Source organism: Panthera uncia, chromosome B4 (genome assembly GCF_023721935.1).
Source record: "Panthera uncia isolate 11264 chromosome B4, Puncia_PCG_1.0, whole genome shotgun sequence".
NCBI lineage: Eukaryota > Metazoa > Chordata > Mammalia > Carnivora > Felidae > Panthera > Panthera uncia.
The window spans coordinates 73,414,518-73,486,606 of NC_064809.1; the positions used below are offsets into that span (position 1 = coordinate 73,414,518).

Below are 72,089 nucleotides of genomic sequence, written 5' to 3' on the forward strand. Positions count from 1 at the left end.
GGAAATTTACCTCCTGACCATCATGGGGAACCTGATGATCATGATGGCGATTATGACTGATTCCCATCTCCACACCCCCATGTACTTCCTCTTGAGTCACCTCTCCTTCCTGGATCTTTGTTTAACTTGCTGGAGAATCTCCTGTCTCAGAAGAAATCAGTATCCATAGAAAGCTGCCTCGCTCAGGCATTTTTTGTGTTTTCCATCGCAGGGACTGAAGCTTTTGTGCTCTCTGCCATGGCCTATGACCGCTACACTGCCATCTGCTACCCCCTGCTCTATGACCAGGTGATGAGTAAACAGTTGTGTGGGGGTCTGGTATGGGTCTCATGGGGACTGGGCTTTCTGGATGCTCTCATTAACACCCTCATGGCTTGCGATTTGGACTTCTGTGAGGCTCATGTCATGCCTCACTTCAGCTGTGAACTGCCATCTCTATTCTCTCTGTCTTGCTCTGATATCTCCACCAACTTTGCAGTCCTGGTGTGCTCTGCCATCATTCATGCCTCTGGAACCTTACTCCTGGTCTTCTTCTCTTACACCCGTATTATCTCCACCATCCTGAGCATCACCTCCACCTCAGGCAGAAGCAAGGCCTTCTCCACCTGCTCCTCCCACCTCACTGCAGTGAGTTTCTTCTATGGATCTGCTTTTCTTCGCTATTTCATGCCAACCTTAAGTTCCCCACTGGAGTTAATTTTTTCCATACAGTACAGTGTGGTCACTCCTCTAGTGAATCCCCTTGTCTACAGCTTGAAGAACAAGGAAGTAAAGGCAGCTCTGAAAAGAATGTTGCAAAAAGGTTTACAACAGCTCAGAGAGCAGAGAACAGGTAGATTTGAAGGCTGAAACGGAAAAGGTACCAGATGAGCCTGAAGCATCTCGTAGCAACAGAAAGGAAGCACTCAACAACAACAACAACAACAACAACAAAACCCACAATGATAAGGGTATGTTGAAGGGACACAGGAACCAAATGAAAGAGACCCGGGTGACTAAGGATGGGACAATTTGAGCAACAAAAGAAACAACATAACATTAGATTATAACCAAAAGCATAAAATCAATACCTATTATACTAATATAAATAAATAATTGAATAATGAAATAAATGGAAGAGAACAGAAAATCTTCCTCTCAGAAGAATTCCAAATAACTTAGGTAGAAACTGCACTCTCAATGAAGTGTAGAGCGTACGTACTTCTTAAATGTGGGCTGAACATAGTGTAGTGGACCCCTTCTAAAGAATACAGTGTGACAAGGGGGAGAAAAGTGGAGAAACCTGACAAATGCTACCTAAGACAAATGACCAAGGTTAATATCAGCAATGGTTAAGTCATGTTGATAGTATGTACTTTTGATATGATGTGATGACTGACAATGGTACTTCACTTCTGTGGTCCTCATCTCCCAAACCCATAACACTAATATAACCATGAGCAAAACATCAAATAAAACCAAATTGATGGGGTCTGTACAAAATATCTGACTAGTACTCCTTAGGACTGGCAGTGTCATCAAAAACAAAGTCTGAGAACTATCACAATCAAGAGGTGCCTAAGGATACAAGAATTAAGTGTAATGTGCTCTCCTGGATAGAATCTTAGGATAGAAATTGGACTTTAGATAACAACTAGGGAAATATGAATACATTATGGACTTTAGTAATAATTTATCAATATGGTTCATTAATTATGATAAGTATACCATACTAATGTAAATAAAATGTTAATAATAATGAAGACTGGGTGGGGGTATATGGGAATGTTCTGTACTATCTTTGCAACTTTTATATAAATCTAAAACTATTCTAACATTAAAATTTTATTTAAAAAAAATTCTCCTTCTTGATCTTAGTTGGAAAGCTCTCAGGTTTTTCCCCATTGAGGATGGTATTAGCTGTGGGCCTTTCATATAGGGCTTTTATCATGTTTATGTTCCTTCTATCCCTGCTTTCTTGAGGGCTTTTATCAAGAAAGGATGCTGTATTTTGTCACATGCTTTTTCTGCTTCTATTGAAAAGATTATGTGGTTCTTATCCTTTCTTTTATTAATGTGATATATCACATTGATTGATTTATGAATATTGAACCAGACCTGCAGCCCAGGAATGAATTCCACTTGATCATGGTGAATAATTCTTTTCTTTTTTTAAGTGTATTTGTTTGTCTTGAGAGAGAGAGAGAGAACACAAATGGTGGAGAGGCAGAGAGAGGGAGATAGAGAGTCTCAAGCAGGCTCTGCACTGTCAGTGCAGAACCTGACTCCAGGCTCAAACTCATGAACTGTGAGATCAAGACCTGAGCCTAAACCAACAGCTGGACGCTTAACTGACTGAGCCACCCAGGCACCCTTGGTGAATAATTCTTTTAAAGTACCGTTGAACTTCCCATCTCCAATCTCATCATCCATGGTAATCAATGTTGTGACCAGCACGGATCAGTTAATTCATGACAAGTACCACATGGTCCAAGGCATTCTGAATATTTCTCCAGACTATTCTGGTGGATGGTGAGATATTCTTACGCTAAAGCTTGGGAGGATGTTTTAAATCTTCTAAAATACTTAAAGTATCTATTTAAAAAAATAATTCTTTTTTGAAATGGACTACCACCAAAAACATAAGTTTGATATGTCATTGTACTTGAAAGCATTTCTCACTTTTTACTCTCTCCCTTCTCTGTTGGCTAATTTTATGTCTCAATTTGGCTGGGCCATGATGCCAAGATAGTTGGTCAAACATTATTCTGGATGTTTCTGTGAGGATGTTTTTGGATGAAATTAACATTTAATTTTCACAGATTTAGAGTAAAGTAGATTTCCCTCCATAATATGGGTGGGCCTTGTCCAATCAGTTGCAGGATCAAATAGAACAAAAGGCTGCCCTCCCCTGAGCAGGAGGGAATTCTTCCAGCAGACTGCCTTTAAGCTTCATTTACAACATCAGTTCTACCTGGTTTACCAGCTGATTGTTTCTGGACTTGAGCTGCAGCTCTTTCCCAAGTCTCCAGTCTACCAACTTCCTCCATCAGATTTTGGAATCACCAAGCCTCCACAATCACATAGGCAAATTCCTTAAAATAAAACTTATTCTATACATGAATACAAAGCCTACTCTTTCTATTTCTCTGGAGAAGCATGACTAATACACCCTCCTAAACAGGTGCAAGAGGAAGAACTTCCAGTAAACTGTTAGAGGAAAAATTATCCATGATTAGATGCACTGGAGAGGGTACAATGAACAGTTATTCTGTACCCATGTCACCCCTCCCCAAAGGGCACAGCTCAGTGCCAAGAGAGACCTTCTCAGCCCATAATTTCTCCCATGGAGGAAAATGGGAGCATGTGAGTAAGCACCTGGCTTCCCCAGCTGTATGGGATAAGAAGGAGGCCAACTTCTTTCTTGCCTCCTCCAGAATACTAAGGTGTGCTACATGACTATGAATGAAGGGTCTTGGAGAACAGCAGCCAGTTGCTCTCAGAGGGCATCAAAGAGACATGGGTCCTACTAACCACTTCACAGATACCACCAAGAAGACAGCCTATGAGCTGCTGGTGATACCTCACCTGTGGATCCCCCCCCACCTGGCCCATGGGCACCCCCAACATTCCAGATGCCTAACACACATACCCTACCACCCTGTAGCTGTCAACCTGTGTGGTCCCCAATGGCAACAAATATAAGCCTTTGCAGACAGCTAGTGAGAAAATGTAGAAAAATGGCACAACTCTATAGGACTAAGAAAATGCATGGATACTGATGCATTCCACATTGATGCATTCAACACTGCCCTAGGGAAAGCAAACAGGAGGCTGTTGGTACCCGCCCTGGCTTTGCAGGATCAAAAAAAGGCAAACGATTTTAAGAATTCTGCCTAAGAGGAAGCAAGAAGCATAGAGTAGGTGTATCCATAGAAAAACTCAGAGAACGCCTCAAAATACCTAGAAGGCCAACACAAGGTATTTCTCTCCTGAAGGCAGGGCAGTAGAGACTGGAGGAGGTGACTGAGTCTTCAAATGCAAAGACAACACAAGACATCAAGGAATAAGAAAAATCAAGGAAACCTGATACCACCAAAGGAACAAAATAATTTTTCAGTAACCAACCCAAAGGACTGGAGATCTATGATTTGCCTTATAAAGAATTCAAAATAGATGTTTTAAGGAAGCTCAATAAGCTACAGGAAAACACAGAAAGACAATTCAACTAAATCAGGAAAATGATACATGAACACAGTAAGAGCTTTTGCAGAAAGATAGAAATTATTAAAAATAATTCAGCTTCTTCTGGAGCTGAAGAATACAATGAATGAAATGAAAAATGAAATAGAGACCATCAACAGCCAACTGTTTGTTATCAGTAAGGTCAACAGTAGACTGGTCAACAGTAGACTATTAGTAGTTAAGTTTAGGAGGAGTCAAAAGCTATATGCAGATTTTTGACTGACTCGGGTTGTTAAAGGGTCAACTATAAATAAAATCAGAAATGAAAGAGGAGATGTTACAATTGATACAACAGAAAAACAAAGATTAAAAAAGACTGCTATGAATAATTATATACCAACAAATTACATAGCCTAGAAGAAATGGAGAAATTGCTAGACATATATCACCTGCCAAGACTGAGTCATGAAGAAATATAAAATCTAAACAGACCAATAACAAGAGATTGAATCTGTAATCAAACCTCTCAACAAAGAAAAGCTTATGACCTGATGCTTTTATTGTTGAATCCTACCAAATATTAAAATAAGAGGTCATACCAATCCTTCTCAAACTCTTCCAAAAAACTGAAGAGGAGGGAACATTTTATAATAACAGCATTACCCTAATACCAAAGCCAGACGAGGATACTACAAGAAAATTGCAGGCCAATATCCCTCATTAAAATAGGTACAAAGACCCTCAATCAAACACTATCAAACTGAATTCAAGAACACATTAAATGGATCGTACATGGGGCACCAGGGTGGCTCAGTCAGTTAAGCATCCAACTTCAGCTCAGGTCACGATCTTATAGTCTGTGAGTTCAAGCCCTGCATCGGGCTCTGTGCTGACACCTCAGAGCCTGAGCCTGCTTCGGATTCTGTGTGTCTCTCTCTCTCTCTGCCCCTCTCCCACTCATGCTCTGTCTCTCTCTCCCTAAAACAAATAAATAAATAAACATTTTTTTTTATTTTTACTTTTTGTTAACGTTTATTTATTTTTGAGACAGAGAGAGACAGAGCATGAACGGGGGAGGGTCAGAGAAAGAGGGAGACACAGAATCTGAAACAGGCTCCAGGCTCTGAGCTGTCAGCACAGAGCCCGACGTGGGGCTTGAACTCACGAACTGCGAGATCATGACCTGAGCCGAAGTCGGACGCTTAACCGACTGAGCCACCCAGGCGCCCCAAATAAACATTTTTTTTAAAAGGATAATACACTACAATCAAGTAGGATTTATTCCAGAAATGCAAGAATGGTTCAATACTGAAGATCAAAAAACATGATATACACCACATTAACAAAAGACAGAAAACCTATGATCATCTTAATACATGCAGAAAAAGAATTTGACAGTATTGAACATTGTTTCATGAAAAAACTCTCAACCGATAAGGTACAGAAGGAATGTACCTCAACATAACAAAGACCATATATGGTAAGTCCATAGCTAATATCACACTTAATGTGAAAACAGAAAGTTTTTCCTCAAAGAATAAGATGAAGACAGGGTGCCTACTCTCACCATTACTATTCAACATAGTTCTGTAAGTCTTAGCCAGAAAAAAATGGTAAGAAAAAGAAACAAAAGGCATCCAAATTGGAAAGGAAGAAGAAAAATCGTTTCTGTCTGCAGATGAGGTGATCATACATATGAAAATACTAAAGACTCCACCAAAAAGCTATTAAACTAATCAATTAATTCAGTAAAGGTGGACACAAAATCAACATATAAAAGTTAGTTTATGGTCAACTAATCTTCAACAAAGCAGAAAAAAGAATATCTAATGGAAAAAAGATGGTCTCTTCAACAAACGGTGTTGGGAAAATTTGACAGCGACATGCAGAAGAATGAAACTAGACCTCTTTCTTATACCACATATAAAAATAAATTAAAAATGGATGAAAGAGCTAATGTAAGACAGGAAACCAGCAAAATCCTAAAGGAGAACACAGGTAGCAACCTCTTTGACCTTGGCCATAGCAACTTCTTACTAGACAGGTCACCAGAGGCAAGGGAAACAAAAGTAAAAATGGACTATTGGAACTTCATCAAAATAAAAAGCTTCTATACATTGACGGAAACAATCAATAAAACTAAAAGGCAACTAATGGAATGGGAAAAGATATTTGCAAATGACCTAATAAAGGCTTAGCATTTACAAATCTATAAAGAACTTAGCAAACTCAACACTAAAAAAACAAATAATCCTTTTAAGAAATAGACTGAAGGGGAACCTGGCTGGCTCAGTCAGTTAAGTATCCGACTTCGGCTCAGGTCATGATCTCACAGTTCGTGGGTTCGAGCCCTGTATCGGGCTCTGTGCTGACAGCTTAGAGCCTGGAGCCTGCTTCAGATTTTGTGTCTCCCTCTCTCTGCTTCTCCCTCACTCACACTCCCTCTCTCTCTCAAAAATAAATAAACATTAAAAAAAATTTTTTTAAAGAAATGGACAGAAGACATGAATAGACACTTTTCCAAAGAAGACATCCGGATGGCCAACAGACATGAAAAGATATGCAACTGATCATCAGGGAAATACAAATAAAAACCACTATGAGGGGCGCTTGGGTGGCTCAGTCAGTTAAACATCGGACTTCTGCTCAGGGCATGATCTCACGGTTTGTGGGTTCAAGCCCCATGTTGGGCTTTGTGCTGACAGTTCAAGGCCTGCAGTCTGCTTCAGATTCTGTCTCCCTCTCTCTTCACCCCTCTCCCACTGGCTCTTTGTCTGTTTCTCTCTCTCTCTCAAAAATAAATAAACATTAAAAAAAAAATTAGGGGCCTCTGGATGGCTCAGTCAGTTAAGCATGTCTTCAGCTAGGTCTTGATCTCACTGTTGCAGCCTGAGTTGCAGCCCTGCGACCAGCTCTGGAGCTTGTTTCAGATTCTCTCTCTCTCTCTCTCTCAAAAATATACATTAAAAAAAAAAAAAACATACATACATACATATATATATGTATACACACACACACACACACACACACACACACACATTAAAGGGGCGCCTGGGTGGCTCAGTTGATTGAGTATCTGAGTCTTGATTCCGGCTCAGTTATCATCCCAGGGTCGTGGGATGGAGCCCCGCATCTGACTCTGTGCTGACAGCACAGAACCAGCTTGAGATTCTCTCCATTCTTCACTCTCTGCCACTCACACTCTGTGTGTGTGTGTCTCTCTCTCTCAAAATAAATAAATAAAAATTAAAAATAAAAATAAAAAAATAAACATTAAAAACTTTTTTGTTTAAAAATTAAGAAAAAGGGGCGCCTGGGTGGCTTGGTCGGTTAAGCGTCCGACTTCGGCTCAGGTCATGATCTCACGGTCCGTGAGTTCGAGCCCCACGTCGGGCTCTGTGCTAACAGCTCAGAGCCTGGAGCCTGTTTCAGATTCTGTGCCTCCCTCTCTCTCTGCTCCTCACCTTTTCATGCTCTGTCTCTCTCTGTCTCAAAAATAAATAAACGTTGGGGCGCCTGGGTGGCGCAGTCGGTTAAGTGTCCGACTTCAGCCAGGTCACGATCTCGCAGTCCGTGAGTTCGAGCCCCGCGTCAGGCTCTGGGCTGATGGCTCGGAGCCTGGAGCCTGTTTCCGATTCTGTGTCTCCCTCTCTCTCTGCCCCTCCCCCGTTCATGCTCTGTCTCTCTCTGTCCCAAAAATAAATAAAAAACGTTGAAAAAAAAAATTTAAAAAAAAAAAACACAAAAAATAAATAAATAAATAAATAAACGTTAAAAAAAATTTTCTTTTAATAAAATAAATAAATAAATAATAAAAATTAAGAAAAAAACAAAACATGATGAGATACCACCTCACATCTGTCAGCATGCCTAAAATTAACAACAAAAGAACCAATAGGTGCTGGCAAGGATGCAAAGGGGAAACTTCTTGCACTGTTGGTGGGAATGCAAACTGGCACAGCCACTTTGGAGAACAGCATGGAGTTTCCTCAAAAAGGTAAAAATAGAACTACCCTACAATCCAGCAATTGCACTACTAGGCATTTACCCAAAGGATACAAAAAGTACAAATTTGAAGGGGTACATACACCCCAGTGTTTATAACACTATCCACAACAGCCAAGTTATGGAGAGAGCCCAAATGTCCATTGACATATACATATATATGTATATATATATACCACATCTTCTTCTTCTTTATATGTGTGTGTGTGTATATATATATACATATATATATATACGTATATATATATGTATATATATGTATATACCACATCTTCTGTATATATATATATATATATATATATACACAGAACAAAGGTATATTTTCACAGAAATAGATTTCTTAAATCCTATATACATACATATATACACATATATATAATACATAAAGAAGATGTGATGTATATATATATATATATATATATATATACATGCATATATACACATATATATACATATATACACACACAATGGAATATTCCTCAACCATCAAAATTAATGAAATCTTGCCATTTGCAACAATGTGGATGGAGCTAGACCGTATTATGCTAAGCGAAAGAAGTCAGTCAGAGAAAGACAAATACCACGTGCTTTCACTCATATGTGGAATTTAAGAAACAAAATAGATGAACAGATGGGGGAGGGGTGTGGAATAGAGAAAAACAGACCATGAGAGACTCTAAAAGATAGAGAACAAATTAAGGATTGACGGAGGGAGGTGAATGGGGGATGGGCTAGATGGGTGATGGGTACTAAAGTGGGTATTTGTTATGATGAGCACTGGGTGTTGTATGTAATTGATGAATCACTGAATTCTACTCCTGAAACCAATATTGCACTATGTGTTAACTAACTAGAATTTAACTAAGTAGAATTTAAATAAAAATTTTAAATTAAAAAGAATTAGTTACCTTTTTATACACTAAGATCAAGCTGTCTGAAAAGAAAAGAGAACAATCCCATTTATGATTGCATCCAAAACAATAAAAGACTTAGGAATAAATTTAACCAAGAAGGTGAAAGACTTGTGCACTGAAAACTATCAGACACTCCTGAAAGAAATTGAGGAAGACACAAATAAATGGTCAGATATCCATGTTCATGGATCAGAAAAATTAATATTGTTAAAATGCCCATACTATTCGAAGCCATCTACAAATTCAGTGCAATCCCTATCAAAATTCCAATGGCATTTTTCACAGAAATAGATTTCTTAAATCCTAAAATTTGTATGGAACCATAAAAGAGTCCACATAATCACAGCAATCTTGAGAAAGAAAAACAAAACCGGAGGCATTATATTTCCTAATTTCAAACTATGTAGCAAAGCTATAGTAATCAAAATAGTATGATATTGACATAAAAATAGACCATTGGAATAGAATCAAGAGTCCAGAAATAAACACATGTATATATAGTGAGCCAACCTTTGCAAGGGCACAAGATTACACAATATAGAAAGGATAGCTTCTGATAAATTGTGTTGGGAAAACTGGATATCCACATGCAAAAGAATGAAACTAAGCCCCTATCTTACACCACTTACAAAAACTACTTGAAATAGATTAAGTACTTAAACATAAGACCATACGACCTGTAACCATAAACCTCCTAGAAGAAAACATAGGGGTTGGGACTCCTGGGTGACTCAGTTGGTTAAGCGTCCCACTTCAGCTCAGGTCATGAGCTCGTAGTTCATGGGTTCCAGCTCCACACTGGGCTCTGTGCTGACAGCTCAGGGCCTGGAGCCTGCTTCAGTTTCTGTGTCTCCCTCTCTCTCTGCCCCTCCCATGCTTACGATCTGTCTCTCTCTCTCTCTCACTCTCATTCTCTCTCTAAATATAAATAAATGTTTTTAAAAATTAATTTAAAAAGGAAAACATAGGGATAAAGCCCTTTGATTTGCTCTTGGCAATTATTTTTTTGGATAGGACACCAAAAGTATAAACAATAAAAGCAAAAATAAACAAGTGGAACTCCTATACATCAAAGGAGACAACCAACAAAAAGAAAAGGCAACCTACAGAATTAGAGAAGTATTTGCAAACCATACAACTGTCATGGAGTTAATATCCCAAATACATAAGGAACTTATCCAACTCAACAACAACAAAAAATAATCCAATTTAAAAAAATGGGCAAATCACCTGAACAGACATTTTTCCAAAGACATTCAAATGGCAACAGGTACATGAAAAAATGTTCAACATCACTAATTATTAGGAAAATGCAAATCAAAACTACAAACCTGTTAGAATGGCAATTATCAAAAAGAAAATAGATATGTGTTGGCAAAGATGTGGAGAAAAGGGAACCCTTGGGACATTGTAATTGGTACCACAATTACAGGAAACAGTATGGAGATTCATCAAAAATTAAAAATAAAACTACCATATGATCCAGGAATTCTGCTTTGGGCATGTATCCAAAGGAAACAAGGTTAGTATCTCAAAGAGATATCTGTACTCCCGTGTTCATTACAGTGTTGTTCACAATAGCAAACATGGGAACAACTGAAGCGTCCATCAATGGATGAATGGATAAAGATGTGGTATATATATATGCAATTGAATATATACAATGAGAAAGGAGATCCTGCCATTTGCAACAACACAGATGAATCTAGAGGACATTATACTAAGCGAAACTAGCCAGAGATAAAGACAAATACTTTATGATCTCACTAATATGTGGAAACTTTAAAATAAATGAATTAATTAATTTTAAAAAATGAATGCATAGAAACGAAGAGTAGAATCGTAAATGGTGGTCACAAGGGGCTGGGGGTGGAGAAGATAAGAAGATGATGGTCAAAGGGTGCAAGCCTTCAGTTATAGGATGAATAAGCTCTGGGGATCTAATGTACATCATGATAACTATAATTAATAATATTCTGTCGTACTGTTAAAAACTGAGAACAAACTGAGGGTTGATGGGGGGTGGGAGGGAGGGGAGGGTGGGTGATGGGTAGTGAGGAGGGCACCTTTTGGGATGAGCACTGGGTGCTGTATGGAAACCAATTTGACAATAAACTTCATATATTAAAAAAAATAATAATAATATTCTGTTGTATACTTGAAATTTGCTGAGAATAGACCTTAAACATTTCACCACACACAGACACAAACATGTAACTATGTCAGGCAATGGATGGGCTAATTAATCTGATTGTGTTAATCATGTCACAAAGCAAAAATATGTAAATCATCACATTGCACATTTTAAATATATAAAATTTTTATTTTTCAAGTATAGCTCAACGAAGCTGAAAAAGCAAGAAGGAAGGAAGGGAGGGAGGAAAGTACAGAAAAAACACCAGACACCCAGAGTTCTCACTCAAGTTTCCAGTAAGATTTTGAAGTCAAGTTCTGAAGCCAATATCTGAGATAATCTGCAGAATTTGCAAAATGCAACTTCCCCAATTAACGCATGTAATCTTGGCTTCAGGCTCTAACTCCAGGGAATAAATGCTGTTGCTTCATCTTTCTCTTGAGCTCCCAAGCTCAGTCAGCCAATAAACTAACTGCATGACCTATAATTGCTTTTCTAGAAGTTAGAGCTAAGAACTACTCTCTTGAACACGGTATTTAGTCGCAGAGAAAACTAAATGAAAAGACACCAAGTAGCCGGGCCCGAGATCATCTGAGAGAAATCTCTTACCCAAATTGTACTTGTTGAGGATCTGAGAATCTTTTCACTGTGGCCAGTGGAGACATGGATGACCAAGACTTCAGGACAATCTAAATCTAGGACAGTCTGTCTTCCTGCCCTCACTGTGACTCCCAACTGGAAAAATAAAAATTGCTGTTTTCCCTGGAGTTATTTTATTGAAATATTAATTCTTAGAACCTCAGATAAGTTCTACGTAGAAAAAGAACTACAAAATGTCTTCAGGACCAGAAAAGACAGGAGCATGGTAATATTTTCTATAATTTTTCTGAAAGTTTTTCCCAAATCCTTTCTAGTCACTTTATACTTTTATTAATATCTCTCCTCAGGTCTTCTCTCCCTGCATCTCTGGGACACCTCTTTTCACTTTCTCACCTCACATTCCACTGACAGAGACACCATTATATAGCAATGCTCCCTAAAGCATGTCTATATTTCTTGTTATGTTCCAGTGGGCCTTTGTCCTCAAGTTCTCTTATTAGGTAATGAGGAGGTCAGTGTTTACTCAATGAAGAATGTTAATTATTGGGAAAGGGGATTCCATGAATTTTAGCAGAAAATATCAGAAAATATTGGTGCCCTAAGATATACTCTTTTTTCCTCAATCCTATTTGTGCAAAGAATTCATTTCTCTATTATTACCCATTCCCATTCTGATCTGTGCTAAAATAATTAATGCAAAAAAGTGGGATACATATTTATAACAATTTATTCCGATCATCAGGCCCCTTCTATAAGTACTGAAGCATTTCAGCTCTCTCCTCCTAACTTCACTTATCAATTAAGACTTCAACATTTTCTGAGTTGAACTATACCAGGCCAAGTATCAGGCACCTACCGAAGTAAGTCTCATATTTTGATTATTGGTCCTTAACTACTACTGCTCACCTTGTAAAACATTGGTGGCATCATTAGACCTAAAGACTTGATACTTCATAACTATCTCAATGTACAACCCTTACCCAAACTTATTTTACTTTAGACATAAACTCACTTGGGTAAAAGCAATCTCCAGTGTTGAAATTTCAGCAAAAAGGAAGATAGTGATTATTTATGATGCTATTTGATTTCAACTTTATATTCTACTTCTGTTAAGATGGTCTTTGAAAAAAAAACGTGGAATGCTAAATGAGTTTATTTTTGTTGTTGTTGTTCTGTGTGCAGTTCAAGGAAAATTGATAAACAGTCTCGGAAGAAACCCTTGGGTTGCTCTTCCCACCTCTACCTTTTCAGGAACTACCCCAAACCCCCTACATTCACAACCATTTTTAGATCTGGAACCATTCACTCCAACTTTGGACTGAACTGAATTCACTGTGTTTCTTCTGGGAGGTAAGTGAGAAGAGTTTGGTATTAGCATCTTATCATTTCCTTAAAGATTAACATAAAGACATTGTCCTTCTTTGAAAGAAGGTATCATTTGTCAGAAGGTCCATGCTTTGAGCCTAGAGTGAGATGGGTCATCAAGTCACATGATGTAGCTGTCTCACTGATAGACTGTGGTGCCCCCATTCCAGGAAAAATTTTCAGGTTTTGGATCCACAATGAACAGCTTCTCTAATATGCTCTGTAGATGCTAGAGTATTTTCATACTAAGAATTGGTCCTTATAGCCAGGTCTATATTAGAGAGTCACCATAAAAGAATTGAACCAATTTCTCTGATTTCAATACTAAATACCAAATTCTTAAAAATGTTCACAGTCTTGACTAGAATGGATTTTGTTCACAGTGTTATTTTGTTAATGTAAAATCCAGGGAAGTTGTTCACTTTCAAAAGAATGTTATGGACTTGCTAGGGGATAGTATATATCATCAGTCTTCCATCCAATAGGATTCCTGAAATGAGCAGGATAGGGCAGTTTAAAATGAGTACTTTGACACCTGATATGGCTGCATTCTATACCTTAGTGAAGAAACAGAAAAATACTGACACATAGTGAGGCAAAGGGCATTTCTGAGAACACTTTGTGACAATATATTAGCATGTGGTGGGTTTTAGTTTTATTTGAAGCTAAACATTCAAACAGATTATAAGTTAACAGCTCCTACAACTCAGATTTAGTATTGTTGTTTGGTCATCATAAAGCATATTATGTTGCTAGTTTTTAAAAGACCCAAACTATGATTTATAAAATTTATTGGCATTTTTGCTGGGTACGTTTAAATAAGATTTAAATAAAATAACAGATTTTTTAAAAGCAAGTAAAGTAATGTGTCAAAAAAAAATTAAGAGTTTTACGGACTCAAAGATAAAACTGACTTTTGCAGGTAGTGCTTCTTCATTACTGAATCTTCTTCATTGGTTTGGCACAACCCCCTGGGACTATAGGTTACCCACTGGACAGAATTCAGAGGTAATTCAGAAACACATTCTAAATAAGGGCACAAAGTTTGGGAGGTATATACTTGATAGATATAGTATCAGGGACGGGGAGGGTGGAGAGGAAGTTCAAGGCCTAGGAAATTTTACTTCTGAGCAAGATTATGCCTTTTATTGGAAGTCCTATGATTAGACTTGTGTGGTAGACACAAAAAGTAGAGGTCCCAAGAAAGATTTGGAGTTCAAAGGGCAGATCAGAATACTTTAATAGTAGCAAAGCACTCATGAAGATCCCAGGAAAGTCTGCGTATGAACGTCAACCATAGGTTGCATCTGATGAGGAGGACACAGGCTAGGGGGATTATCACACCTCAGTAATACTTGGGTAGGTACATTCACACAACAGTTAACAAAAGTACACTGGACAGTTGTCTTCAACTGCATGCACAGCACAGTGCCTTACAGTGAACAGAGATTCAAAAAACTTTTGTTCAATAACATTATGGATAGGTGGATAGATGGATGGATGGATGCTTAAATAAGCAAAGTGTGGGGTGATCACTATGAAGCAGATATCTGTAGGTATTAGCGATTTCAGAAGGAATCAGCCCTCTTTCAGTCTATTACAGCAAAAAGGAGAGAAATATTCCACCTCTTCTCTTTCTCTTCTAATTCCAGGCCCCCTTAATGCTTTGCCCTTGACCTGAAGTTGACCTTCTGGACCTAGAGATAATCACTAAGAGTTTTTACTACATAATCTGTTCAATTTTGTTTATTTTTGTATTTAATTAACAATGGTTCATTTAAGGTCCATTAAATATTGATGGGGAGGTGAGTTAGAAAATAATTCCTGCCCTCCTTTGAAACTGCACTCTCATTGTAGACATAGGAAACAATACACTCAAAACTAGGTGATAAAGCAAGCTAGTAATATAAATAATGGCAGAACTTACAATGTGTTGATGAATTGTTACCCAGAAAAGGGAAGCAGACAAGGTTTTACGATTCCTGACTAGAAAGAGATTAATTAGAATCTCACATTAGCTTATTTAGCTTTATTTTCATCACCTGAAAAATATGGTTCATGATGATTTTCCCAGAGATTTATGTGAGAACAAAGAAGGAAGTGGTCAAAGAAGAACTCATGGATCAGGTGGTAAATAAGGTGGGAATTTCAAGATAAATAAGATGTAAATCAATTAGTAGAAACACAAAATAGGTCAACCTAAATCAAATCAGAGAGAACAAGAGTGATGGGGAACAAGAAATGCCTACTGGCCTCAGCAGCAGGGCATCTAGAGAACCTTGGGTGATTAACACTTTGAAATCCAAACTAGGGAGTTTGGCTTTTTCTCTAAGCAGGTCATTTAGTAGATCAGCTCTATATCTGGAATAGATATTCCAGCTCAGAATCTGGAATATGTGGCAGATTCAATTCCTTGCTGTTCAAAGAACTGATCAGTGTGGGGATCTAGACAAGTTCTAGGATCACTGGGCTTAAATGTTCTCACCTGTGAAATGAGTTCAGTCTCTTCCCTCGCCATCTCCTGTACAAACACACACACAGTGGAAAACATGTGCGGAGGTCATTTGTACAAGATCAACAGCTACGCAAACACAACTTTGCTATCATTAATCAGTTAATGAACCGTCGGTGGGTTTTGAAGAAGGGAGTAAAAACCAGGTAATAGATGTGAGCAGAGATCTGCATCAGCCTCTCCAAGACATCTGCTGGAATTCACCTAGCTTCGGGATTGTGTAACTTAGTCATGGGACAGTTCTCTGGTAGGCCTACGTAGTCGACCATACCCCCACAAATTAGCCTTATTAGGAAAAAGTCCAGTGGGGCTGGTCCAGAGCTCAGAGACAGCACCGCAGAGAGCCGGGGAGGAGAAGGATTCCATGGAACCATCGAAGGCAGATATGAGGGCTATGAACATGAAGATCAGACCAGGCAGGAGGGATATATAGGGAAAGATACAGGGAATGAATAACAAAGAATAATACCTTCTGCAAACTGTTATGGAAAGAAGAAAATTTAATGGTCTTCCTAAATTTTCTCTAAAGAACAGTGACCATAAATGGCCTCAGGGAATCACAGCCGCATCACAGAGTTCATTCTCCTCGGGCTGTCTGCTGACCCCCATGTCCAGGCTCTGCTCTTTGTTCTGTTCCTGATGATTTACCTTCTGACTCTGCTGGGGAACCTGCTGATCATACTCGTGATCCATACAGACTCTAACCTCCATACACCCATGTACTTCTTCCTCAGCCACCTCTCCTTCCAAGACCTCTTCTATTCTTCCGTCACTGTGCCCAAGCTGCTGGAGAACCTCCTGTCTCAGAGAAAAGCCATCTCAGTAGAGGGCTGCCTGGCTCAGGTATTCTTTGTGTTTGCCACTACAGGGATTGAGGCTTGCCTGCTCTCAGTGATGGCCTATGACCGCTATGCCGCCATCTGCCACCCTCTGCTCTATGGCCAGATGATGAGTAAACAGCTATGTGAGAGGCTGGTGTGGGGTTCTTGGGTTGTGGCCTTTCTGGATGCACTCATGAACATCCTCCTAGCTTTGAATATGGACTTCTGTGATGTTCAAACCATCCACCACTACTCCTGTGAGCTGCCTTCCCTCTTCCCTCTCTCCTGCTCTGATGTCTCCACCAACTCTGCGATGCTACTCTGCTCTGCGCTCCTGCATGCCATTGGGACCTGCCTCCTGGTCTTTTTCTCTTACGTTCGCATCGTCTCCACCATCCTGAGCATCGGCTCCACCTCAGGCAGAAGCAAGGCCTTCTCCACCTGCTCCTCCCACCTCACTGCAGTGAGCCTGTTCTATGGCTCAGCCATTTTTCGCTATCTCATGCCAACCTCGGGTTCACCTCTGGAGCTGATCCTCTCCATACAGTACAGCGTAATCACGCCCCTGGTGAATCCGCTCATCTACACCTGGAAGAACAAGGAGGTGAAAGCAGCTCTGAGGAGAATGACGATAAAATATTTACAATGTCTCAGCACAGAAGAGATATAACATGAAGAAAACAGAACAGAACTGCAGCAAGAAATCTCATGACTGACATTAAGTTCCTGATTTCCTATTTTGTCACATGTTGCAATATGCATTGCTGATGCTCCCTTTTGAAAAATCACCAAGGAAAGTGCTGGAAGCTATTTTGCTTGCCATGGCTCAGAATCAATCCTATTCAGACACAGAGCACGTAAATCAGAAAACCTCAGCTTCACAGTTTTAGTTAATGACATGTCAAGTCATGATTCACATTTTTGAAAATCATTCAAATTGGGATGGACCCTGAAATATTTTGCATCCTGAATGTTTAATTTGAATTAATGTGCCTGGGGAAAGGTTTTATAGGCATAAAAGATCCTGGATCTCTGAGAAAGGGAAAACAAAGATTTGAGCTTTGGGGGGTGGAGGAAAGGATAATGAATGGGTGGTGGTAAAATGTCTCGAAATAGGCGGAAAGAAAAATGTAGCCAACAGAGGCAAGTCACAATTTACCAGGTATACTAGTTCTCTATTGCTTTCTATTATTGTCATAATAAATTAGCAAAACTTTAGCAAATTAAAATAACATCCGTTTATTACCTTCCGGTTCTCTAGGTCAGAAATTTGGGCAGACTCGACTGGGTTCTCTGTTTAGGGTCTCACAGGTCTCACAGAAATCAAGCTGCTGGCTGGGTTGGGCTCTTATCCTGGGTTGGGCTCTGGAGAAGAATCTGCTTCTAAGCTCATTCTGGTTGTTGGCAGAATTCAGCTCCTTGGAACTGTAGGTCTGAGGTCCCCATTTCCTTGCTGGCTGCTGACAGGGGGTCATTCCCTCCTTATCAAGGCCCCTTCACTTCTCACAGGGCCCTCTCCATTTTCAAAACAGTATATCGCCTACCTCTCACGCTCCAAATCTCTCATTTCCCCTCCCGCTTCCATCTGGAGAAAACTCTGCTTCTAAAAGGCTCCTGTGATTAGATTAGGCTCACCTGTATAATCTCGTATTTTAAGGTCAACTGATCTGGGACTTTAATTACATCTACAAAATCCCTTCACAGCAGTCTCTAGATCTGGGTTTGAATAACAAGAGACTGGGAATCTTGAAGGGCCATCTTTAGAATTCTGCCTTTCACACCAAGTAAACATATAAACATAACACTCCTACCACAAGAATAGCTCATAAAAGGGATCAAAGCTAGAATGAAGTGGACGGAGAGGGAGGGGTGAGAGAAGGGAGAGAAGTGGGCAGAGCAAATAGTGCTTCATAGAGATGGGGAAAGAGTCAGCCTGGAGAGGAGATCATTGAGAAGCTGTCAAATGTAGAACATCTCCTTGTCCCAGAATATGTATGGATATAGGGGATTCACTGCGCCGATGCCCGGGACTGATAATGAAGAAAGGCTTTGGCCCAGGACTTTAAAATGAAACTAGGGGCGCCTGGGTGGCTCTGTCGGTTAAGCATCCAATTCTTGGTTTCGGCTCAGGTCATGATCTCACAGTTCCTGGGATCAAGCCCCAGGTCAGGCTCCACATTGTCAGCCTGGGATTCTCTCTCTCTCTCTCTCTCTCTCTCTCTGCCACTACACCACTCGCTCATGCACTCTCTCTCTCTCTCTCTGAATGAATGAATGAATGAATGAATGAAACAAACTAAAATACAGACATATGTTCCTACCCAAGGCTTATGATGACTTCTTTCCATTTGGGAGGACCAAAAGCCCTGTCTGTGGTCCTTCTCTCTCTGCACATCTCCCACTTCTTTATGTCCCGGTGCCCTGAGACTGCCCTTGCAGAACTCCGCAGGCTTTCCACCTAAAGGATATTTGCCTAAGCCATTTTAGCCAATTATCAATTCTTCTTGTAAAACGTTTTATCCCAATCTATAATTATCAAACTTTAGGTTTTCATATAAGGCAAACATGTTTCAGCCCATTTCAAACATTTTGTTTCATTTTCAATCTGTTCTGTTTTGCTTCTTGCTTGAGTACTAGAAATAGTCTTAACTGCATTAGTGTCCAAAATAACAATATTTTATAACAACCTCGGCAGAGAGGTAACATAGAACCACTAAGGAACTGTAGGTATTCATGACTACCTCTTGGCTTGCAGTGCACAAAAGCATAGTAAGAGTTAATATGTTAACAAAATTTTGAAAAGAGTACACACTTGCATGGAAGAGCTCACTACCTCGTGCAAACAGTGCAAAGAAAATGGGTTTTATTTTAATGTTTATTTATTTTTGAGAGACAGAGCATGAGCAGCGGAGGGGCAGAGAGAGAGGAAGACACAGAATCCGAAGCAGGCTCCAGGCTCTAAGCTGTCAGCACAGAGCCCAAGGCAGGGCTCACCCACATACCGTGAGAACATGACCTGAGCCAAAGTCAGACGCTTAACCTAACGGACTGAGCCACCCAGGCACCCCATGAAAGCGTTTTATAACCTCCTTCTGAAAACAATCTGCACATGCAAAAGCATTTTTTCTAAGTTACCATGCCACACTCCCCAAGGACATCAGATTTGGTTTTATTCAGTACTTTAATGTGCTTTGATATGTATATGTGTAATGTATATTTGATGTCTGCAAAAACCAAGTAAATTTTAAAGATCTAATTGGCTTTTGGGGCACCTGGGTGGCTCAGTTGGTTAAGCGTCCGACTTCAGCTCAGGTCATAATCTCACCGTTTGTGAGTTCAAGCCCCACATCAGGCTCTGTGCTGACAGCTTGGAGCCTGGAGCCTGCTTCGGATTCCGTGTCTCCCTTTCTCTCTGCCCCTCCCCTGCTCATGCTCTGTCTCTATCTCTCAAAAATAAATAAATGTTTTTTTTTTTAAATTTTTTTAAAGATCTAATTGGCTTTATTAATTGATTTATGAATCAGGCAGCATCCCATCCGCCAAGGAGAGGGGAGCTCCAAAGGGAAGGTTTTTAAAGGTAGAGAGGGAGTGGAAAAAAGGAAATTATTAGCAAAGAATCCATTGTTTTAGGCAAGGTTGCCCTCCCAAGGGGAAACCTAGGATGTCTTTCAGTAAATTTCCTAGTGCTGACCAGGAAATTCCCACGTTGACTGGTTAAAGGTTATATTTCTGAGGGGTTGAAACTGCAGCAAGATTATTAAGTCTTGGTTTACTGACTTGGGGCCTTAAGCTAAGTGATGCCATTTGGGGCCTGTGATTTTCTTTGTAACACACACACACACACACACACACACATATTTAATGAGCACTAAATATACATTTAATATTATAACTGTACCAAATAGTAATTGTGTGACCAAAACCCATGTTTGGCTGCCCGTCCCTTGAAAGGCCAATTAATACTCAAGAGACAAGTTTTGACTGAAAGGGAATATGAGCTTTATTCAGAAGGCAGGCCACCTTTGGGGAAGGCAAACTCTTGTCCGAAGGCCAGGGTTTCTGCCTGGCCCAGAGATCTTTAAAGGAGTTTACTCAGTTCAGGGAGTGCTCTGGTCTGTGACATTTCTTTATTACCTGCAGACTGGATGATGCCAGCTACAGAGCTATCTCGGTGCTTGGAGGTTGTGCAAGAAGTTCTATCTAGTTCCTTGTGCCCGGGGGAGGATTGTGCAAAAAGGTCTGGTTCCTTGGTACCCAGGGGTGGTTGTGCAAAAGTACTGTGTTCTTTCTGCAAAGGAGGGCAAGGTCTACAGATGCGCAAAGGGAGGTTGGTAAAGTCATTTGTGTGACCTTAAAAAAAACATTTTGCTAAAAGATTGCTACTGGGCTAATCAGAAAGCCTGTGAGATTTCAAACAGACTTTCTGGCCTCTGTGACCTGGGAAAATTCTAGTCCTTCATTCCCCAAGGCCAGTGGTCTGCAAATCTCAAAGAAAGTAAATTAGTTTTGTCACTGATCAAGTGAGCAAGCGAGGGGTGTGTTAATTTGCTAACCCTTAAATTAACTCTTATTTTTTTTAGTTTATTTTTTTTTCTTGAGAGAGAGAGAGAGAGAGAGAGAGAGAGAGCAGGCTCCATGCTCCTCGCAGAACTCGACACAGGGCTCAATCCCACAACCCTGAGGTCATAACCTGAACTGAAGTTAACAGTCAGACGTTCAACCAATTGAGCCACCCCAGTGCCCTGACCCTTAAATTAACCCTTAACATTGGCTGGAGTGCTGTTACAATTGTAACGAATGATAGATTTAAATGACAACATTGTTCTAAAACGCTAGCCTTTTAAAAGAATCTTATCTAGCATGCTAAAAAAGCAAGACAATATTAATAATATACTGCTTCATTTTATATCTTAATTTGGGTGTTTGAAAATTTTTCTTAAAAGTAGGGGAGAATGTAGTGATTAAAACAAAGGGATTGTATCGTAACTGTGTTCATTATTTTCTGTTTCCCTCTTCCCGAATTCTCAAGATTAGCATTTCTTAAGATTAAAAGAAAAAAAGCTTATTAATTCCTTAAACACCGTATGAATCCAAGGTTTCTAAAGTCAGTTCAAATATTTATACCTGTAGGGAGGAAAAAAATCTTTTTCTTCTACCCTTTTAAGTTCATGACTGGGACTCCTGGAACAAAAGACAAATAAACAAAAGGGAAGCACACAAATTGTCTCTTCTTTTTCAAGTTTTTATTTAAACTCCAGTGAGTTAACATACAGTGCAATATTAGTTTCAGTGTAGAATTTAGTGATTCAGCACTTACAATGCCTGGTGCTCATCACAACCCATACAAATTTATTTAAGTTTTGCATGACATGGGAATCTTCATAAGAAAATGAAGGCCAGAAGAAACAGTTAAACTCAAGTGGGATATTTTCCCAGGTTTACTGAGATATAATTGAAATATAACATTGTATAAGTTTAAAGTATATAACATATTGATATAATAATGTACTTACATACTGCAATTTGTTTTTAAATGTCTCTTTATTTTGTTTAAAAAATTTTTTTAACGTTTTATTTATTTTTGAGACAGAGAGAGACAGAGCATGAACGGGGGAGGGGCAGAGAGAGAGGGAGACACAGAATCGGAAGCAGGCTCCAGGCTCTGAGCCATCAGCCCAGAGCCCGACGCGGGGCTCAAACTCACGGACCGCGAGATCGTGACCTGAGCTGAAGTCGGCCGCTTAACCGACTGAGCCACCCAGGCGCCCCTAAATGTCTCTTTATTTTGAGCGAGAGAGTGACCAGGGGAGGGGCAGAGAGAAGGAGAGAGAGAATCTTAAGCAGGCTCCACGCTCAGCGCTGAGCCCAACGCGGGGCTTGATCTCACAACCACAAGATCACAACCTAGTGAACTAATATCAAGAATCGGACACTCACTTAACCAACTGAGCCACCCAGACACCCCTGATATATACACACCAGATACATACTGCAATTTGATTACCCCCATAGATTAGCTAACACCTCACAATGGGAACATGTTGATCAAAACGTACAAACCTGGGGCGCCTGGGTGGCGCAGTCGGTTAAGCGTCCGACTTCAGCCAGGTCACGATCTCGCGGTCCGTGAGTTCGAGCCCCGCGTCAGGCTCTGGGCTGATGGCTCGGAGCCTGGAGCCTGTTTCCGATTCTGTGTCTCCCTCTCTCTCTGACCCTCCCCCGTTCATGCTCTGTCTCTCTCTGTCCCAAAAATTAAAAAAAAAAAAAAAAACAAAAAAAATGTACAAACCTGTTTTTATGAAAAAGACTGGAAAGTCATGGAAAGATGTGATAAGACAAAGGTGAGCTAAGTATGGTAAGTGCAAGTGAGGAGAATGGGGATGGGTAGTTAGCAAGGCCTGTTCAGATTCCTCTCTGTGTCCCTTCACTTTAGAAATAAGGACGCCCCTTTCTTCCAGGTATAGGGAGGGCACCTCTTATGTGAGGGTTTTATGATCTGTGTCAGGGGAAGATCAGAAAGTCCTTCCTGCACCTGCCATTTCTCAAATTCTTTCAGCATGAAATATTCAATAATCCAAGGTGCTACATTTGGGGAGAGTGATTTCATTCTAGACCATAACTTCAACACAGAAGTTCCAAAAGACCATACCAAATCGAATCATCTGACGTTTTTACAAATTTCAACTTGTCTAGTTAATGAGTTTCAAATTGGGCTTCAAGCTATGACTTCAGGGAATAAAGGACATTGGCTCCTTCATCTCCTAGGCTGCCAGGCCCAGTTCACCAATTACTGACTGCTTCATCTATATATACCCTTCTCAAGGGTTTTATGTGAGAATCACTCACTTCCCAGATTCTCCTATGACAGTATTTAAAATCAGAGAGGAAATTAAATAAAAAGATGCCCGTGTGGTGCGGCCTATGACCACTGGAGGGAAGCTCTTCAGTTTTTGTTGAGGATTTGATAGTCTTACCACCTATCGAGTAGGAGAGAAAAGCAGGAGCAAGACAGAACTCAGAAAATGCTTATCTTGAAGCTTCTACCTTTAAGAGTAGCTCTGGTATAATCAGTTTTCTGCTCTCACTGTGACTTCCAAACAGGAAAAAAAAAAAAAAAAAAAAAAAAAAAAAAAGGACTGATTGCCTTTCCTGTAACTAGGCTACAGAAACATTTGTTCCCATAGGCATAGAGATCATCCCAGTCCAGATGAGATCTCATCATGAAAAGACCAAAGCGACAGGAAGTCTGAATCACAAAAAGCCTGGAACTCGGTAATGTCCGTTCTGATTGCTCTTCTCTCCTTCCTGGTCCTTATCTTCCCTCTCCTAATCCAGCCTTCTTCTCTTCTCATTAGCTTTCTGTTTGCTGGAGACTGAGCTTCCTGACCCAGAAATCACTCTTTCCATCCACTGGGGCCTTTGTCCCATCCAGCTACATGAGAAGAACTCTCTACCCTCAGTGAGTTACGCTGAACATGGGGGTCTGGCATGTCTTGCAACCTGGCTTCAAAGTCTGCCCTGGCCTGGGCTCTAGCAGTTCAGTGAAACCTGGGACCAGCAGGTGGAAGCATCAAGGTCAAGGTGGATGGGGCTAGTAGCGAGTACACACCAGAGTAGATCAGAGTAGACAACAGATAATGGTCACCCTGAGAAAACCCTCTTCTTCTAGGATGCCAAACCACATCTACTATAAAAAGTTCATTTTTTTTTTCGTTTACTAACTCCCCTTGACCCCAGTAAATATTTATGATGTGAAGCACACAGAGAAAGGGTCAGGAGTCTGACCAGGTTTGAGGAAAAATATCTGGATTCAAAAAGTTCCTTTTCAGTTCTCTCCTACATTCATCCCTCCTCCGCAGCCCTGGTGTGAGTCTAGACATCCAAAGATCTTTATACCATTTGCCACTCAGTAACCAAATTCCTACCCCATCCCATCTGCATTTGGCCATGGAGAACATCCCCACATTCGGTGAATAAAAGAAACACTGGACCTCTCTCTCTTCTCATTCTCAATAATCCACCAATCCCAGCATTTGTTCAACTAACTAACATTTTAAAAATTAAATATATATGAGTCTAACAAGACTTTAGGTACTTTGTATTATGTTATATGGCTCCTTCGCCAAGGAGTGACCCAAGATACCCATCCCCTTAGACAGGATATGACAATGTCATATGCAAAGTTCCTGAGCCCAAATTCCAACTGACTCTTACTATCTCTATGATCTTGAGAAAGTTACTCAACTCTTCTGTGTCTTAGCTCCTCATCCATAAGAAAGGTATGTGTCAGGACTGTTTCATAAACAAATAGAATCACCATACACAGAGGTGCCTGGGTGGCTCAGTCAGTTAAGCATCTGACTCTTGGTTTCAGCTCAGGTCATGATCTCACAGTTCGAGAGTTGGAGCCCTGTGTCAGGCTCTGTGCTGACAGTGTGGAGCCTTCTTGGGATTCTCTCTCTCCCTCTCTCTCTCTCTGCCCTTCCCTGTTCATTCTCTCTCTCTCTCTTCTCTCTCCCTCTCTCAAAATAAATAAATAAATAACACTTAAAAAAATGAAGATAGAGAAAATATTCATTGGAAAGGACTTGACAAACTCAGAGATGAGAGAGGCTCTTTAAAATGGACTCTTTGTCCTGAAAGTTGCTCTCATTGTTTGCTGAATCAGAGTTAAATTGGGCCATCCTAAAACTACAGATCCACCTACAGGACAGACTGAGCTGTCATCTAGATCTAGCTTCTAAGTGAGACTCAGAGTCTTGGGATCTTTATGAATGTTTAATATTAATAGTGGAGAAAAGACATCTCTACTTTTTTGTCCAAGTAAAGAAAATGACAAAGACTGAAAACTCGGCTAGTTTTTCAGGATTTAACTTTTTGTTGTGAGTCCTCTGGGCAATACCGACATCAGACTCTGGTGTCAGAACAAAGCTAGAGAATAAAAGGCAGACTAAGAGGTCAAGGGACTGGTCAGAAGAACGTGTGAAGATACCAACCAAGGGGTGTTTAATAAAGAAGCAGGACTTGAATGTAGAGTGCTATATCAAGTTTCAAATGAAGCATAAGGAGCTAGTCTAGAAAGATAAGTCATCCCTGGATACTTGATAAGACTGACTTAAAATCTAGCAGAGAAATGTGCATGTATATAGCAGTTCAACATAAGTATCTGCAATGTGGCTTTCTCTAAGTCCAGCATAACCTGACATACAGCAGGAAATTCATGAGTGAATGAATGGAGCTTTGGATGGACAGATGGAAGAAAGATCAATGAATAAATGTATAGAACTTAGAAGGCTAAGTTAATGGAAAAGATGTATTAAAGAACGAATGGATAAACTAAATAAATTACTGCTCAGGAAAATGAATGAATGAACAGGTAATGTCACGTTAGCCTTTCTTATAGAGTCTGAAATGGGATAGCAGGCATGGAATATGTTAGGTACACCAACAGTTGCTCAAAACTGAGACAATCTATACACGCACTGCAAACACACATATACACATGTACCATTTCTTTGCTTCCCCCTCTGTTGTCTTCTTATTGCTGGATCCTCATCAAGCTTACGGGTCTGAAAATTTTTCTAAAGAAGATTAGCTAATGAGTCTGTCCAATTCACTTCATGGCTTTCTTTTTTCATCCAACAACTGCTAAAAGATCCACCGTATGTGCTTCTCATTGGGCCAAGTACTATGATATAGAGATACCAAGTAATTTAGAGCATAATTACCCTCATCAAAGAACTATATAGTGTCATTGTCTGGTGGGGGGAGGAGAAAAAGAAATAAAATTGCATAAATATTCGAACCACTAACTGCCAAAATAAGATGGTGATTCAGCAATGTCATAAAATGAATAGAGTTGTTTATGGTGAGTTAATGACTTAGCACAGAGTGGAAGCATATCAGGTGAGATCCTCCTCACCTGAAGCAGATGGTGAGGATTACATGAAGTTTTATGGGGCAGGGCCTGTGAAAGATAAAGAGGAGGAATCAGGATTGGGTCAGAAAAGCCTTCAGACTGTGATTCAGATGTGACACCGGCGATGGGAAAGAGGGAAGACCAACAGAATTGTCTAGGAGAGCTTCAGACTGCAGTACAGATCTGACAAATATTCATCCAAGCCAGTGGGAGATCAGAGCAACGACCTCCTCGACCTCCTCGTAGAGAAGGCATGTTCATTCACTGCCTCCCTGCAAACAGTTTGGCCTCTGCTAAAGCTGTGGTTAATCTCAAAGGTCCTGCAACTGGGTGCTGTCAGTTAACTGCATCCTTCACAGCTGAATGTTAGGTTCTTTCTTTAAGGTAGACCTTTCTTTAAGAAGTGCTTTAAGGAGCACTTCCAAGGCTGCCACCAGATGAGAGCTAGCGTCCTTAAGAAATTGGCAAGAAACAGGGAGGCAGAGGTGCCAGATGAGAATAATGAAGACCCGGGTGAAGTCCTGATGTAGACACTCATTCACTCGGGGAAGGCAAAACACTCACATACTCCTGATTCTAGATTTGAAAAATTAGTATAGAATGACCTATCCAGAATTGTGAAATGAATTCTCATTTAATTGTGAAATTAAATGAGAAAAATGTCACAATTTTAAGAGTGCCAAGGACATATTAGGCCCTCGATTAAAAAAAAATAATAATATATATATATATATATATATATATAGCTATTTTTTATTATCATTATGTACTGTGGGAGTTCAAAGAAGCAAATGATCACAAAGGATCTCAAGAACAGGTCAAAATTAAGATGGGAGTAAAACAATAAATAAGATTTTAATTAATTACCTAAAAGGCATTTCCAGTAGAGATGTTCGAGTAAAAGCTGAGAGAAAGTTATTCCTGTGGGTGCTCAGGAACAAGTACACCTGTCTGTCCACAGCATTGAGACCAAAACAGTTAAGACCAATTTTAATGTCTAAATGCCATGTATGATGGAGAATTTGAAGGCAGGCTTTAAAGGAAAGTCACTGTAGGAAAGAAAGGCTAGGTATACAAGTCATGGCCTTGGACAAGTTACATAATTTATGATACTCATTTTTCAGTTTGCAAAAAAGGAGTCAGCAATAATTTCCCTTATTCTTTTGTCCCACATCCAAAATTCACACACACACACAATCATTTTTTAATCTTGTTCCAGAGGGTCAAATTAACAATATATGTTAATGTGTATCATCAACAGTAAAAAGTTGAAGAAAAACAAAATGATGCTACTAAGCAATTATGAATCCTAGGAGGGTTTTGAAATGAGGCAAGAACAGATTGGAGAATAGAGGAGAGGAGGCAAATGTTGAAATATCCCCCTAGCAACTCTGCTACAATGCATAAAACACACACAGAATACTGCTGACAAAGCAGTGCTCAGTTGAAGGAGGCGGAATAAATTAGTCATCAACTAGGTCTGAACAAATTTGCAAATTCCCCCAGCCATCTTTTAAAATTTTTTTTAATGTTTATTTATTTTTGAGGGAGAGATAAACAAAGTGTGAGCAGGGGAGGGGCAGAAAGAGAGGAAGACACAGAATTTGAAACAGGCTCCAGGCTCTGAGCTGTCAGCACAGAGCCCTAGTCGGGGTTCAACTCAGGAACCGTGAGATCGTGACCTGAGCCGAAGTCGGACGCTCAACCCGCTGAGCCACCCAGGTGCCCTATCCTCAGCTGTCTTTAAAGTAGAATAACAGTGGGGGCGCTTGGACGCCTGGGTGGCTCAGTCGGTTGAGCGTCCGACTTCGGCTCAGGTCATGATCTCACGGTTCATGAGTTCGAACCTCGACTAGGTCTCTGTGCTGACAGCTCAGAGCCTGCTTCGAGCCTGCTTCGGATTCTGTGTCTCCCTCTCTCTCTGCCCCTCCCCCCACTCATTCTCTGTCTCTCAAAATAAATAAACATTAAGGAAACATTTAAATAAATAAATAAAGTAGAATAACAGCTATATGGAAATATCACAGTGAGTTTGAACCGAACCCTAGAAGGGAAAGGAGGGATTCCAGATCGTCAATAAGGGCATACGTGAAATCTAAATAATTAGGAAGTAGTATACACATAAAAGTGGGTCCCTACCTCTGTAATTGGGAAGTTTCAAGTCCATGCCTGTATTTACTTCTAGGAAACACGCTCTTTAGATGGCCTTGAGAAACCACAGCACCATCACTGAGTTCATCCTCCTTGGGCTGTCGGCTGACCCCGAAGTCCAGGTGCCGCTCTTTGTGCTCTTCCTGGGGATTTACCTCCTGACCGTGATGGGGAACCTGACGATGCTGCTGGTGATCAGAGCTGATTCCCAGCTCCACACACCCATGTATTATTTCCTGAGTCATCTCTCCTTCCTGGATCTTTGCTTTTCTTCAGTCACTGTGCCCAAGCTTCTGGAGAACCTCCTGCCTGAAAGGAAAATCATCTCAAAAGAGGGCTGCCTGATTCAAGCTTTCTTTGTGTTTGCCATTGGAGGAACAGAAATTTTCCTGCTGTCTGCCATGGCCTATGACCGCTATGCTGCCATCTGCCACCCTCTGCTCTATGGCCAGATGATGAGCAGCCAGCTGTGTGTAAGGTTGGTATGGGCTTCATGGAGCCTGGGTTTCCTGGATGCAGTTATCAACATCCCCATGGCTATGAACTTGAACTTCTGTGAAGCCCATACGATCTCCCACTACAGCTGTGAGCTACCCTCTCTCTTTCCTTTGTCCTGCTCGGATGTCTTCAGCAATGTCACTGTCCTGATTGCTTCCACACTCTTGCATGGCTTTGGTACATTCTTCCTGATCTTCTTCTCTTATGCCCGTGTTGCAACCACCATCCTGAGCATCAGCTCCCCCACAGGCAGAAGCAAGGCTTTCTCCACCTGCTCCTCCCACCTCACCACAGTGAGCTTCTTCTATGGATCAGCTTTCCTTCGTTATCTCATGCCAACTTCAGGCTCGCCGCTGGAGCTCATCTTCTCCATACAGTATGGCACAGTCACTCCCCTAGTGAATCCCCTCATCTATAGCCTGAAAAACAAAGAAGTAAAGGCGGCTCTGAGACGAATGTTGGAGAAATGTTTGCAATGGCATAAGTATCAGGCTACAAAGAGATGATGAATTAGGAAGGAACTACAGGCTTCAGGATATCTGGTGGGTTGACACTAAAACCTTCTGATGGCCCACTGTTTTAGATGCTAAAAGGTATCACATAAAAGCTTAAGAAAGAGACACAAAGATACCTTGAGGGTGAGGTCAGGGTGGGAGAAGGTGGTTCAGATTAAATCCGGCTCAAAGGCAGATCAATGGAATATATAGTCACCTTGATTAAAAGAGTTCTTTAATCATAATTTATTTCTCTATTGTTTCATTGACACTGAGTTTAAAAATGTGTGTGTATTGGGTTACTTTTTAGAATTAAATGTACAGAAAGTCACTGAAAACCATGAGATTTCACCAAAACATTGAACCGCGGGGAAAGAACAGTTACAGACTTGGGGTCTGTGGAGACATTTGGGCTTTGGTTGGCAAGCCCTTGCTAAAATTCTGGACAGCACAAGCGACAGGTCAGTGACTTGGGCGATACCAAGAACTCTATTGTTACTTCGGAGTTGAAACATGAGGGAAAATGTGGCTCATTCTAGGGTAAGTCAGGAAAATTTAGACCTCTGCTACGATTCACCTCCTTTAAGCTTTATTTTTTCCATCTAGCCTACTTGGGGAATGCAAGGGATTTTAGTCAATTGTTCTGGAATAATTTCCTTTTCATGTATTTTAGCATGGGTTTATGAAATACGCAGTGTGTGTTACATAATTCACCACATGTGTATCTTCTGAGAAATTTTTCCATGCTATTTATGATTTTTCTCAAAATAGATTAAACTGTAGTAACTTATACTCATTCAACGTTATTTTCTGTACAGCAATACTGAGACACCTAATAATGCATGTTATTGATGAGGGACAGAAGCAGGAAAATGTTTAGGCTTAGCCCAGATTTAGGCTGATTTATAGTCTGCGCAGTTCCAATAAGGATCAAATATGTGCTGATTGCTACATTCTTTAAGGGTCTCACAACTGCCTGTATATTACTGGTAGTTAATATTGAACTGAATGGTAAGCACCAGAGGAATCTTGCAAAAGTAGTTTTGTGAGTAGAAATTCGAAGAAATTTGTAATCTGATACTCCCTGCAAGCCCTCTACCCTTTGATTCTAAGCAGATAACCACCAGCCTCACACAGCAAAAGTGTAGCTTTTTCTGCCCATGGGTCCCGTCCCCATGCTGCCGAAATAAACTTACTAAGTTGCACCATACAATGTCTCAAGAATTCTTTCTTGACCTGTGCTCCACAACCCCGCATGATTTTGATAAATGGGTTAAAACACTTCAGTTCCATTTTACTTTGTTTTTTCATTAGCATGTTATCATAAAACATTATCAGGTACCGAATCATGCACTAATTAATAACACATCTGTATTTCCAATTTTTTAAGTTATAATAAGAAAGCAGATACATTAAAGAAAAGATGATGATTATCAAAAAATAATTCCATCACCCATATTTAGGTATATTTTCTTCTAATGTCTCTTATACATAAAAATTTTATTTTTTTAATGTTTATTTATTTATTTTGAGAGAGAGAGAGAGTGCAAGCAGGGGAGAGGAAGAGAGGGGGGTGGTGAGAGAGAATCCCAAGCAGGCTCCACACCATCAGCACAGAACCTGACACGGGGCTCCATCTCACGAAGCCATGAGATCATGACCTGAGACGAAATCATGAGTTGGATGCTTAACCGACTGAGCCACCCAGGCACCCCAAGATTTTAACATAATCCATTTATTGGGCAGGGCCAATTCCATGGCAAATATACATGAAACTTTTTTTTTCCATTTCTTTAGTTCAACTGTGCTGTACAATCTCCATTTCCTTCCCCACCCCATCTGTCAGCTTTTCCAATTCTTCTCTCTCTGGCTCAGACAGGCATAGAGGAAAGATCAGCAAGTCTACTGCTGAAGCAGATGTCTAACAGGAATGAGATCACAGTATATTCTGCTTGCAGGCATTCTCTGTTTTTGTGAGTTCTTCTCTTAAGAGCCCGTTCATTTGGATTCCACAAAAGAAAAGCAATCCTACTTGCCCCATGAGAAAGGAAAGAAACGACTTCTCACCACAAATACTAAATTCCCAATAAGGCCAATGAAATGACCACCCTCCCCAATTTGTTCCCAACCCAAACATTTTATTTAGCCAGGGAAGGAGGGGGTTGGGAATAGCTAGTGGTCGCATCATAGGTTCTGCTCTTACTAAGCCTTGAAAAGGGTCTGATGCCATTATTGGTAGATATTATGAAATGTGGGGTATTTATGTTGTGGGAATATAAACTGGTTCGGCCACTATGGAAAACTATATGAAGATTCCTCAAAAAAATTAAAAATAGTTCTACCATGGGGCACCCGGGTGGCTCGGTTGGTTAAGCGTCTGACTTCGGCTCAGGTCATGATCTCATGGTTCATTGGTTCAGGCCCCACATTGGGCTCTGTGCTAATAGCTTGGAGCCTGGAGCCTGCTTCAGATTCTGTGTCTCCCTCTCTCTCTGCCCCTCCCCCGCTCACGCTCTGTCTGTCTCTCTCTCTCTCCATCTCTCTCAAAAATTAAAATAAACATTAAGGGGCGCCTGGGTGGCTCAGTCGGTTAAGCGTCCGACTTCGGCTCAGGTCACGATCTCGCGGTCCGTGGGTTCGAGCCCCGCGTCGGGCTCTGGGCTGATGGCTCAGAGCCTGGAGCCTGCTTCCGATTCTGTGTCTCCCTCTCTCTCTGCCCCTCCCCCATTCGTGCTCTGTCTCTCTCTGTCTCAAAAAAAATAAATAAACGTTATAAAAAAAATAAATACATAAAAATAAAATAAAATAAACATTAAAAACTTTTTAAAAATAGGTATACCATATAATCCAGCCATTTCACTTCTGCATATACACCCAAAGGAAATTAAAATAAGATATCCAAGAGATATATGCAATCCTGTGTTTATTGCAGCATCATTCATAATAGCTAAGATATGGAAACAATCTAACAGCCCATCAAGAAATAAAGGGATAAGGAAGGTGTGGTGTAGGTATAGAATGGAATATTATTCAGCCATAAAAAAGAAGGACATCCTGCCATTTGTAACAACATAGATGAACCTTGAGCACTTAATGCTAAGTCAGACAGAAAAAGACAAGTACTACATGGTATCACTTATACATGGAATCTAAAAAAGCCAAACTCATAAAAACAGAATAAATGGTGGTTACCAGAAGATGGGAGGTGGGGAGATAGGAGAGATTTCATTTAAAGATACAACCTTGCAACAAGTAGTAAATAAATCCTAGAGGTCGAATGCACAGTACAGTAAATATAAGCAACAATATTGTATTATAATCATCAAACTTGCTTAGACACTAGAACCTGATTATTCCAACCACTAAAAACAAATTATAATTATATAACATGACAGAGGTGCTAATTATCACTACAATAGCAATCATATTATATAAATGTATCAAATTAACATGGGGGCGCCTGGGTGGCTCAGTCGGTTGAGCGTCCGACTTCAGCACAGGTCATAATCTCGCAGCTCCTGAGTTCGAGCCCCGCATCGGGCTCTGTGCTGACAGCTCAGAGCCTGGAGCCTGTTTCAGATTCTGTGTCTCCCTCTCTCTCTGTCCCAACCCACTCGCATTCTGTCTCTGTCTCTCTCAAAAATAAATAAACATTAAAAAAATTTAAAAAAAATTAACATGTTATTCATCTTAAATTTACATAATGTTATATGTCAAATATATTCCAATTAAAAAAAAAACTCACAGAGAGCAGATCTGTGGTTGCCAGAGGCCAGGGGGTGGAGGGTAGGCAAAAATGGGTGAAAGTGCTCGAAAGGTACAAACTTCCAGTTATAAAGTAAATAAGTCCTAGGGATGCAATGTACAGCCTGGTGACTATAATTAATAATACTGTATTGCATATTTGAAAATCACAGAGAGTAAATCTTTAAAGTTCTCAAGGAAAAATTTTCTTTCTTTCTCTCTTTCTTTCTTTCTTTTTTAGAGAGAGAAAAAGAAAGTGCCAGTTGGGGAGGGACAGAGGAAGAGAAAAAGAGAGAGACAGAGAGAGAGAGAGGATCCCAAGCAGGCTCCATGCCAAGCATTGAGCCCAACACAAGGCTCAATCATATATATATATATATATATATATATATATATATATGTGTGTGTGTGTGTGTATATATATATATATATTCCTTTTGGCTAACATTTGTTGAGGATATATATATATAGAGAGAGAGAGAGAGAGAGAGAGAGAGATTTAAAAATCCTTGTCCTATCCCTTCTCCAGTCCCTACCAGCTTAATAAAAGTTCTTTTAGGCTTTAAATAATTGCTTTAATTCAGAAATTTCAAATACTCCCCTGTGCCTCTTACTATTTACCTTCCTAGTCAACTGGAAAGTGTGTTAATTGGGAAGTCCAGAACTTGGTTTCAGACTAGACTTCAGAGAATACAAAGCATTGGCCCAGCTTCCCCTGGGTGCCAAACCCAGCCCATGGCTGCATAAGCATAGACAGCCTCTGATTGGTTTTATTAGATTGTTCTTTACTTAAGAAGTATTTTTAAGATAATATTCAGAATCACAGAGGAAGTAAACGAAGAGATGGCAGGTTACTAGATCTGAGATCATGTGAGGAAGTTTTAATGAAGTATATGCTGGTTGGAAACATGAGCTTCTTTATAGATATTGTTCTTGTCCTTCTACAGAGTGGCCTGCACTGTAGAATGACACCACTCTATGTTAAGGTATTCAGGAAATAATCTTGATATTCTGGCCTCCTCAGTGTTCCTAAAGTTTGAACCATTCAGATGCCTAATATCCACCGACAACAAGAAGAAAAAGCTATCTGTTCTGTCAATAGTCAGAGTCCGGTGACATAGGTTCTCTTATGGGGAGAATTTACCAATGATGTGTCTACCTGAACGGGAACGCCAGAACACACAGGAGCTGCCTCCTCCAGGAAAAGCCAGGAACGTGGTAATATCCTCCAACATATCTGATATCCCTCTACTTTTTCTTCCTAGAAAGTTCTATATGTGTTTTAATTTTGCTCACCATTCTCCACCTTGACCCCATCTCCCAGAACCTCCTGATACATCCCACTAGTGCTAGATCCTGAGACTCCTGTTCAACCCATTCCTCTTTCCTGAGCTTGTGGTGGAAACTTCCCACTCCTTGGTAGGCCACCTCCTTCTCAAGATTGGCCCCTGAGGTCTCTGTTACTGAAAATGTTGCATTTGTCCCAGCTGCCTTGGACACGACCTCAGAAAGATCTCTCTTCGCTCCCTCATGACACTGGTGACAGGGACATCTCACAGCCTAGACATAAATCCTTTTATGCATCAGGATCCCAAAAGATTGCAGAAAGCTGACACCTGAAATGAAATGAGGGTAACAGAAATAGATGCTGACTTGCTGAAGCTACTTATTCCCCTGCTTGCACAGAACTTCTCTATTCGTACTTTTTTCTATTATTAGAACAACCTTCAGATCTAGCCACCACTGTGACAACGTGAATAGTGTGACACAGTACTGGAGAGGACAGCTATGAGAACAGTCTCAAGTGGGTTACACTGACCTTTGGCTCCCTCCTGCTTCCGGCACTGATATCTTCCTCTCCTTTCAAATTACTTCTCATGCACAGAAGGTCAGAACATGGCACCCAGCCCCAGGAAGCCTCAAGCCACTTGGAAACTGACCTTCCAAACACATCCTTCATTCACTTATTCTTTCCAAATAAATCCAAAAACCAGTGTGGGCAAGGGTTGTCTAGAACACTTGTGAAATCCTCTTATTTACATATTTTACCCTTTCAGCCACCCCTTGTTTGATTTCAGTCCTTTGTTCTCACCCACGTGTAAATCTGACATGAGTCTCTCTTAGGTTAGTATGAAATAAAGCCAATGTCTTTCATTTTAAATAATGAATGAAATACTCATTTCCTGTTTAAAAATTGATTTATTGGGGCACCTGGGTAGCGCAGTCGGTTAAGCGTCCGACTTCAGCTCAGGTCACGATCTCGCGGTCCGTGAGTTCGAGCCCCGCGTCAGGCTCTGGTCTGATGGCTCAGAGCCTGGAGCCTGCTTCCAATTCTGTGTCTCCTTCTCTCTCTGCCCCTCCCCCCTTCATGCTCTGTCTCTCTCTGTCTCAAAAATAAATAAACGTCAAAAAAAATTTTTTTTTTAAATTGATTTATTTTCATGCCTGGAATGCAATCTAGAATTGAATAGAAGACTTTGTCCTTGGTCATTAAAGAAATCCCTGTAATCAGTTTGAGTTGCTGTTTAGGATGGTGAGGAAGGTGAGCTCCTTTTTTGTGATATCCCAAAATCATATGACACAAATAGCTGCTACCTTCATCCACACAAAACGTGGATGTTAGCACATTAATAAAAAATACTTTTTTCAAAAACGCTACAGTCTTCTTAGATGGGACCCTGAACTCCCCAAAGACACTGTGGTCAGGTACCCTCTTGTGAGTGAAAGCAGAAAAATGGAAACAGTTTTCAGGATAGCCTACCCACAAAAACTTGTTGCTCTCCAAATCTCTGATAAGCATAGAACACACTTATCATTCCACTTCACTTGAGAAGATTCCGAGTGAAATGTTTGCTTTCAACAGTGTTTACAATTTTATCCATGCAGGATCCTCAAAAGTAAATTCCCCAGCTGTTTATGCTTCACCACCACTGGATCTGGCTGAAGTCACACCAAGGTAAACACTGCACTGTTGGCCCAGGCACACAGGGAACCTAGACGTGGGTCTAAGATGAGCTTGAGCTTGGGAATAGTAGGATTTGAGGGGAGGCTGGAAGTCACATGAAAATTTGGGTCAGTGGAATAAAGGAGAACATGTGAAAGCAGAACAATGTAATCGAAGACACAAAAATAAATAGACCTTTCTAGTATCAAAAGGGGTGAAAAAGGCCAAAAGATAGATTCAGACAAATGAGGAAGAAGTCTGAATGTCAAGGCAGGAAAAGTGGTCTTTGTTTCTAGATGCTGGGATGAGAATTGGGAAAAAACTACAGAATCTATTTCCTGGCTCTCCTACTTGTTCTCAACAGGGCTCAATATCATATTCCTCAGGGGTAACATGGGATAAATTTCTATGCCTAAAATACCCCATAAAATGGCTGTGAGAACGAATAGGATTTTTTGTATATACTCTGTCTACAAAAAAAAAAAAAAATACTATTAAAGTTTATTGTGCTGTTTAGGAAGTAAGAAGTCTTGGATTATTTTGAACAAGAAGAATGAAGAAAGGAGAAAAGGCTTAAAGCATTCGCTGTAGATATGTCATATAATGGCTTTTGAAACAAGATGGTAAGGATTTCTGAACTTTGGAGCATGCAGTGAAAATTGAATAACAATTAATGTGTAAGCAAGGCAGCAATACTATTTATCCAGCAAATCCCTGTGAAACAAGAATGGAATTCTCTAAAGTACGTGAATACTAGACAAGAAAGGATAAAAACTCTTCCTGAGATACAATGAGGGCAGCCTTGAGATACTGAGCACAAGGTCAAGCAAAGCAGAGAGGGAGGGATGTATAAGAAGACATGATGATGCCCTAAAAAATGGGAACAATCATAGGTGATATCACCCCCTTTCTATTTTATTCCAGGGAAATCCCCTCCACAAATGGCCTGGAGGAACCACAGCATCATCACCGAGTTTATTCTCACGGGGCTGTCCGACGACCCCCACATCCAGGCTCTGCTCTTCGTGCTCTTCCTGGGGATTTACCTCCTGACCATGATGGGGAATCTGATGCTGCTGCTGGTGATCAGGACCGATTCCCGCCTCCACACGCCCATGTACTTCTTCCTGAGTAACCTGTCCTTCCTGGACCTCTGCTTCTCTTCTGTCACTGTGCCCAAGCTACTGAAGGACCTTCTGTCTGAGAAGAAAACCATCTCAGTAGAGGGCTGCCTGGCTCAGGTGTTCTTTGTGTTTATCACCGCAGGGACTGAAGCCTTTCTGCTCTCGGCGATGGCCTATGACCGCTATGCCGCCATCTGCCACCCTCTGCTCTACGGCCAAGTGATGAGCAACCAGCTCTGTATGGGGTTGGTGCTGGCCTCATGGGGCCTGGCCTCTCTCAATGCATTTGTCATTGTGCTTTTGGCTATTAACCTGGACTTCTGTGAGGCCCAAACCATCCACCACTACACCTGTGAGCTGCCCTCCCTCTTCCCTCTGTCTTGCTCTGATATTTCCATCAATATTGACATCTTGATCTGCTCCACCTTACTGCATGGGCTGGGAACCTTCCTCCCAATCTTCTTTTCCTACACCCGTATTGTCTCCACCATCCTGCGCATCACCTCCACCTCAGGCAGAAGCAAGGCCTTCTCCACCTGCTCCTCCCACCTCATCGCAGTGATCCTGTTCTTTGGCTCAGGTTTGATTCTCTATCTTATGCCCACCTCGGGTTCCTCCCTGGATTTGCTCTCCTCCTTGCAGTACAGTGCAGTCACGCCCTTGCTGAATCCCCTCATCTACAGCCTAAAGAACAAAGAGGTGAAGGCAGCTGTGAGAAGGACACTGGGGAAATATTTCTAATGTAGTGAACAAAGACACACTTACTAAGCAAAAATCACAAAGACCGTGTTCCGTTGCATTCTTCTTTTGATCCCACCTCTTCCCACACAGTGTCAGATAATTTGGAAGAAAGACTCTAGAGCTTGTCTGAACAGAGCTTGCCTGTTCTTCAAAGGCAGTAGTTCTTGATTTGGGCTCCTCATTTGGAAAGTCTGCTCTGTTGGTTGGAAGAGAACGCGAAGACAATTTTCCACAAAACAGATCAATAAGACAAAATAATTAGGTTGAAAAGATACGATGATCATTTCAGGAGATTCGGCATCTGACTGAGGAGTCGCAGAAAGAATTAAAAACAAGGGAGGAATGGGGCACCTGGGTGGCTCAATCAAATAAGCATCCGACTCTTGATTTAGGCTCATGTCATGATCTCAGGAGTTCGTGAATTTGAGCCCTGCGTCGGCCTCTACACTGACAGTACAGAGCCTGCTTGGGACTCTCTCTCTCCATCTCTCTCTCTGCTCCTCCCCCATTCATGCTCATTCTCTCTCTCTAAAAATGGGGGGGGGAGAAACTTATTACACAGAAGATAACTTTTGCAAATACCAACTATTTTTAAGTTTTTTTAAACAAAACTTGGGTAAAAAGAAAAAAACTCCTTTGTTAACACTGCGATCAAAACCCTATGTAGAATATTATGAACATGAGAACATTATATACTAAAGTTACAAAATATTGCCAGTGCAACCATTATCTTTATCTATCCTTATATTGATTCATTAGTAAACAAGAAAAAAAATTAAGTTTCTGAAAGCTCATATCCAAGCATTAGAAAATAAAAAAACCTAACATAAGCAAAGGAGGATAAAAGAACTGAGAACACAAATTAATAAGTCAAAAAACAGAAAAACAGAATTGAGAAATAAATCCAGGCTCTAGTCATTCAAAAAAGATCCATAAAATTTGGAGCACCTGGGTGGTTCAGTTGGTTAAGTGTCCAACTCTTGATTTCGGCCCAGGTCATAAACTCACAGTTGGTGAGTTCGAGCCCCACATCAGGCTCTGCACTAGCAGGACAGAGCCTGCTTGTGATTCTCTCTCTCTCTCTGCCCCTCCCTTGTTCTCTCTCTCTCTCCCTCTCTCTCTCTCTCTCTCTCAAAAATTAAACTAAAAAAATTTTTTAAATCTATAAAATTTGACATAACTCTGTAGAATATATTCAAGAAAAAAGAAAAAGAAATCAATAATACATTGACATAAAGAATAAAAATTTTAATGAAATACTAAGATTCATCCCAATAAATTTGAAAAGCAGGCTTTTGTCTAATTTTAAGGAATATGTAACTCAAGAAAAAGAAAATTGAGCCATTAGATGTATAAAAACAAAAAAAGTCAAAGGATTAGCTCGAATGGGCAACAAGCAGGGATAGTTTTTCAGGTGAGTCCAAACTTCAATGTTATATGCATTTTTTAGAGTACAGAATAATATGGAAAATTGTCAATGCATTTTCAGAGCTAAAGCAACTCTGATTCAAAACCTAAAAAAATCATCATCCTCTGGGGTGCCTGGGTGGCTCAGTCAGTTAAACACTCAACTCTTGATTTTAGCTCAGGTCATGTTCTCATGGTTCGTGAGATCAAGCCTGCATCTGACTCTTCTCGAACAGCATGGCATCTGCTTGGGATTCTCCCTCTCCCTCTCTCTCTGCCCCTCCCCTGCTTACTCTCTCTCTCTCGCTCTCTCTCTCTCTCAGAATAAATAAATAAAAACCTTTAAAAATTTTTAATTATCATCCCCTAATGAATACATAGACAAAAATTCTGAATGAAATATTAATCCATTGAATCCAAAAGTATACTGAAAGAATAGCAATCTAAATAATAATCATGACCAAATAAATTTTGCTATTGGTTTGACTTCTCAAATCAATAGGTTAGAATGAGAATAATCTTATTCCACCTGAATAGCTTCTTAACAGGTATAAAAATAAAATTCTACGATCATTGTGACCCCAAATATTTAATAATAAAAACTCTTATGATTCTCTCTTTCAATAAAACATATTTAAAATTAATCAGTATTGAACCACATGTTTCAAAATAATAACAGATAATATCAGATTGAAGAAATTACAGTTTAATAAAAGAAACAACATGGGGCACCTGAGTGACTCAGTCAGTGAAGCATTGGACTTTGGCTCAGGTCATGATCTCCTAGTGCATGAGTTTGAGCCCCGCATCAGGCTCTCTGCTGTCAGTGCAGAGCCCGCTTCAGATCCTCTGTCCCCCTCTCTCTCTGCCCCTCCCCCATTCTCTCTCTCTCTCTCTCAAAAATAAATAAACATTTAAAAAAATAAATAAATACAAAGAGAAGAAAAGAAACAATACTACCAGGGAGCCTGGTGGCTAAGTCGATTAAACACCTGACTCTTGATTTCAGCTCAGGTCATGATCAGTTCATGAGTTTGAGCCTCATGTCAGGCTCTGTGCTGACAACACAGAGCTTGCTTGGGATTCTCTCTCCCTCTTTCAAAATAAGTAAACATTTAAAAAATAAGAAGAAGAAGAAACACCACTCATATTACTTAAGAAGATTATGCAGTTTCCCTCCAATACAGTGAAACGAGATTAGAATATGACATTCAAATTTGGATGGGAGGGATCCACAAATATTCAGAGTTGCTAATGATTATCTACCTAGAAATCTAAGATATCTCATTAGAAATGAGAAATTACTGGGGCTCTTGGGTGGCTCAGTTTGTTGAGCTTCTGACTCTTGATTTTGGCTCAGGTCATGATCCAGAGTCATGGGATCAAGCCCTGAGTCCTTTTCCTCGCTGAGCATGGAACCTGCTTACAATTCTGTCTCCCTCTGCCCCTCTCCCTGCCTCACACTCTCTCTCTAAAAACAAAAGAAATGAAAAATTATTAGTATTCTAAGAGAGTTCAGAAAGGCAAACAACTTTGGAATATTCATGCAATCAGTAGTTTTTCTATACATCCACAACATTAGTTAAACAAAAAAAATGTATCTTCCAGAAAAATATCCATTCACTATGGCGAGAGAAATATAAAAACTTCAGGATTAAACTCAATAAGCATTCAGAACCCATATGAACGAAGCAACAAAACTGAACTAAATGTCATAAGAGGTGCTTAAATCAGCGGAGAAAGTATTCATCGGGCATGCTTTCATCTTCAAGTAACCAAAATGTGATTAACAATAACATAAACTGTAAAAAGATTTATCACTGAATTAGCAGTAGGTCTGGAGATGGATGGTTCCAGAGTTAGTTGAGTTGCTCAATAATCATCAATGACTTGGGTTCTTTCCATCCATCCACTGTTCCATCTTCATGCTTTGGATTTCATCCTCAGTCTTGTTATAGGGTAAGCCTTGAGAGCTGTTATTTTTTCTCTTTTGTAATGCAAGGGGCTGACTCAGGCTTTGGTTGCCCAGGCAACTTGAATAAACACGATTAAATAGAGAGATCTTGGTTCATGCCCATAACTGACCATTTCAGCCTCTTGTTTTTGTTTTTGTTTTTTCCTTCTTAATAAATCCTTATTTTTTCAAAGTTTCCTGATGGTTGTCTCCGAAGGGCGTCTCGCAATCATCACAAGAACCACAAGGGCTGCCCAGTCATAAAATTCATTTGGAAAAGGGGAATTGTAGGAAGCTCACCCAGACCCAGGCATTTTTAGCTGACAGTTTAACTATCCATAGGCTGAGGCTGGCCCTAAACACTTGCCCAGGCAGCTTCAGTTCTAGACATCATGGTCTTATAAAACACAGACCAAAGCTAAAAGAAGGAAAACTATTACTTTAGTCCGTCCTTGAACTTTACATAAATGAAACCATTCTAAATGCTGAAAACTTAAAATACTTAGTCTTCAGTCCTGGTGAGGAGGTGGTTAACTTCAATCTCCTTGCACTTCTGTTTTGCTTTCCTTATCAGGCAAAAGAACAAGAAGTGCTGTAATTTTTGTCTCTCAATTTACAAAGGAATGTTCTCTAGATGACGTCACCTTCAGCTTTGCTACTTACAATTATCTATTTGCATGACCTTGGGGAGCCTGTTTGCATGTAAATTGTCTGTTTGTATGTCCTTGCTGCTTACAAGTATCTACAGTATTTGCTTGTCTATTGCATTAAGAGGTGTTGGATTTTAAAATCCTGAATACACTAAAAGGCAAAAAAAATAGACAAACAGCAATAAGAATTGGTCAAGTCCCCAGAGCAATTGAGCTATCCCTCCTTTGTGAAATTTAATTTGCTAGTAGAGATTTTAGGCAAATGCACATTTATATAAATGGGCTTTTCAGTGATTAGTCTTAAGGAGAACTGGTTTGGACCAATTTAAACCTGGGCAGTCTACACATACTGACTGGTTTCTCATGCTCTGAAATATTCTCTTCCATAAATGTGTAAAATCAGTATCAGTGGCGGTGGTGGTGGGTAGAAGCCAGACTTCAGTGTGTTGAATAAAGAGAACATATTTAAACAAGTAATAAGTTCACACCACATTCTCAAGGTGTTTTAGAGAATGAAAGAGGAAAATAACAAGAAGGTGTGTCGAGGTTGAAGACATTTTTAACAATGAGGAAAAGACGTGGCTGCACTCACAGGTAGTGAGAGAAAAAAATGGAGAGAAAAACTGAATATAGAGATATGGGAGGTTCGAATAGAAAAACTTCATATTAGGCCAGTTAAGTCCAATCCCCCTTCCTACACTAATCACTAGGACCGAGGGACTTGTGCATTAAGACAGTCTACACCCAGGTAATGGGCCTATCAGAGAACAGAGCTTGGGCTACTACACTTCAGGTGCACTGAAGTCCACAGGTTGGGAGGTCATCCCTAAAACACACACTTTTTTTTTTGCCTCCACCGTTTTGATCTACCCACTGTCCTTTTCCTCCTCCCGTTGGTACTGCCCTCTAGTGTTAGGTTCCCGTTCACTCCCAATGTCATAATAGCCAACTTCAGCATTAATGTTGGTAACCTGATCTCAAATTCCCTATAATGTCTACCCTAAGTCACCATTGCTCAACTTGTACAAATAAAGTGACCCTCAAGATCCGACCATTCATCTTATCTGAATGGTTCCACCGCTGTTGTCTCTAACCTCTGATGGAAATCGTCTGTCCTCACAGCTCCCTCACTTTTTCACCTGCAGCACCGCTTTCTAAACACTCAAGTTCTTCAGTCCATCCCTTCTTTCTGTCCATGACGATCACCCCACAAAAGCTTCATTTTAGTTATTTCTGTACATCGATTTAGCAGCTCTTGCGTCTGTGCCTTCAATGTCTTGCCAGCTTGTTCTTTCATTGCATCTACAGGCCCCACTACTTTCTCCATTTCTGTATCCAGGACATTAACCTCCATGGAATTCTGCTTCTGCTTCAAACATAGTTTGACCTTCAGAATGAATAGTCTCCTTCCTCCTTAAATATAACAAGAAAATTGTAGTAGATGACCTTCCTTTACACTTGACAGAGAATCACTTAATCATTTCTTCCATACTCAAAATTCTTCCTATATCTTCACATGACTTTAACTCTTTCTTTTAGTGCCAGTGAAATAGTCTATAAGGACGCCTTCTATACCTGCAGTGGGTGTGTGTGTGTGTGTGTGTGTGTGTGTGTGTGTGTGTGTGTATTGGGTTCTGTGAATCTTTTGCCACCTTTCCCTGGACCTTGTTTCATCATTGTTTACCATTTTATTCTGCATTCTTAACTTCGTCTGCTCTATAGGCATAAACTATACCTATAGGTATAAACACTTTCCCATAGGTACAAATATTTTAACATGCTATTTCATCCCACCTTAAAAAAAATAGTTATTCTCCAACACTGTTGTCCTCGGCCTTATATCTTCTTATCTTTAAACTCGTGTGCATCTATTCACAAAATATAGTTTCACAGGAACACTGGGGTGGCTTAGTCGGTTGAGCATCCGACTCTTGATTTTGGCTCAGATCATGATCTCACGGTTTGTGGGATTGAGCCCTACATTGGGCTTTGCACTGACAGCACAGAAACTACTTGGGATTCTCTCTCTCCCTCTCTCTCTGCCCCCCTCTCAAAAAAGTGATACACATTAAAAAACATTTAAAATATATATATATGTATATATATATATATATATATATGTGTGTGTGTGTATATATATATATATATATATATATATATATATATAGTTCACCAACTAACACTGTCAAGGTACAAAGATGAATAAAGAAGAATAACAGATATATAAACAGGTAACTATATTTCAATGATGTAATTTTGATTGCAGACTGAGTAGAGGGTACTTCTAGAGCTGAGAGGATGGGTACTTACACAATCTTGATTGGGAACATCGGAAGAAATTCATGTAAATCAAAGGATTTATTCTTGAGGGATGATCCTTGGACTGGTGCTTTCAAGTCCTTCAGTCTCTCCCATCAGTAACCGATGAAGTTTGACAGTACTGATGAGCCTTTTCTTTCGCTGGTAATTTGATTTGGATCCTCTGGATGTCACTCCTGGATCTAAATAAAACTTCACCTCAGTCTATTTGTCGTGTCCACTTCCTGACTACTTCTATAAATGATGTTATTCCCACAATTCTGACCTTGGGAAACTTCTCTTTCTATATACATTCTTTCCTGGCATTATTTTATTCACCTCTATGGTGAATAAAACTCATATGGTTTTGACCCCCTAATCTGAAGTCCAAACTAATCTCCTGACCATTGAGCAACACATCCTACCACTATACACACATTTTAAATGCAACATATACAAAATAGAGTACATTTATTCATACTTTTGCATAATAAATGCTTATTAAAATACTTACTATGAACCAAGCACTCCATAAAATCTATCCTCCATTATGTCACCCCCATGCACTTTTTTCATTAATAAGTGTGAAACTCTCATAGTCCTTCTGTTTGTTGCATCTGACTGGTGGCGTAAATTAAATTGTAAGTATCACAAAAACTTATTACGTGAAACTCATGCTTTGCCACCAACTGTCTCATCTGATACAAGTCACTTTCATTTTCTCATTTAAAATGAAAGGCTACAAAGAATACAAAAATACTAATCCTAGGGGTGTGTGAGTGGCTCAGTCGGTTAAGCATCCAACTTCAGCTCAGGTCATGATCTCACAGGTTGTCAGTTTGAACCCCGTGTGGGGCTCTGTGCTGACACTCAGAGCCCAGAGCCTGCTTCAGATTCTGTGTCTCACTCTCTTTCAGCCTCTCTCTCTTTCTCCCTCTCAAAAATAAATAAACATTTGAAAAAACTTTAAATACTAACTCTAAGGAATACATGCGCCCTGATGTTTATAGCAGCATTATCTACAATAGCCAAATTATGGAAAGAGCCCAAGTGTCTATCGACTGATGAACAGATAAAGAAGAGGTTGGTGTATATTATCATGGAATATTACTCAGCCATAAAAAAGAATGAAAACTTGCCACTTGCAATGACATGGATGGAGCTAGAGAGTATTATGCTAGGTGAAATAAGTCAGACAGAGAAAGACAAATACCATATGCTTTCACTCATATGTGGAATTTAAGAAACAACCATTAAAAAAAAAACATAGGGTGGGGGAAGAGAGAGACAAAGCAAGAAACAGACTCTCAACTATAGAGAACAAACTGGTGGTTATCAGAGGGGTGGGGTGGGGGGATGGGTGAAATAGGTGATGGGGATTAAGGAGTGCACTTGTGATGAGCACCAGGTGTTGTACTGAAGTGCTGAATCACCGTATTAGACACCTGAAACTAATATTACACGATATGTTAACTGGAATTTAAATAAAAACTCAAAAGTAAAATAAAGGGCTAAACCAGATCGAATGTTTTCAAACCTCTTTTAGCCCTGACTATATTCTTTTTTAAATCCTACATAAAAACATAAACAAATAAAAGTGATCAAAGTAGAGCTTCTTTGGATTAATGGGGGGCTCAAGAAGATGCAATGCCACTCACTTACGCCCCCCTTTTCCTTGTCTCCCAACAGGGCTGAGCCAAACTGCTACCACTCCATCAGCTGGTCCACCTCTCACCCAATCACGTCAAGTCCTAAACTGCCTCTTACCTTATTTACCTTCATAGTTTACAGATGCCATGCCAGTCAAGGATCGACGCTTTCCAAACACCACAAAAATCATACTAAATTGGCCTTAATTACAAGGAGTACTATTTGCTTCCCAGAACTGAGTTTTTTTGTTTTGGTTTGGGTTTTTTGCTGACATGCTGTCACATATTAAGCATTCAGTGAAGTCCGGATTTAACCTTGCTCAGAGGATGACATTTACTGGGGCCCGAGAGAGACAAAGGGCTACAGGCAGACGGCTGCAGGTGTGCTGGTCTCTGGCTGTCCTCCTGGCCACCCAGGAACACCAACTGGAATAGTCATCCATACCTTGCCCCACTCCGGCCCTAGAGCATTCCACACTCCTGCAACATGACGGCCAAGGCACCCACTACTCAGAGGCCCTGGCACAGATGCCTCCTCCAGGAAGCCTGCCCTGCGTCCCTCCAAAGTTGACTATAGACAGGTACTGGAAGATGTGTTCCAGTACCTGGAACACAGGTACTAGACAGTTCTAGACAGGTTCTAGACAGTTAGAAAATCAATAAATAAAAATAAACACAGGGGTGCCTGGGTGGCTCAGTCAGTTGAGCACCTGACTTCAGCTCAGGTCATGATCTCACAGTTCGTGAATTCGAGCCCTGCGTCAGACGCTCTGCTGACAGCTCAGAGCCTGGAGCCTACTTGGGATTCTGTGTCTCCCTCTCTCTCTGCCCCTCCCCCTTTCATGCTTGCTCTCACTCTCTCTCTCTCTCAAAAATGAATAAACGTTAAAAAAAAAACAAACAAATAAAAACAAACCAGTAACCACAAAGATGGGGGCCCCAAAGGAGACCATTCCTGCCCACTCACCAGCCTGGGCCCATTTACCATGTCTGCAGAATGATGCCTATGTGCCCCACCACTTGTGAATCCAGCCCAGCCATGACTGCTTCACATGACCAGCCTGGAGATGGGAGCAGAGAACTCAGAGTGGGCCGTCCAGACCTCCCCATCCCCCAAACACCCAGCATAACCGCTCACACAGGGGCACACGCACCCAGTGGTCAGGGAGCCCTGCCCTTCCAGTTCCTGGCCCTCACGATGTGTTAGGGTGTTAGGGTTGCTGGGTCACAGGCACCAGTCTGGGCAGGACCGCGGCTGCCCGGAATCAGGGACATGCGTGTGTCCATCTGTTCTGTCCTGTCTAGTTGCCCCCACAGGGCCCGTCCTCCCTGTCCCTTGGGGAGCACCCTCCAGGAGCACTACCCACCCTGGAGAAGTGTTCGGAAGCCGCGTATGGGCATCTGGGAGCTGTACACATAACATGTCTCATGTTAGTGAAAACCGACCTCTGTGCTCTGGAGCAGAGATATGTAAGGCAAAGAGAGTTTGGGTGTGAAGAAGGAAGATAGGTATTACTTTGCCAGGCGAAGGAAGCTGCTGCAGGCTCGTGCCTCCAAGACTGCAAGCCCGCCCGGGGGTAAAGGGCTGAGGGATTTCTAGGAAAATACAGAATATGGCGGCTTCGATACAAATCTGGGACACGGAGCCAGCCACGTTCATCATGTCTTCTTCCAGCCATGGTCTCATGACTGGGGCTGGCACCAGCCGACCAGTCCCCTAAGTATACACTGAGGTCAGCGGGATGTCAACATCGATACTGAGGTCCTGGAACAAAGGATTCCACAGAAAAACAAGTGAAGGGGACGGGGAGGTTTCAAGAATGAGGAGGAGTTTAAAGTTTAAAGTCGAGCCTTGCTGAAACACTAGTGTGTCCATCTTAATTTCCACCCGTTGTTTCTGTGGCAATTTCAGTCATGCCACCCAGGAGCCAGGGGAGCCGTGTGGGCACAGAGCAAGTGGGGTGAGTAGGGCCCTCTCATCACCCATCTACCCCCTCCTGGCCCTGCCCGGGCCCATCTGTACACTGAGGCGAGCCAAGGGTCCACACGGATGGTCTGGCAGGAGGAGTACAGCTCCACAGGGACCACGGACTCCGTGGCATCCTCCACCAATGGTGAAGGGTAACGTGCCCTCCGTGTTTGTTACTTATATGTGAGCCCCAATAAATGCTGATGACGCTTCTCTGTCTTAAATCAGAAATACAAAATTTTGACTTCAGACATTTCAAAGACCCTCTGTAGGACTTACTAAAAACAATTCATTACATACTTCAATTACCATTCTTTAATAAACTCCTTTAAAAATTCAGTATGTGCTTAAAATAGAAACACTAGAAACTTAGGGCTGAATAATATTCCCAAGGTGGAGTTATAGCCTTTCGTTTAACTATTATAACGGACGATCCTGTCGGAGGAATGAGGAAAACTGCAATGTCCACTGGAAATGAGTTGCAGTTCAGGCGGTAATGTGTCACAGCTCACCTCCCTCAACACTTTCTACGGGCTTTCTCAGGCCAATGATGCCATGGGGGAAATGTCCATTTTCCAGCAGTTTTTCTTCAAATCTCTTTCTTAGTCTCTTGTTTTTCAACACCCCCACTCCCACCCCAAGCCTAATAATAGTCTTTTCTAGGCTTTCAATAATTCCCTCAGCTCAGAAACTTGAAATACTGCCCTGGAGAGAACCTCTGTGCCTCCTACTCAATTCACCTTTCTAGTTAAGTGCGAACTGCGATTAGGGAGGCCCGAGCTCGGCTTCAGACTGGGACTTCAGGGAATACAGGGCAGCGGCCCAGCTTCCTCTGGGGGCCCGACCCAGCCCCGCAGCTCCCTAAGTACAGATGGCCTTCCGACTGGTTCTATTAGATTGTTCTTTCTTTAGGTGATGCTCTCAGAGAGTATTCAGGAGCTCAGAGGAAATAAATGAACACCAGGCACGTTACTGCACCTGAGATCATGTGAGAAGGTATCCATGGAATGTGTGCCTGTTGTTCAGAACAGGAGCTTCTTTAAAAAGAACCGTCCCTGTCTTTCCATACAGCGGCCTGCGTTGAAGCATGACCCCGCTCTAGGTTAAGGTGTTCTGGAGAATAGTCCTGATTCTGTGATGTATCCAGTGCTTCCAGAGCTCGAGCCATTCTAATTTCCCTCACTCACTGACAGCAAAGAGAAAAGGCTCTATACTCTGCAAAGAGACGCTTGCGGCGGGGGTTCTGTTATCGGGACTTACCTACCAAGAGTCTGCTTGTGATCGGGAAGACAGAACGTGTGGAGTTGCCTCCTCCAAGAAAAGGCAGGGGAATGGTAATATCTCGTCTGGTTTTCTGGTGGCCCCCCTGTTTTTCTGCCTGTAAAGTGCTGTGTATGTTTCAATTCTGCTGCTTTTCCTCTCCCCCCTCTCCACCCCACGATCCCTTCCATCTGTCCTAAAGTCTGAGGTGTCTGCTCCACCCGTTCCTTGTCCCTAAGCTAGAGGGGGGAACATCTTACTCCTTGGCGGACCATCTCCCCAGATGGGACTCTGATATCTCTGCTTCTCTGAATGACGCATCTGTACCAGCTGCCCTAGACACCTTCCCTCCCTCCCTGCTTCACACTAAGGAAGTGACACTTTAAAGTCTGGGCATAGGGGTGCCTGGGTGGCTCAGTTGGTTAAGTGTCCAACTTCAGCTCAGGTCATGATATCACGGCTTGTGAGTTCGAGCCCCATGTTGGGCTCTGTGCTGACAGCTCAGAGCCTGGAGCCTGCTTCAGATTCGCCTCTCTCTCTCTCTCTTTTCTCTCGTCCTTTCCCTGCTTGTGCTCTCTCAAAAATAAATAAATAAACTCTTTTAAAAATGTTTAAAAAAAACAAAAAGTAAAGTCTAGGAATAAATCCCTCTCATTCTTCAGGACCCCAAAGGATTACAAAAAGCAAACACCTGGAATGAAATGAAGGTATCAGAGAGAAAGGTGGACTGTCAGAGGCACTTATTTTCCTGCTTGCTCAGCACAACAGTTAGAAGCACAGTAGGCTTTTTTCCTCGTTGTGGAAGTCCCCCTGCAACAGTTAACCTCCTGAGAGCCATAAACTCATAAACATACCCAATATCCTCTCTCATCTCTTTGTAAGAGAAATCGATCGAATGACCAGGTATCTGGTGGGTATGAGGCATCTGTGTTGGCAAAATGGCAACACAGGCGTTTATCCAAGACACTGCTGAAATCCTCCTTCTACATCTCCCATCCCTCCATGACCAGCCCCCCTGTCCACTCCTGCCCACAATCCATGTTCTAACTCTGGTGTCCGTCTGCCACATCTCAGGATGGAAGCTTCCCTTCCCAAGAGTAACTGCTGGTCTGCTTTACTTTTATGCTTCATTGATCTGGGATTAATTGTTCCTGGTCATTAAAGAAGTCTGAGGCATCAATCTGGGGTGCTGCTGAGGGATTGTGAAGGGGAGGGAGATGCCTTTGTGACAACTTGAAATCACACAAGAGAAGTTGCTGTTGCCTTCTTCCATAAAAAACGTGGGTGTCGGGCAGGACAGAAAAGGATTCTCCATAAATGCTACGCTTCTTCAGATGAGAGAGCTTGAAGCCCCAGCGGACACTGTAGCCAGGTCCCCCTTATGAGTGAAAGCGGAAGAAGGCAAGCGATTTCCAGGGTAGCCATATCCCTAAATATTTTGAAATACAGGAATCTTTGGGAAGATGGCTTCCACGTATCATTTTACTTTGCTTGTATGGATTCAAGATACAGTGTTCACTTACTGCAGTATCTACAATTTTATCCATGCAGGATCCTCAGAAGTAACTTCTCCAGTTATGCTTCACCACCCCTGGACCGAAGCTAGTGTCCTGCAGGCACACAGAGGTGAACATTGCCCTCTCTGTCCTGGCACACAGGTAACCCAGACTTGGGTCTAAGATGGACTCAAGTGGGGCTGATGGATTTGTTAATGGGATCAGAATTTAAGCTTTTCATGATGCGAGTTAGCACCTAGTCATAAGATGGCTGCAGAGCTGAAAGGGTCAGAAGCAGGGCTCTCTGAATCGGTAAGATTAAATATTTCTGTGAAGACAAAAGCCCACTATGGGATCGGACTGTGGACTGACAGACAAAAACAGAATACTGCTAAATTAGCCTCAGACGTCCAACTGAGGAAGGAATCTTCGCATAGGATGTAGTCTGAGAAGCTAGGGTTCAAAATGATTCTTAGTATCACGATTAACATAAATTGCTCACCATCTGGTCCTCTTGGTTACACAGCTGATCCCTAGAGCAAGCGGATGCAAGAAACACTTAAAAGAAAATCGGAAGACTCTTCACTCTGACCCGCAGGGGGCAATAAAAGAATGATACATCCACAATAAATTACAAGCAGCTTCTTGCAATGGTGGCAACAATGCTGTGGATTCTACAAAAATGAGACCGCAGGAGGGGCTGCGGCGTGAGGCGGTGTGCTCTGGGTAGATAACAGCATCCTGGAAATTCAGCCGCGGTGGCCTCCACGCAGCGTGAGTGGGCAGCCTGGCGACGCTGGGGGGCAGCAATGTCAGCAGGACTTCTGCCGGGCGCTAGCGCTGTGGGGGCCGCTGGAGTCCGGGAGGAGACTGTGCTGAGGATAGTCCAGAGGTTTTTTTCTAAGGCACGCGGGAGATGACGTGGAGAGGCTTCCAAAATAATCGGACAGAAATCTGAGAGGTAATCAGAAGCCAACGGGCAGGCAAGAGCCAGAGAAATGCTGATTTGTGATTGTTGTTGTCAAGTTGTGATCTATATTCTCAAGGAGCTCACAATCGGGAGGGGAAAACTGAGATCGCTGTCTAACATGAGACAAGACACACAGTTCAGACTATGCCATAAGGCACCTGAGAGCAAGTGTCCCAGTGATTTGAACAGAGAGCTGGGCAGTCAGGACAGGCTAGAAGCAAAAAGCAGGTTTACAGATGACACTGGAAGACCCAGGAGAGTCTGGGTCAGTGGGCTTAACAGGAGAACATACGAAAAAGAATGTGAGCAAAGACACAGAAACAAATAGACCTTTCTGGTGTCTAAAGCAGCCAAAATGACCACGAGTTTAAGGGCAGATGAAGAAGAATTTGAAGCATCTGAATAAGAAAAGTGTTCCTTATCACTGTGCACTAAGCCTAGACATTGGGCTGATAATTAGGAAAAAAAAATAATGTAATTTACTTCTACTTCTCCCATTTTTACTTCTATTTGTTGTCAACATGACATTACAAAATACCCCTTAATATCAGACTTCTCTCATGTAAAAATGGGGATAAAATTCCTTGCCCCATGGCTAATAATTCCTTATCAAATTTTACAGAATTGCCTTGAAACAATTGAGATAGTGATTTAAAAAATGCTCTGTATTTAATAAAGTCTTACTAAAGTTAAATGCTCTGTTCATAAGTAGAGAGCAAGGACACATTATGACTTTCATGGTTCCAGGCACTTTTGCCTCCCTAGGCTCCTTTTCTTTCCATACAAAGAGATATTGAAATGTTGCAGTTATAAAGATGAATAGAATGCAGATTCTTCTGATCTTAAAAGAAATTTAAAATGTTTTCATCAGCCATGTAACAACTGGGGCCCTAGGCACTGGACCTACTGTGCCTAATGGATATCAACTCTGGTAGGGAATCACTGGATGATTTTGAACCAAAAACTTGTGGTTGAGACATTGAAGAAAGAAGGTTTAGAAAACCACTCAGATATGTGCTAGATTTTTGACGATTTCTAAAGTCTAAGAAGAATTGGTAGAATCTAAATACTATGAATGTGTAGGTGAACCAAAGCTATTCATTGGTCCAGTGAAATCCCTAATGGAAGGGGCAGAAGATTCTCTGAAGCACGCAAAGACTGCGATGTAGGATCGCTGATAACAAAACAGGATAAAAACTTTTCCTGAGATGCAGTAAGGGCAGCTTCAAGGGATGTATGGTAAGAGGGGTGATGACCTGAAGGAGACAGATCTCATCGCTATTTCTATTCTATTCCAGGGAAATCCCCTCCACAAATGGCCTGGAGGAACCACAGCATCATCACCGAGTTTATTCTCACGGGGCTGTCCGACGACCCCCACATCCAGGCTCTGCTCTTCGTGCTCTTCCTGGGGATTTACCTCCTGACCATGATGGGGAATCTGATGCTGCTGCTGGTGATCAGGACCGATTCCCGCCTCCACACGCCCATGTACTTCTTCCTGAGTAACCTGTCCTTCCTGGACCTCTGCTTCTCTTCTGTCACTGTGCCCAAGCTACTGAAGGACCTTCTGTCTGAGAAGAAAACCATCTCAGTAGAGGGCTGCCTGGCTCAGGTGTTCTTCGTGTTTATCACCGCAGGGACTGAAGCTTTTCTGCTCTCGGTGATGGCCTATGACCGCTATGCCGCCATCTGCCACCCTCTGCTCTACGGCCAGGTGATGAGCAGCCAGCTCTGTGTGAGGCTGGTGCTGGCCTCATGGGGCCTGGCTTCCCTCAATTCAGTCATCATTGTGCTTTTGGCTATTAACCTGGACTTCTGTGAGGCCCAAACCATCCACCACTACACCTGTGAGCTGCCCTCCCTCTTCCCTCTGTCTTGCTCTGATATTTCCATCAATATTGACATCTTGATCTGCTCCACCTTACTGCATGGGCTGGGAACCTTCCTCCCAATCTTCTTTTCCTACACCCGTATTGTCTCCACCATCCTGCGCATCACCTCCACCTCAGGCAGAAGCAAGGCCTTCTCCACCTGCTCCTCCCACCTCATCGCAGTGATCCTGTTCTTTGGCTCAGGTTTGATTCGCTATCTTATGCCCACCTCGGGTTCCTCCCTGGATTTGCTCTCCTCCTTGCAGTACAGTGCAGTCACGCCCTTGCTGAATCCCCTCATCTACAGCCTAAAGAACGTAGAGGTGAAGGCGGCTGTGAGAAGGACAGTGGAGAAATACCTACACTATTTTAGGTAGTGAACAAGGACGCAGAGTGCAGGAGAGAAATTTGTTTTGCCGTCTGCTTGAACCTCAGGTAGAAGAACTCTGCGGTGCCTGGGTGGCTGGTTGGTTGGTTAAAGCCTCTGACTTTGGCTCAGGTCACAATCTCGCAGTTCACGAGTTCAAGACCCACGTCAGGCTCTGTGCTGTCGGCACAGAGCCTGGGGCTCACTTTGCATTCTGTGTGCCCCAGCCCTTCCCTGACGCACATTCTGTTTCTCTCAAAAATAAATAAACATTAAAAAAAAATTTTTTTTTTTGAAGGACAATTCTTGACCACTAACTTGAAGGGAGCCCTGTACCGTCCTCTCCCTGGCTCTCCCAACAACAAAAAGTAAAATACATGAAATTATATCTAGTTTATCTCTGTGGCTTATAAAGTTCTGTTTTTTCTTCTGCTCCTTTATACCATAGCACCACTTCCTTCGTAGAGCTCGTGATTCGATGTTGTGTCTCCTGAATTAATCCGTAACGTACTTTATCTTGTCACCCTTATTATTTTTTGTCCTACTGATCTACCTTGTTAAAGATTTATCCATTTTATTGCCCTCCATAACATTTAGACAATCTTTACTTCCACTTTATAATTTTTAAAAAAATTTTTTTTCAACGTTTTTTATTTATTTTTGGGACAGAGAGAGACAGAGCATGAACGGGGGAGGGGCAGAGAGAGAGGGAGACACAGAATCGGAAGCAGGCTCCAGGCTCGGAGCCATCAGCCCAGAGCCTGAGGCGGGGCTCGAACTCACAGACTGCGAGATCGTGACCTGGCTGAAGTCGGACGCTTAACCGACTGCGCCACCCAGGCGCCCCATCTGCTTTATAATTTTAAGCTCATCTTAAATCTGTGTTTATGAAGCTCAACTTTATTTTTTTAATACGAAATTTATTGTCAGATTGGTTTCCATACAACACCCAGTGCTCACCCCAAAAGGTGCCCTCCTCAATACCCATTGAAGTTCAACTTTAAAAAAAAAATGTCAGGGCGCCTGGGTGGCTCGGTGGGTTGAGTGTCTGACTTCGGCTCAGGTCATGATCTCACGGTCCGTGAGTTCGAGCTCCGCGTCGGGCTCTGTGCTGACAGCTCAGAGCCTGGAGCCTGTTTCAGATTCTGTGTCTCCCTCTCTCTGTGACCCTCCCCCGTTCATGCTCTGTCTCTCTCTGTCTCAAGAATAAATAAAAACGTTTAAAAAAAAAATTTAAAAAAAAATGTTGACACCTCCCACAAAAGATTACAAATTTATTTTACTTTAACAATCTTCTTCCTCCCTCGGCCCCTTCAATATCCTTCCCCAGTTTTTGTTTTTGTTTCGTTTTTGTTTTTGTTTTCACCCTTTGGGATTTTCTGTCCGTGGATATTATCAACAAGTTATTATCTTTATTGGGTGCTGTTGAAATCAATTAAATTCTGGATTTTAATCATAATCTATATTGAGGCTTCATTCTATGTTTAAATTTATTTAATATTCACTGGCATCCCTTTCACAGCACATTCCCCCATTTTACTTCCCCTTTGGCACGTCAGAGCATAATGGTTAGGGGCTTTGGGAACCTGACAAATTGCTTACCTATTCTGTGTCTTGGATTCCTAAATACAGAATTGGGATTATATCGTATAGTCATTTTGAGGATTAAAGGAAATGGCACGTAGAGCACCAGAACACTAACAGCCACCGTTTGAGTGTCACCAATCATTCTTCATGAGCTCTTTATTTCATTCCGTTTTTATTTTGTTGTCATATGTACTCCTCTAGATTTTTGGTAAGAAGTGGGGATTGTGAAATATTCCAAGACCTTGTGTATCTGAGAGTCTATTTTTACTCTACATATGAAAGAGAACTTACCTTGCTGCAGAATTTTGGGGTGTCCTCTTTCTTCTTCTGGACATATTATATACACTGTCATCTGGTATCTAATGGTCTTCAGAATTGTAAGACCAGCATAACATTCTTGCACAAACAATAGATAGAAAACAAAATAGCACTAAGAGAGAAAGAAAAAAAAAAAACAGTAAAAAAAAATTTTTTTTTTCAAGAACATGGCAGAAAATATCAGTGATGGGAATATACACTCATCGCTTACAGGGAAAAGACTTTAAGATTGGGTTATAAAAGCTGCATGTTATATACAAAATAAAGACTTCCAAATAAAGACTTCATAATGGATAAACTTGTAGAATCACTATGCTGTTCACCTGAAACTAATGTAACATGGTATGTCAGCTACACTAAAAAAATCCAATTATTTTAAACAATAAAAAATCATAATCTCAAAAAAAAAGACTTCAAAGTGACTCATGAAGTTTGAAAGTTTTAAAAAATCGTTCAAAGATCTAGAGGCGCCTGGGTGGCTCAGTTGGTTGAGCACAGGACTCTTGATTTTGGCTCCGGTGAGGATCTCAAGGTTTGTAGGATCAAGCCTTGCATGGGGCTCCATGTGGATACCACAGAGCCTGCTTAGGATTCTCTCTCTCCTTCTGTCTCTACCCCTCCTCTGCTCTCTCTCTCTCTCTCTCTCTCTCTCAAAATAAATAAATAAACAATTTAAAAATAAATAAAATAGGGGTGCCTGGGTGGCTCAGTGCATTAAGCATCTGACTCTTGGTTTCTGCTCAGGTCATAATCTCACACTTCATGAGTTCCAGCCCCGCATCAGGCTCTCTGCTGCCATGGCAGAGCCTGCTCAGGATCCTTTGTCTCCCTCTCTCTTCCCCTCCCCACTTATGCTTTCTCTCTCTCTCTCAGAAATAAATTTAAATGAATGAATGAATAAGTAAATACATAGTTGTTCAAAGATCTAAACTAGAAAATGCATACAAGGAGAAAGCAGTCGTCAAGGTCTCATTGTCAGTCAAAACTGAATTTGAAGAAAAAAAATTAGGGGTGCCTGGTGACTCATTCAGCTGAGTATCCAACTCTTAATTTTGGCTCAGGTCCTGATCACAGGGTCATGGGATGGAATCCCACACGGGCTCTCACTGAGTGTGGATCCTACTTAAGATTCTCTCTCTCTCTCTCTCTCTCTCTCTCTCTCTCTCAAGTCACATAGCATAAAATACTGTAGAAAAGAACAAGGGAAATTAACAAAAATATAATAATTGTGGAAGATTTTATACAGATTTTTAGAGTTCTTAACAAATTAAATGGTCAAAACAAAAGTAATGACAAGGGAAAAAAGGATAATATAATTAAAATTAATCTTCTAATAAGAATATATCTAAATATATATATACACACACACCCTGCATTATAAAATTTCAGAAAGTCAAGGTTGAATAAAATAAGGAATGGATTGACCAGGGAGCAACATGAGGGAACTTTCTAAGCTAGCTACAAGAAAATTAAAGAAAAGAAGAACCCGCCCCTCTTTCAGGGCTGGAGCATGCGACCCACCTTGCTTTCTGAAATATCTTGGGAGACTTATGGTAGCAATGTGAATGAGCCAAAATTTTATCTCAAACAGACCCTATTTCAAATCCTTGCCCAAACAGGTAGTACCTGTGTGACCTCAAATAAGTTATTTAAGGGGCATTGGCTGACTCAACTGGTGCAACATGCTTGATCTCTAACTATCTCGGCGTTGTGAGGTCAAGCCCCATGTTGGGTGTAGAGATTGCTTAAAAACATTTTAATAATACATAGGTTATTTAATTTCTGTGAGTTTCTCTCTAAAATGAATGTAATCAGGGGCACCAGGGTGGCTCAGTAGGTTAAATGTCAGACTTTGGCTCAGGTCATGACCTTGCATTTCATGAGTTGCCCCTCATCGGACTGACAGTTCAGAGCCTGGAGCCTGCTTCGGATTCTGTGTCTCCCTCTCTCTCTGCCCCTCCCCCACTTGTGCTCTGTCTGTCTCTCTCTCTCAAAAATAAACATTAAAAAATTTTAAATGAGTGTAATCATATACTTCTCCTGTGAATTTTTAATTTTTTTTTCGATGTTCATTTATTTTTGAGAGAGAGACAGAGCATGAGCCAGGGAGGGGCAGAGAGAGAGGGAGACACGGAATCCGAAGCAGGCTCCAGGTTCTGAGCTATCAGCACAGAGCCTGACACGGGGCTCAAACTCACAGACAGCGAGATCATGACCTGACCTGAAGTCGGAGGCTTAACCAACTGAGGCCACCCAGGTGCCCCATCTCCTGTGAATTTTATAAGGACTCAGTGATATTATGTAGAGACCTAGGCACATACCTATTATTCTCAGAACTATATATAATCCAAGCATACAGGTACACTGAAATTATTTCACTTTTTTTTAAGTTTTTAAATTTATTTTTGAGAAAGAGAGCTGGGGAGGGGCAGAGAGAAGAGAGAGGGAGACTCCCAAGCAGCTCGCACATTGTCAACGCAGAGCCTGACATGGGTCTCAAACCCATGAACCATGAAATCATGACCTGAGCCAAAGTCAGATGCTTAACTGACTGAGCCACCCAGGCGCGCTGAGATTAATTCATTTCTAGTAAATATTCACCAAGAATATATTAAGCACATGTCACCCTGATGACCATACTTTAGTATGACCATACTTTAGTATCAGTGCTTTGCTGATATCTACTATGTAGCATGGGTAAGAGACAGACATCATAGCAGAGAACCCAGCTGGAAGACTGGGAACATGAGAAAGCAGAGGTAGGGATGAAAAATTAAAAATATCTCAGCTTTCCAGAGTTTATGATCTAACTATGTTAGAAGAACTGAAACAGTGAACTCAGCAACAGTGAATGATTAATTGTCCAAATGCCTTTAATATGAAAAACACACATGCTAAAGGAAAAGAAAAGAAAGGGAAAGGAAATCAGTCAGCCAAAGCCTGGGATTGCAAATTCTGCTTATTCATTCACTGATTCACCCATCGAGCTTCCTGTGAGCATCTAGAATGTGTGGAGCTTTCTACATTGACAGGGATTTAATACTAAAGAAGGAGAGTGTGCTGTGCTATAAGGGTTAATTCCAGCAGATGCCAAATTGGCCTGAAGTTTTTTACTGAAATAAGAGACACATCTGCATGGCACTGATCAAGGTATGCCATGAAATGGTCAAGGTATGAAATGCACTGATAAATGGTTTGCTTTGTATCCATGGGTCCACGGTGACTTTTGAAGTGGCTTATCCCAGTGTGTCAGCCTTGTTTATTGATAACAATGAGACTGACTGTATCTGGTCTCAGTGAGACCTCATAGAGACCTCTGCTATTGAGGCTGGTTACATAGCAAGATCTATATGATTAACAAGGTACAAGGTAGTCCTAGAATCCTTTTGTACTTCCTGGTTCCAAAATGTTCCATGCACACATGAGTGATTTCTGATCTAAGAAATATGTCCTGCCATGGCACTGTGGAAAGAGGACAATTGGAGCCAATGCCAGGTGTCTCTGGATAACTTGCTGTGGGGTCGCTTTTGGCTACGAGGTTATCCTTACTTGATGCTTTTGCTATGCTGTGTCCCTTTAGGCAACAACCATAGATTTGTAAGCATTGTTATTTGGGGTCCTGTGAGTGCCCTTTATCAAGCACTAACTGCTGCCATTAGTTCGGTTGGTATCAGAAGGGGGATTATAAGTCCAGTCCCTGATTCATTTTTAACTAAAAATATGGCTAAGGCATTACTGAGATAGAAAAACTCTGGTTCTGCTAAAGGGGGTGGAGATGAATCATTGATGCCAGATGGTTGCCAAGTCACCCTTGATTTGAATCAGCACGTTTTCAAAGCAGTTATTGGTAATAAACCTTCCAGTGGAATCTGAAAATGATAAAACCTAAGCCTCAGATCTAGCAAAGTGGATTAGCAGGAAACTTCAGGCAGGTCCTCAAAAAATCAGTTCCATGGTGGCTGCATTCAATGTTAGCAAAAATAAAAGCTCAGAATCTCCTTTCGTTGGGCTTAACCCTCTCTGGCCAGGAGATGGCGCTTCAACCAAAGGAACCTGGGGCAGATATACCTGCTAAATAAACTATATCTGTGAGACCAATTAACTAAAAAGGTGATTCAGGTGGGACAAATTGACCATGGAGGACAAGAAAACACAAAAATAAGGGATTCTTGAGTGAAAGGAATTGTGACTGCAGCGTACTAAAAGAAAGTTCCCTGATGAGACCTTGTGGAAACGGCTACTGAGAATTTTAGACCCAGGGGCAAAGCCCCCCTCCTAGAACACAGCTAAGTGGAGGAGAATGTTTGCTAGCCCCTGAGCAAACGTTTGGGCTTACCTTGGATCTTTGAATCGCTGCTACCTTTGCGGAGATGGTTTGTGCAGCAGCCACTTCTTGACCAGGCTGGATGGAGGAAGCGATGTGTCACGCATATCCCGATAGGTGGGAGCTCCTGGTTGTGGTGTGTGCCATACACGTTGATGGTTTCTTTCTTTCTTTTTTTTTAATGTTTATTTTTGAGAGAGAGAGACAGGAGAGGGAGAGAGCAGGGGAAGGGCAGAGAGAGAGGGAGACACAGAATCCAAAGCAGGCTCCAGGCTCTGAGCTGTCAGCCCAGAGCCAGACATTGGCTGCAACTCACAAACCGTGAGGTCATGACCTGAGTCGAAGTCAGAGGTTTAACCAATGAGCCACCCAAACGCCCCCATGTTGGTAATTTCTAATCAAGAGAGAAAGCATGTGCTGTATGGCCCTGTGGAAGGAAGATAACTGAGCTCCACCCAGTCCTCTCTCCTTGTTATGAGGCAGCCTTTGGCTGTGATGCATATCCATATTTTAATGCCGCTGTCATATTGTATCCTTTTCCTATAAATCTTAGGTTTGTAATATTTGTCATTTTGGATCCTTGGAGTTTTCTTTATCGATGGAAACATGTCTAACTCTTGCCATTAATAAAAAATATATATATCCTCTTGCCCTCAGGGAGTTCACAGTTTAGTGGGAGCTGAATATCAATTATGGGGTCAAGAGGCAGGTTGCATGGCTGGCAGGGAAGATTTCGCATGAGCCATAAGTAGAAATGACTGGTTGGTCATATAGGCCTCTGTAATGAAGTCTGAATGAGCTAGGATTATTTTACCCTAAACCCATAACCAAAGAGACCACACTGGAGACCTTGAGAAGGGTAAATCAAGATATTTGGGTTTGGGGAAATTTCATCTTCAGGAAGAATGCATTATAAGGACTCAAGAACTTGAATGAAGTTCCCATAGAAACTTGGAAGCAAAAACAATAGATGCCTCTCTCTGAGCATTTAGCAGCAATTTGCAATTGATTAGGCCAATGAAATGCAAAATGAAGATATGGCAGAGTTGGCCATTAATATACTCAATGTGTTATTGTATCCAAAAATGTACAAAGGGTTGGCAGCTTGAATATGTCCCACCAAACTCTAATCCCAAGTTCAAATTTCGTGGTTCTCCTTGGCTGAGCTGTGGCTGCTACCATCAGGAAGCTGGGTCGGTGAGGCTCAGGTTCCCTGAGAGTGCTGTTAGGAGCAGTGTGTGCAGGCCTTTCTCTCCAGGAGCTGAACATGGATGTTCCTGGGAAGACTAGCGCTCCAGTAATGAGTCTATAGGTCACGGGTTGGCATTACCTCATGCAAAGGGATTTCTGTCCAACTACCAAACATCTAAGGAAGAACTCAAACGGAGATAAGTCTTCCTTTTGTGAGGATGGGAAGTCACACTCTGCCTGGAGTACAGAAGTATGTGTCTGGGGATGGGATGGCAACTTGCAGGCTGCTATAGGCACACAGGTGTGGACTCTCCTCTGCCAGGAGAATGTCGCCACTTACTGAACTCAAACAGCCAGACTTTGGCCACAGGGAGCAAACAAAACAGTATAGAGAGACACAGAGATAAACGTCAAGCAGAAAATAATCAGAACAACCCACAAAAAATGTGGAAGGAGATAGAAATAGATGGACCTAAATAAACAACCAACACAGAAAAAAGACAAACAGTGAAGGCATTAAAGAGATTCAAGTACAGTAAAATAAGAGACATTCTGGAAACAAGAATTATAATTTTCCTATTTAAAAACTCAGACTTCTGGTTTTGGCTCAGAGTTGCAGAGGGCTGGCAAGCTATCACTCCTGCTCTTACAATAAGAAAAAAGCTGGGCCATTCTTTACAGGGCTAGAACAAACAATCTTAAGTATGGAACCAAAAAAAGACCCCCAATAACCAAAGTAATGGTGAAAAAGAAACCAAAGCTGGAGGCATCACAATTCCAGACTTCAAGCTGTATTACAAAGCTGTAATCATCAAGACAGTGTGGTACTGGCAGAAAAACACACATAGATCAATGGAACACAATAGAGAACCCAGAAATGGGCCCACAAATATATGGCCAACTAATCTTTGACAAAGCAGGACAGAGTATCCAATGGAGAAATAGTCTCTCCAGCAAATGGTGTTGGGAAAACTGGACAGCAACATGCAGAAGAATAAAATTGGACCACTTTCTTACACCATACACAAAAATAAATTCAAAATGGATGAAAGACATTTAAGTCTCACTTAAGTGAGACAGGAAACCACCGAAATCCTAGAAGAACACAGGCAGCAACCTCTTTGATCTCAGCCGCAGCAACCTCTTTGATCTCAGCCACAGCAACTTCTTAATAGACATGTCTCCAGAGGCAAGGGAAATAAAAGCAAAAATGAACTATTGGGACCTCATCAAGATATAAACTTCTGCACAATGAAGAAAACAATCAGCAAAACTAAAAGGCAACTAATGGAATGAGAGAAGATATTTGCAAATGACATATCTGATAAAGGATTAGTATCCAAAATCTATAAAGAACTTACCAAGCTCAGAACCCAGGAAACAATCCAGTGAAGAAATAGATGTTTTCCAAAGAAATAGATGTTTTCCAAAGAAAACATTCAGATGGTTAACAGACACATGAAAAAATGCTCAACATCACTCATCATCAGGGGAATATGAATCAAAACCTCAATGAGATACCACCTCACACCTGTCAGAATGGCTAAAATTAACAACTCAGGCAACAGATATTGGCGAGGATGTGGAAAAAGCGGAACACTTTTGCGCTGTTAATGGGAATGCAAACTGGTGCAGCCACTTTGGCAAACAGTATGGAGTTTCCTCAAAAAAATTAAAAATAGAGCTATCCTATGATCCACCAATTGCACTAACTAGGTATTTACCCAAAGAATAAAAAAAACGCTGATTCGAAGGATCACATGTACCCCAATGTTTACAGCAACACTATGAACAATAGCCAAATTATGGAAAGAGCCCAAATGTCCAACTGATGAATGGTTTAAGAAGATGTAGTATATATATATGCAATGGAATACTACTCAGCAATGAAAAAGAATGAAATCTAGCCATTTGCAGCAACGAGGATGGAACTGGAGGGTATTATGCTAAGTGGAATAAGTCAGTCAGAGAAAGACGGATATCATATGACTTCACTCGTATGTGGAATTTGAGAAGCATGGCAGATGAACATAGGAGAAGGGAAGGAAAAATAATATAAAAACAGAAGGGAGGCAAGCCATAAGAGACTCCTAAATACAGAGAACAAACTGAGGGTTGCTGGAGGGGAGGTGGGTGGGGGGATGGGTTAAATGGGTGATGGGAATTAAGGAGGGCACTTTTTAGGATGAGCACTTGGTGTCATATGTAAGGGATGAATCACTGGGTCCTACTCCTGAAGCCAAGACTATACTGTATGTTAACTAACTTGAATTTAAATTTAAAAAAGAAAAAACCTGCTCAGGGGCACCTGGGTGGCTCAGTGGGTTAAGCGTCCCACTTTGGCTCGGGTCATGATCTCTCAGTTCATGTGTTTGAGTCCCATGTCAGGCTTTGTACTGACAGCTGAGAACCTGGAGACTGCTTCAGATTCTGTCTCCCTCTCTCTCTGCCCCTCCCCCACTTGCTCTCTCTCTCTCTCTCTCTCTCTCTCTCAAAAATAAATAAATAAACATTTAATAAAAGAAAAAGAAAAAAGCTAGGGAAATTTAAAAATCAACAACTTATCTTAACCATCAGAGAACTGTCTTGGGCAGATGCCCTATGGAAATCTGGAAAGGAGCAGGTACCTGTAGGGAGACACAAGACCTGAGCATTTGCTTACTCAGGACAGAAGCTGCTGGTGCCATATAAACTAGGAGGAAAATTAAACTAGAAATGTTGATGGATTACTGGAGGCTGACAGTGTGCCAGTGTGAGGCTCCCCAAGGGTTGCAGTCATAGGGAAGCTCCCACCTTCTTGCAGTTTGCTCCTCCAGGAACCCCACCTGGCTCTCACGGGGAGGATGTGGGGGCACGCCAAAGGAAGCTCTCCCCGTGGGCTGGCTGGGGTCGGGGAACAGCAGCCACAATCAAATCTTCCAGGCCCAGCTCCCCTACCTATCTCTCTTGTGGAACAAAAGGCTCAGGCTGAAGCAGGAAATGCATCAAAGCCCACCGGGTGCTGTTGTGGTCCCCTTGCAGCCAGGGAAGGGATTCAATACCTTAGCCTGCAGAAACTCGTGAAAATGGAAAGGCAAAGGTACAAAAATAGCCAAAACAATTCTGAGAAAGAACAGAGCTGGACGACTTACATTATCTGATTTCAGGACTTATTATAAAGTTACAGTATTCAACACAGTGCTGTATCTGCAAAAGGATAGCAAAGGAATAGACATGTTGATCAATGAACCCAAATAAATCCATGCAAATATAATGAACTGATTTTTGAAAGGTGGAAAGGAAACTCGGTAGAGAAACAATGGTCTTTTCAACAAGAGGTGGCAGAGCAATTGGATGACAGAAGGGCAATTGCAAATTAAAAATAAAAGGCTAATTCTCCTGTCGAGAAGAAAGGAAGTAACTTCTCTCCCTCATCGCTTTTCTTAGAGCATTTACTTTAAAAAAAACTTGTAAGTTCTTCCTCTGTCTCCTGGAAATGTATGTAAATCTTCTTGAACGTTAAAAAGCCCCTTGCTGGCTTTACTGCCTGGTAATGTCTTTCTCAAGAACCTAAAAACCAACTCTTCAAAATGTAATTACAAGAGAAGACAGTTCCCCTGTCTCCTGCTTTCTGGGGAATGGTAGGAGCCTAACCTCAGAGGGTCCTCACTCCAAGTTGCAAAACCACCTCATGTCATAATGGTGTGAGAAGTTTGTTTTCCTTTGGATAAAGCCCATTAGCAAACCCACACAGCCACCTCAACTACCAAGTAAGTCTAGAATGAGCACATGTGTGACAAATGGTGCTGTGAAGTTCTCTTACTTAAGGACTAGTTATTGTTTATCATGTGACTATGTATGTAATGAGTTGTGTTTGCTTGACTATTGCTGACATAGTAATAGGCAACCCTTCATCTGCCTCCTAACTGCAGTGCTGGGCCCAAAGGAGACATTTATGAATGGTCCACCAGGTTCTGTATATGATGGTGGTCTATTCTTTCTGGATATCACATTTTCATCTGATTATCTATTTAAGGCTTCAAAGGTTAACTTCCAACCAGAATCTATCTCTGTGACATCAACAGTCAGGGAGCCATCTAATTAAAGACAACTGGAATACTGCTTTTCTGTGTTGAAAGTTTTGCTGTCAATTTGTTCTTTTTCCTCAGACTAAAACCCTGCAGGTTCATTCAGTACTTGAACAACAGGGCAGACAGAACACTACAGGATACTCAGATGATGGGCCAAGTGCAATGTGACATAATTCACACAATGTGTATGTGGTATAAAGGAATAGAGGGCATCTTCTCACTGGACCACACATCTCTATACACAGTACAGAGTTCTGTGTGCATGCAACACTGACCCTACTCCCTGAGTTTACCCTTTAGAGACTGGTAGACTCCCCAAAGAAGTAAATGCTATCAAGAATAGAACTTTATAGCTGTAGGTTAGTTATGTCTAAGACACCTGCTTGCAAGTCTTGCTTCTTTGGTGTATCAAAATATATTTTGTGATGTACTAAAGTTCCTGATGTCTACCAAATATTAAGGTGCATTTTAGCCTAATTTATTATCTGTATTTTTTTTAATGTTTATCTATTCTTGAGAGAGAGAGAGAGAGAGAGAGCACAAGCAGGGGAGGGGCAGAGCAAGAGAGGGACGCAGAATCCAAAGCAGACTCCAGGCTCTGTCAGCACAGAGCCTGATGCAGGACCCGAACCCACAAGCCGCGAGATCATGACCTGAACCAAAGTTGGACGCCCAACTGACTGCGCCACCCAGGCTCCCCTATCTGTATTAAGTTATAAAAGTAGCCTTAGATGACTAGATATTCTGTTATTTGTATTAACAGAGATCTTTTTCTGAGTATGTGGCTCATGCTGTTGTGAAAAATGTTTTACCTCCTACCTTTGTCAGTTTATAATGAGAAAACTTCCTTTTACCCTATGCAGCTCAGAGAGCAACTTGATGTATTATCTCAAACACAATAAATATGCTCCTGAAGGCAAAAAAAGAAAAGGGGGTTATTGCAGCTTTATTTTTGATAGTGGGACATTGGAGACAATTGTAAGTTCTTTCTCTGTTTCCTTGAAATGTATGTGCTGGTGGTGGGACATTGGAGACAATTTGGGTTAGTTATGAAATCTATTTTAGGAAGATAAAGGCTAAGCTGTTATAGAAGAGATCTTCAAATGCAGTGCCTCAGACAAAATAAAAGATTATTTTTCTCTTAAGTCCAGAGACGTATGGGTGGTCCCAAATGAAAGGCACCAGTTCCTTATATGTTGTTGCTTTGTTATTTCCTGGGAACTTGGTCAATCACCATTCAATCCTCATCCATGGCAAAGACTGACCATCCGTCCTCAGTACTGCCCTTTTCTTCTACCTTTCAGTAATAGAACTTTCCCATGTTTTAGACACATGACTGTTCATATAATGCAGAGACCACATTTTCCAGCTCAATGTGATCAAAGCTGGAGAGCAGTCAAGGAGCTGATAATTATTGAAACTGGATGATGGATACAGAAAGGTCAATAAACTGTTCTTTCTACTTCTCTATATGTTTAAACTTGTTTACAATAAAAAGGTTTTGCCACAATTAAAATTTGTCTTAAAGTTTTTAATCTATTTGGATTTTATTTGAATTACAGTAAATAAAATAATTTTGGATGACATGATGAATCCTTATTTTCTTCTTTTATCATTAAAATATCTTTAATATCTTTCATTTTCAATATATCTTCAGTATCTTTTTCATTTTCTATCTTTTATCATAATCTTATTTGTATAATCATAAATATGATTTAAAACATAATGAAATGAGAAGGAAGGAAAGACAAAGGGAGGGAGACATGAAATTCCAAGTTTTTGCACTAGGAATCCTTAGAATTCCTTATTTTTATCTGTAGACATTATTGGCCACCCTAGGTCCCATCGTTTATGATGCAACCCACTGAAACAAGAGTAATTCAGAGGAGGAATAGTTGGCCCAGGAGAACTCATTCACATTCAGAGCAGGCCTCCTACTTAAGGGCCTCTCCAGGGAGCTCTGTCACTCTCCAAAGTCTAGAGTCAAGATCAAGTCCCTCTGGCCATTGTTATATGGGAAGCAGAGTTAAGAAGGCTTCCCCTTAGACAGAAGACTATAGGAATGTTTCCTTGCTAGGAGTTCCACTCCTGAATCTTCTAAAGTTGAGGGAAGTCCACAGAAGCCCTAGCCATATCTGGGGCTTTTGCTCTAGTGTTGGAAGGATGCCATTCAGTATCACCCATTGAGAGCATCACTTGTTGGCCTAGGGTGCCCAGGTAAAGACAAATCTCCTTCTCATTCATATACATCTTCTCCTAAAACTACCCACTCTGGGAACCTGTGAGTGTCAAACCATGAACAGAGAGATCAGATCCTCACTTATCACCTTCCTGAGTTATCCATCAAAGAGAAAGGTGAAGGTGACAAGTATACCGTGTTCTGGTCTAGACCAAACCCTATCACTGTACATTTTACCAGGTGTTCTTGTTCTCAGTGTTCTTGCATTCTCTCTCTCTCTCTCTCTCTCACTCACTCTCATTGGCATTTACCATCCCTGTGATGCACAGAAGATAGTCCAAGATTGACTTGGCTTTATCCAAATCTCCTGGTACCAACTCAGAGAGTAGCACAGTCTTCATGGACTTACATGCTAAGTACTGAGATTACAGAACAAACAGTAGACAATATAGATTCACAGAAACCCTGGAATGGGAAGACCTTGGAGTAGCTGATGTGCACAACCCTCACCTCCATATTGAGGGCTTCCTCCTGCCTGGCTTCCATAAAATCAGCACATTTGTGTGCCACTTCTGCTTGGGTTGACACAGAAGGGAAGAAAGGATTTTTATTTAGTACCAGTAATACCCAAGGAAGTTGTCCTTTAATCTTTAGAATTGCTTTTTTAAAAACTTTTTTTTATTTATTTCTGAGAGAGAGAGAGAGAGAGAGAGAGCATGAGTGGGTGAGGGGCAGGAAGAGAGGGAGACACAGAATCAAAAGCAGGCTCCAGGCTCTGAGCTGTCAGCACAGAGCCCAACATGGGGCTCAAACTCACAAACTGCAAGATCATGACCTGAGCCAGTTGGGCACTTAACCAACTGAGCCACCCAGGCACCCCTAGAATTGTTTTTTTTTTAATCTTTAGAATTTCTTTATTTTTTAAAAAAAATTGTTTTTATGTTTATTCATTTTTGAAAGACAGAGACAGAGCACAAGCAGGAGTGGGGCAGAGAGAGAGGAGGACACAGAATCTGAAGCAGGCTCCAGGCTCTGAGCTGTCGGAACAGAGCCTGATACGGGGCTCAAACTCACGAACCGCGAGATCATGACCCAAGCCGAAGTCGGACGCTCAACCAACCGAAGCACCCAGGTGCCCCGAAATCTTTAGAATTTCTAAGCGGGAATGGACATTAGAAACCATCTAGTTTTCCAAGATTTTTTAAATGTTTATTTATTTTTAAGAGAGAGAGAGAGCAGGGGAGGGGCAGAGAGAGAAAGAGAGACAGAATCTCAAGCAGGGTCCACACTGTCAGGACAGAGTATGGGGCTCAAACTCATGAACCATGAGATCATGACCTGAGCCAAAATCAAGAGTCAGACATTTAGCCAACTAAGCCAACCAGGTACCCCCCGCCCAGATTTTTTTTTTAATAAGAAACTCAAGTGACTTACTCATGAACTTACTGGGGCAGAGAAAGGTCTTGCACCATCATCAGGTATCACAATATCCCTATCAATCACTCATTCATCATGATCTTTCAGCCACATAGTCAGTCCAAATGTTCATCACTTATTCACTGTGATGATCAGAGCCTTCCTGTGGATTGAGTTCATTTCCTTCTGGAACTGGAGAATAGTACTTCTCAATGCTCTGGAGTCCGTTCCCAACTGCCTTCTTTTCTTTCTCCAGTCTGGATGATCTCTGTTCTCTTCTCTTTCCTTTCTAGGTCTGATTGTCTATGCTCTTCTTTTCTACCTTCTCCACCTTGGCCAATAGCTTCCTACCCTGAGCCAGGAAGGGCTGATGAGCCGTGAACCTTTACTCCCAATGCCTCATCCCCAGGCATGCTCTAAGACTGATAACTCATTTGATCATTCTTCTCCATTCTTGCCCCTCTGAAGGGGAACTTAAATGCTCCATGGAAGTTGGTAACAACATAACCACAGTCACTACATCTGTTCTCTTAGGACTGTCCAACAACCCTCAGATCCAGGCCCTGCTCTTTGTGCTCTTCCTGGGGATTTACCTTCTGACCCTGATGGGAAACCTGACGATGCTACTGGTGATCAGGGCTGATTCCCACCTCCACACGTCCATGTACTTCTTCCTGAGTCACCTCTCCTTTCTGGATACTTTCTATTCCTCAATCATTGTACCTAAACTTTTAGAGAACCTTCTTTCCAAATGGAAGACTATATCCCCCCTTGAGTGTTTTACTCAGATCTCCTTGGTCATATTTTCTGGGGCCACTGAAGCTTGCCTCCTTTCAGTCATGGCCTATGACTGGTTCCAGGCTGTATGCCACCCACTGTTGTATGTGGTGGCCATGAACAGGAAGGTATGTACTGGCCTGGTGGGAGCATCCTGGGCCATAGGAGTGGGGACAGGCCTGGTTAACAGCATCCTTCTGGATCAGCAGCATTTCTGTGGCCCCAATCTTGTCCATAGTTTTGCCTGCGAGCTTCCCCCAGTCCTCCTGTTGGCCTGTTCTGACCCTTACATTAGCATTGCCTCCATCCTGACCACCATGGTGGTCCTGGGCCTTGGCACCCTTGTCCTATTTCTGGGCTCCTACACCTGTATCATCATGACAGCCCTGGGGATCAACTCTGTCACGGGTCGGAGGAAGATCTTTTCCACCTGCTTTTCTCATTTTCTTGTGGTCACCATCTTTTATGGTTCAGGAGTTTTCAGGTATGTCATACTATATCTCCTAAATGTAAATGTAGGGTATCCCTTGCCCTAAAGTGGCTTTGGTCTGTAGAACTTGGCATTGCAAAGGAGCAGGAAAATTACTATACTGGAATTCAGAAGGCCTAGGTTCTAGTTCTGGTTCTGCTGTGGACTAGCTGTGTGAATTATAAAAAAATCCATTTTCTTTCTCAGGTCTCAATTGTCTAAGTCTGAAAGATGAGCTTATACAAGGACTAGAGACTTTCCTACTTTCACTAACCTATGATTAATAGTTCTCAAAAGGAAATCAGACAGCCCTTGGTAGATTATTATTCAGCGCTAGGCAAAAATAAATAAATAAATAAAACATACAATTCTTGAAACAGATGACATCTTTCTTTCCTACTGGAAGATGATGTCTCTGAGCTGCTTTTACATGGCTCAAGCTCAATTTTAGTATGTAGAGAAAAGAAATATTATTAACCTCACTTTCAGGTAAGGAACCTGAGTTTCAAGAGTAACCAGGTGACTTCTCAAATGTTCCAGAACAAGTTAGTAATGGAACCATAATATAAACCAAGTCCCACTGATTTCAAACCTCATGCTCTTTCCTACCATGCTTCTCTCAAACATAAACAGCTCTAGCTGACAAGTCCTCACCTACTAGGAGCAGAATAATTAATGGTCCATGGTATCCACTGAACTGGAGATGGATTTGTACAAATTGCTCCATATTTTCTCACCTGCTTGTTACTTGGAGAGAAGGCAAGGGTGGAAAAGGATGATAAGGAATAGTCAAGAAGAGCTCACCTGAGGCTGTGGGAAAATCTCTTTATCTCTCTCTGCCTGATTTTCCTCATATGCCATAAGGAGACAATAAGATTTCTCCTACCTACTTCACAGAAATGTTAGGAGGGATAGATGAAGAATAATGACAGTAAAATGAATATCTTTTTAAATCAAGCACACCAGAACCCACAAAGAACATTCCAATGGTGATGGCACTCTAGCACACACACAAAAAAATTAATGTTTCTTTGGGAAATACTCCCAGTGACACTTAATAAAATGCACCCCCAAGATTTATTCTTATTATTTTAAATTAATATCTTGTGCTTAGCACATTTTTATTTTCCACGCTTGGCTTCTTTACTAAGCCAAAGAAAAATGCACCTAAAAGGACAAATGTTTGTTCCAATAAGGATTATATAAAATAATGTGCCATGGGGCACCTGGATGGCTCAGTCAGTTGAGCAAAGGACTTCAGCTCAGGTCATGATCTCACAGCTTGTGAGTTCGAGCCCCAGGTCGGGCTCTGTGCTGACAGCTCAGAGCCTGGAACCTGCTTCGGATTCTGTGTCTCCTTCTCTCTGCCCCTAACCCACTTGCATTCTGTCTCTGTCTCTCTCAAAAATAAATAAACATTAAAAAAATTTTTTTAATAAATAAAATAAAATAAAATAATGTGCCGTGACTGGAGATAATTCCCAGAGCCATAAATGTTGGGAACAATGACAGTATTATTAGAGAAGCATACACTTTTCCCAGAAACAATCCTCACAGGATGAGAACATACATTGTATATACAGGGAAAAGAAGAGAAAAAAATCCTCATATCTTTATCATAACTATTAAGAAAAGATGTTTTGAAGCATATGAAGTATTACAGAAATGCATGAAATTATTAGTTTTTTTCTAATCTGCAGCCCTTGATGTGCTACAGAACTTTCTTTTTCTCAG

General features: G+C 41.3%; 6 protein-coding genes across 6 annotated transcripts in view; all 6 read left to right on the forward strand.

Annotated features, from left to right (window-relative positions):
* The window catches only part of LOC125920204 (olfactory receptor 8S1-like), a 944-nt gene extending 95 nt beyond the window's left edge, over nucleotides 1-849 (forward strand). The window contains 2 exon segments of the mRNA XM_049627257.1: nucleotides 1-125; nucleotides 128-849. The exon segment at nucleotides 1-125 is cut by the window's left edge and continues 95 nt beyond it. Coding sequence (XP_049483214.1) covers nucleotides 1-125; nucleotides 128-849 — 847 coding nt within the window.
* A 15,314-nt stretch (nucleotides 850-16,163) lies between these two features.
* On the forward strand, nucleotides 16,164-17,185 carry LOC125920202 (olfactory receptor 8S1-like). The gene has a single exon (XM_049627256.1). The coding sequence runs from the start codon at nucleotides 16,238-16,240 to the stop codon at nucleotides 17,183-17,185; it is 948 nt and encodes a 315-aa protein (XP_049483213.1). The 5' UTR covers nucleotides 16,164-16,237.
* Nucleotides 17,186-28,505: 11,320 nt separating this feature from the next.
* LOC125920201 (olfactory receptor 8S1-like) lies at nucleotides 28,506-29,594 on the forward strand. Its single transcript, XM_049627255.1, has one exon. The coding sequence runs from the start codon at nucleotides 28,636-28,638 to the stop codon at nucleotides 29,587-29,589; it is 954 nt and encodes a 317-aa protein (XP_049483212.1). The 5' UTR covers nucleotides 28,506-28,635; the 3' UTR covers nucleotides 29,590-29,594.
* A 7,420-nt stretch (nucleotides 29,595-37,014) lies between these two features.
* LOC125920210 (olfactory receptor 8S1-like) lies at nucleotides 37,015-38,175 on the forward strand. The gene has a single exon (XM_049627262.1). The coding sequence runs from the start codon at nucleotides 37,207-37,209 to the stop codon at nucleotides 38,128-38,130; it is 924 nt and encodes a 307-aa protein (XP_049483219.1). The 5' UTR covers nucleotides 37,015-37,206; the 3' UTR covers nucleotides 38,131-38,175.
* A 14,923-nt stretch (nucleotides 38,176-53,098) lies between these two features.
* Nucleotides 53,099-54,153, forward strand: LOC125920207 (olfactory receptor 8S1-like). The gene has a single exon (XM_049627259.1). It carries the CDS (start codon nucleotides 53,099-53,101, stop codon nucleotides 54,032-54,034), a length of 936 nt encoding a protein of 311 aa, XP_049483216.1. The 3' UTR covers nucleotides 54,035-54,153.
* Nucleotides 54,154-69,513: 15,360 nt separating this feature from the next.
* On the forward strand, nucleotides 69,514-70,512 carry LOC125920216 (olfactory receptor 8S1). Its single transcript, XM_049627277.1, has one exon. It carries the CDS (start codon nucleotides 69,595-69,597, stop codon nucleotides 70,420-70,422), a length of 828 nt encoding a protein of 275 aa, XP_049483234.1. The 5' UTR covers nucleotides 69,514-69,594; the 3' UTR covers nucleotides 70,423-70,512.
* The last annotated feature ends 1,577 nt before the right edge of the window (nucleotides 70,513-72,089 follow it).

Excerpts from the sequence above, each read along its gene's own strand:
- LOC125920202 (XM_049627256.1), top strand. The coding sequence starts at position 16,238 with ATGGCCTCAGGGAATCACAGCCGCATCACAGAGTTCATTCTCCTCGGG.
- LOC125920201 (XM_049627255.1), top strand. The coding sequence starts at position 28,636 with ATGGCCTTGAGAAACCACAGCACCATCACTGAGTTCATCCTCCTTGGG.
- LOC125920210 (XM_049627262.1), top strand. The coding sequence starts at position 37,207 with ATGGCCTGGAGGAACCACAGCATCATCACCGAGTTTATTCTCACGGGG.
- LOC125920207 (XM_049627259.1), top strand. The coding sequence starts at position 53,099 with ATGGCCTGGAGGAACCACAGCATCATCACCGAGTTTATTCTCACGGGG.
- LOC125920216 (XM_049627277.1), top strand. The coding sequence starts at position 69,595 with ATGGAAGTTGGTAACAACATAACCACAGTCACTACATCTGTTCTCTTA.